The 72,089-nt window shown below is 39.5% G+C and overlaps 2 protein-coding genes and 1 long non-coding RNA gene across 3 annotated transcripts; 1 reads left to right on the top strand and 2 right to left on the bottom strand.

Moving 5' to 3' along the window:
• Window positions 1-50,212: 50,212 nt before the first annotated feature.
• Window positions 50,213-51,443, bottom strand: LOC145168768 (uncharacterized). Its single transcript, XR_013742076.1, has 2 exons — window positions 51,292-51,443; window positions 50,213-50,647 (listed from the first exon to the last, which is right to left on the bottom strand). It is a non-coding gene; the product is annotated as an uncharacterized LOC145168768 (long non-coding RNA).
• A 4,251-nt stretch (window positions 51,444-55,694) lies between these two features.
• LOC145108110 (F-box/kelch-repeat protein At1g80440-like) lies at window positions 55,695-56,874 on the top strand. Its single transcript, XM_079045108.1, has one exon. It carries the CDS (start codon window positions 55,748-55,750, stop codon window positions 56,804-56,806), a length of 1,059 nt encoding a protein of 352 aa, XP_078901234.1. The 5' UTR covers window positions 55,695-55,747; the 3' UTR covers window positions 56,807-56,874.
• On the bottom strand, window positions 56,812-60,640 carry LOC145108109 (uncharacterized). The gene is made up of 5 exons (XM_079045107.1): window positions 60,235-60,640; window positions 58,715-59,826; window positions 57,477-58,168; window positions 57,333-57,389; window positions 56,812-57,215 (listed from the first exon to the last, which is right to left on the bottom strand). Exons 2-5 carry the CDS (start codon window positions 59,682-59,684, stop codon window positions 56,970-56,972), a joined length of 1,965 nt encoding a protein of 654 aa, XP_078901233.1. The 5' UTR covers window positions 59,685-59,826; window positions 60,235-60,640; the 3' UTR covers window positions 56,812-56,969.
• Window positions 60,641-72,089: the final 11,449 nt, after the last annotated feature.

The raw sequence follows: 72,089 nt of genomic DNA, 5'->3' as shown, positions 1-72,089 counted from the left end.
CTCCTCTGTAGTAGCAGAAGACTCATCAATAACCTTTAGCTCCTTATCAAGGACATACTCCTTGTCTTCATAGCGAGTGACCATCCTTATGTTCCTAATCCAATCATTGAAATTAGTCCCATCAAAGATGACTCTCCCACAAAGATTCATGAGCGAAAAGGAGCCAGTAGGGTTTGAGCCAGAAGCATGTTGGAAGACATCTGAAAAGGAAGAAAGACAATTTAGATTAGATAAATAGTCCTTAATAAGACACCCTAATGAAATATTAAGGCTAGGACCCAAGACAATATTTTATAACTTGGAAGAGGGATGCCGTAATCCAAGCTACAAAATATTTGAAGGTAGGTAACTAACGATTTACCAATTTCCACCATGAAAACGAAATAGACTATTAGGTTTTAACTGGATTGAAACTCCTAGATCTTTTGAGATTCATTGAACAATTCAATGGCATGTTTAAATCTCGATTATGCCCTTCATGTTTGTGACTGAGATACCGAGGATCACAAACAAGGTGTGACGATTTACCAATCTCGATTATGCCCTTCATGTTTGGAAGAGGGATGCCATAATCCAACTTGCAAAATATTTGAAGGTAGGTAAATGACGATTTACCAATTTCCACCATGAAAACGAAATTTATTAATTAAGTTTTAATTGGATTTGAAACTCCTAGATCCTTTGAGATTAATTGAACAATTCAATGGCATGTTTAAATCTCGATTATGCCCTTCAGGTTGGTGACTTGGATATTGAGGATCACAAACAAGGTGTGAATAACCATGCAAATGTACTTGGTACTCTCAATGCCAATTATTACCTTAATCAATGTGCCGGTTAATCACACACGCTCCATTGACCTTATGATAAACATTAAGCTACCCTTTGCCACCCTTACTAGTCCAAGTTAATGTGCCGGTTAACCACACACGCTCCATCAACGACTTCGTAAGGTGCAAAGTGTAATTTCATGGATTAGCATCAATTTCACATTTTCCTAAAGTAACTAAGATTGGGAATTTAATAAAAAGTTTAGTTACTTTATTATCATTATACTTAATGAGAATTATAGTCTTTGTCCTACCCGTTCGGCTAACGACCCTCCACCAGTCAAGGAAGCGGTGGGTGAGAGTGGACACCCATTAAGCTGCCATTTTATAGGCTACAACCTTATACCCCCTTATAGACCGGCTTCGTGAATGAGGCCTACTAACGGTAAGACTGACTTGTTCTTATACACACACACACACATATATATATATATATATATATATATATATATATATATATATATATATATATATATATATATATAAACTTATAATACTATAAAGTATAAGGGATGAATTTTAAACTTTTAAAATTCTAGGGTTTGGAATTAAAGTTTTCTAAAGTGACTTTACAAATTCCAAATCTTGAGGGCAAGTTTTGAAACTATTCAAAACCTTTCATTTCTACAACTTATGAGTTTTAATGTTTTTAATGGAAAAGACTCTTGGAATTCCATAACTTGAGGACAAGTTATGGAGTCCATTAAAAAACATTTAGATCAACAATTAAACTAACAAGCATGTCAAATAATTTCTATGATCTAACAAAACTCATAGCATGCATAATTCATATAAAAAATTTTCAAGAATCATATGAACTTAATATAAAACTTGAAACTTTGACAATTATATTTGAAATTGGATAAGCACAATTATTACCACATTAAAAACAGGTTTAACAAACTAAAAACAGTTTAGGGTAATGATCCTAGTCCAATTCCAGCATTGAAACTAGCCTATGCTCTGATACCACTGTTGGGTTTTGAGCATTCTAACAACACTCCTACGGTGTGAATGCATCCCTAGAAACCTTGGATCTATGTTTTCTCTATTATACATGCAAACTTTGATTTTTCCAAGGTTTCATCCTAACTAGCATATCATGGGGTATATGTAATACAAAATTCTAGTAGAATGACATACCTTTTTGTAGCTTTGATTCCTTAAGACTTTGTGAGCCTAGCACCCTAAATGTGATGCCTCAAATGTTTCACACAACACCATGAACAATTGGAATATCTTGAGAGAAGATTCTATTGCATCAAAATCGGCTAGCCCTCACTTATGTATGTCTTAGTGCCGATTTTGCTTGGATGAGGCTTCATTATATAGTGTGTACATTAGGGTTACACCATGTAACTCATGTCTTTCCATATTCCTCATGATCCATGGGTTTTACACTCCATGGAGTATCCATGGGTCACCACATGGGTTTAGCCCAACATGAAGAACTATGGATCATAAGCCCACCATATAAGAATGAATGATTTACCAAATCAATCCCCATTTATTTAATTAATCTCTTTTGATCACAAAATTAATTCCAAACTAATTCTTGATCAATACTAATTAAATAATTCATATTAATATATTAGAACTTATAATATATTAATAAATCATAAATATCCTCTTCACACAAAAGTCTATCCAAATTGTTCCGATGCCATGCAACCCAAATGGACCATGCCAAGTCGGGTCAAGTACATACCAAATATAGTTATGGACTTAGACACCTTATCCAACAATCCATTCTCCAGTCTGAACACCATTATCGAATAACTGGTAAAGACAGAAACACACTCTGCTACAAATCATGGTACCCGAACCATGTTATCTCTCTCTCTCAACCTGCTATTTAGAACCTATGGAATTCTCCCTGTTTCGAGTATGGGTCCTCTGCTTTCAGTATTATGGGCCTATACTACCTGCCACATCTACCCATACTTTCCACACGGATCGTTCCAGATTTCCTAAGTAGCTGCTCAACCCTTCTCGATCGCCAATCCCATCACACATGCTCGCTCTCCAGCGCACACTTACCTCTAAACAGCGTACTCATCGAACTCAAATTACTCCCTAGGCTCTCCTAGGTTCTCACACTTCTCTGCCATCAGCTGCTGAAGAACTCCTCATGATGCCCATCATCTACCTCCTGAATATCGTCATATTCGCTTAGTAGATGACTCCCATCATTTAAGAGTTCCACAAAGCACAAAGCAAACAGCATTCGGGCATCGAATAGCCTCCACTGGCACATTACACCCCTCTAGCATACAACTCCACTTGCTCTATCCAAAACTCAAAAGGCATCACCGAACTCAGGCAATCCTACCTCTCGTGGTATTTAACTACTCTCTCAGTAGATTCCTCAAATGCACATCTAGGTATCTCTCCTAGATTACTCCACTACTCAAAGCTCTCTCTGAAAGATTCCTTCTAGTTACTCTTACTCAGCACATACTCAAGGCAAATAACAGATAACATCGATCAGTAGCATCCCCTAGGCTAAGGCATCACAAATCAGGCAACTCTATCCCTAAAATATGAAATACCTAGGCTATCCTCTAGCATGCATCCCCTTAACCTGCTATTTAGAACCTCTGGGATTCTCCATGCTTCGAGAATGGTTCCTCTGCTTTCAGTAGTACGGGCCCATACTACCTGCCACATCTACCCATACTTTCCACACGGATCGTCCCAGATTTCCTAAGTAGCTGCTCAACCTTCTCGATCACTAGTACCGTTACATATGGTCTCTCTCCACCGAATACTCTCCTCTGTCAGCGTACTCAACTGACTAAAGTCACTCCCCAGGCTCTTCCTAGGTTCTCATACTTCTCTGCCATTAGCTGCTGAAGAACTCCTCATGATGCCAGCCATCTACCTCCTGAATATCGTCATATTCACTCGCTAGCTGACTCCCATCATCAAGAGTTCCACAAAGAACAAAGCAAGCAACATTCGGACATCGAATAACCTCCACCAACACGTAAAACGACTATGACATATAACTCCTCTCACTCTATCCACAACTCAAAAGGCATCGCCGACTCAGGCAACCCTACCCCTGGTGACATCTAACTACCCTCTTAGTAGATTCCTCTAATCTGACATCCCCAAATTTCTCGGCCAAAAAAGACCGATTTAGTTTATGCTTTTAAAATAAAATGAGAATAATCTTCCAAAAGTTGTTGCGGAATTTGTCCCCAAAACAAAATATGATAAAAAAAATTATCAAAGCATTTCTTAAAGAAATGTATTTTCATTTTATAACAAAACCTCGGGATGTCATGTTCCGATACAGACCAAAAGCATAAACAGTACATTATAAGCCTTACAACAAATATTACATCTACTGGCCGATAATCGAAAAATCCCTCGTCATCATCCAACTATGCTCTGGGTCCACTACATGTAATACAGAAAGCTCAGTGGGTCAGGCTTGGGATCCTGGTGAGCATATAGGGTTTTCAACCCACAAATAATAATAAATTTATTAATTTCATCAATCAACAATAAATTTATTAATTTCATCAACCAATAATAACCACGATTACCCGTTCCTGTTATCCTCACTTTATGTCCCTAAACACCTATGATAAAGGGACCTAGCCTAAGGATTTTCATTGGGCTGACAACACTTGTTTAGGGATTCCTCAACAATTTATGTCAAATAAGGCAACCATGTGGGGGATGGAGTATACCACTGAACACTAAGTTCACAAACACCTACAGGTTGCGATCCTGCTAGCGTTCCACTGGACTGTCTAGAAAGGTCCGTGGTCGTCATCTATACTCCTCTAGATGATTGAAATAACAATAATATCGAGGCCTCTCATCATTTTAACACACCTCAACTATTTCATCTACCCATGTTTTACCCAACATATTTGTAGATAAAAATACATATACAGTTTAAAACTTGTATAAAACATTTATTCAATACCCATCTCAAATAAACAAACAATATAATTACACATAGCACGTATTTTATAGAAAATACTTCATATCTATGTGTAAGATGAAAATAACTATACACTCACTTGATACGACGGTGATTGGACAACACTTCGTCCCTTAAAACAATCTTTTTCGATAAAACCGGGATGTTTTCTCAAAAACCGGGCTTCACGCAGGTAGAGTTTCGTCTCGAAAAACTCTTTTCTCGGGATCTTCGGGTTCTTCGGGGCTTGCTTACGATGCTAGGATGATACTCTAGGCTTGGGGGGTTTAGGATAGGCTAAAAGGGAGTAGAGAGTGAAAGAGAATGAAATTTTGTAACATTAACTCGGCTGGCTTCAGATCCTATTTATAGGAGGCCAAAGCTCCTTATTACACTGGGCGTAATTCCTTGGGACGCGGGGCGTACTGCCTCGCACATCTCTTCGTTGGGCGTAACTTCGTACGCTGGGCGTACGAAGTGGATCAGCTCGAACGCGTCAAGGCTATGACACGTTTCTATCATGCGAAGGAGTAGGGAGGGTGACGGACTCCGGATCACTTACACGAGTACGATGAGTGTACTTCGGTACGTTGGGCGTACTCCTTCGGACCAACCTCGAAGTTTGTGCCCAAAACTTCAAAAATTAGTAACTTTCGTATACGTACTCCGTTTTTGACGTTCTTTATATCCACACGTAGGTGAATTTATGCTCTACAACTTTCGTTTAGACTCCGACAGCTAATTTTGACTTGATTTTTAAAGTTATGTTTTTAACAGGCCAGGACAGGAAAAGTCTGTTAAAAATTCATAACTTCTTCATCCGACGTCCGTTTTCGTCTGTCTTTTTACCGTTGAACTACTATCGACAAGATCTTAGATTCTAGTTTAGGTTGTTTTGGCTAAAAATCACTCGATATAAAATTCGAGTTTCGGGCTGCATACTCCTATGCCAAATCTTAGAAAATTCATAACTTCCTCATATGAAGTCAGATTTGGACATTCTTCTTATGCACCCTCTCAGTTTAACGAACACTACGACTTTCATTTAGATCTCTAAGGCTAAAAAGCACTTTATAATAAATTCACTTTTTACGTCACACAGCGTCGTGTCGGTTCTGTCGCGAAACATCGACAGGTCATAACTTCTTTGTTATAACTCGTATTTCGGTATTCTTTATATCTCCGGAATCCTTGTTTTAACCACTACAACTTTCTTCATAGATATCGGGTTCATCTATTATTTATTTTCGATGCTTATTTTTTTATCCTTAACTTATTAAATCATAATAATTAAGTATAAAACACATAATACTCAAATAATACATCTTATTATCTCAAAACAAATTACAAAGGTTGGCCTAGACTATTACATCATCTTTAATTCCTAGCCTAGAAACACTGGCGTTACATCTAAAGCACATCTAGGTATCTCTCCTAGATTACTCCACTACTCAAAGCTCTCTCTAAAAGATTCCTGCTAGATACTCTTACTCAGCACATACTCAAGGCACATAACAGATATCAACAACTCCTAGGCTAAGGCATCACAAATCAGGCAACTCTAGACCTAAAATATGAAATACCTAGCCTATCCTCTAGCATGCATCACTAATATCTCAATAATAACTCATAACACAAATAAGTAAGGGTATTTTGGGAAATCACCGTTCGGGCTCTGGCTGATTGTACACACTGCTCCAACTCGTTTTCTCTTAAAGCTCTTTCTCATTTTAGAAAAATCATTTCTTTTGAAATTTTTTCTCAAATCCTCAGTTTGAGTCCAGACACACCCGAAGGTACATTCGAATCCCTCAAACCAAGGCTCTGATACCAACTTGTAACACCGTAAATTTTCAAACAAATTTTTCATTTTTAAAAAACATAATTCTCATTATCACATTCCAAAACCACAAGTGTCAAATTGTCAGAACACAATATCACAAATCTTCTGACAAAAATCCAGGATCCACAAAACATAAACTCCATCTCAAGTTTGTGTACAATCAAGCCTGCGCCTTCCCGCGATCCTGAGAAGTACCTGAAACACATATCACATAACACAGTAAGAACGAAGTTAGTGAGTTCCACAAAATACCACACATATCTCATTATCCACTCATGGCTATACTAGATAAGACCCTCCGGTCAATGTGTCTCAGTGGGACCCTCCGGTCCCACAACTCGGGTGGACCCTCCGGTCCTAACTCAGCAAGCTCAAAATAATACACAACATATATCACATAGACATAATGCAGGATATCACAATACTCAATATAATCACATAAGACCCTCCGGACACACAAAGGTTACCACTATAGGTATGTTTAGTGAGAAGACTCACCTCGGATGATGAACAGCTCCTATAGATGCTGCTGCTGCACACCGGCCTCTAACACTGAACCAAAACCCACAATTAACCCAATTAAGATCTAAGACCAAGCTCAAGCTCATTGGGCCAACCAAGGCCTAACACTAAATGGGCTCTCCCAAGGCCCAACTCTTAAACTTAGGTCCAAATGGCAAGCCCATCACAAGGGTCCAATACATATACATATATCTCTCTGATCAAAATCTCCAGCACAACAAGCCCAACACTTAAGGCCCAATATGAGATTTTGCCCAAAAAGCCCATAGTTAGGTTATGCGGGGCGTACCTCCCTTGGTACTCTCAGCGTACTCACGAACTCTGATCGGGGACATTTGACCAGTACGCGGGGCGTACTGGATTTACGCTCGATGTACGTCCAGACTAGCGTTTTCCCACCCTCTTGGTCGTCACCCGTTAAGACCATAGCTATACTCTCAGATCTGGACTCCCTAAAGGCTCATACTCCATAAAGTTCACGACTTTAAGCCTTTGCATGACTGATAAAGTCCCAAACCCAAATACACTCACTCTTTACTCCCAAAAATACTCATATCTCATGCATGGGGTGGTTTTAACATCCAAGACCTCATTTTTATGAATCCTCTCCACTAGAAACACTTAAAAGGACAGATGTTAGGCTCTGGAGTTCAATAACTCATAAAGCTTCAATCTTTGGGAGCAATAAACCCTCAAATGGACCATAATATGCTCAAATCAAAAAGGATGAGAAAGCTTTGAGCTTTATACCTTCAAATGATGTTCCAACCACAGAAAAGCTCAGATCCAAAGCCTGTACTCCAACTTCATTCTCTTCCATGCTCCTTCTTCACTCTAAGGGTACCACAAGAACACTTAGAAGCTCACAAATGGACACTCAAGCTAGAGGAACGAATATTAGGGTTTTGAGAGGGTTGAAGGCTGGAAATGGTGGCCAGAAATGAGGCCATCATGTTCTTTAAATAGGGACATATCCCTTATTTAGGGTTTCCACTCTGTGCCTAGTACGCCCATCGTACCCTTTGATACGCCTAGCGTACTAGGTGGCTCCGCTTCAAAATCACGCTAATGAGTACGCTAAGTGTACACACACGTATGCCCCGCGTACTCAGCTGCCACCTTTTCTTAATAGAGGACTAAACTTGCCAAAACTTCAAACTATCATAGCTCCTTCACTATAAGTCCGTTTCTAGTGAACCTCATACTCACGGAAAGGTAGCGAGAAGCCCTACGCTTCTAGTAACTCGTCGCAGCCTCTAGGCTTCCTCATGGGCGGGTTGCAGCCCATGAACTCTAAATCATAGACGATCCGAAATAGGATGATACAATTCTCCCCCACTTGAATTAGATTTCGCTCTCAAAATCGCTCCTTATCATTACTCAGATCCCATCAATTAGCCCGAGAAGCGCAACCGATTATTCGGAACATAACCGATCTCCCTCAAGACAACTGAAATCAAACCGAACCCTCCAACTCGAACAAGAAAGAACCCTTCGCTGTTGCAGAACCAACTCTGCCTCTCCAAAACTTGGAATCTGCAGTGGTGTGTCCCACCCGACTGACCTCCCATGCGGTATATTTCCATGTCATTCGCTCATTGAATAACAGACTCGATAAAACATCTCCAGCTCTGATTACTCGTCGCGACTGATGGGACAAGTGGTTAACCAGAATTAGCTGCTGACACTCCTGCCCGACACACCAGTCGACTCCGATCGAAAGCCAAAGAAACGGGGTCATCTCACACCAATGACCAACCTCTGATAATGCTACCAGAACCCATCTGAAGAGTGAACCTCAATACTCGGTCCTCAACACTAAATGAAGACCTACCAATCCACATGGGAATCTAAACTCTACTCTAGGTTCAACCTCCCGTCAGACAAAATCATTTCACTGCCGACCCCAGGATGATTCAGCTCCGGTCCCAAACTCAACGTCCATGCCTGACCGAACTATCCACTGATAGCCGAAAACATAACTCCAACTGCCTCTCAATGCTAGACACTAAATCCGATTACAAGATCGACTCCCGACCCAAAAATTGAATCTCTAAGGCTACCCTAGCCCATTCGACAATAGGACTTCACAGAAGTCCTATTCAACCGAGCTAACTCATCCAATCACACTGAACTCCACAATCACGAAGCTCGCTTCACCCCAAGCGATTTCTACAACCGATTTGACATCACACTCCACACACGACCTCGGTTGTTTACCACATGTAACCTCGCGCGCATCGTGGTTCTTTCCAAACCAATGAACAGGTACACCCAAGTCTAAAACATCAAATGGGAAACACATCCCTCTCAGAATGTAATCCACCTGAAATCCCCACCTGCTCGTTCTCCACACAGATAGAGCCAAACTCACCCAACAAAGTCTGGTCTAACACAGAGTTGGAACCACTCGTCCCAACCCAGTACTCAACTCATGACCCATGTTCTACACATATACGCATGCATTACACCTCGATCCTTCCGACTTGTGACAACCCCTCTCTAACTCAAAACACAGCGGGTTTTGACCATTGTTGAGACCCCAGTCTCGCCCCTGGTTTGGCCACCAGGTTCCCACAGACCCATTTGGCAAGGATACCTAGGCCTAAGAGCCCCTCTGTGTCACCCCCTGACTAGTAAGGCTGCAACTCCCTGCAGTTATACAACATTCTCTCACTGACTAACAAGTGCTACGGCACACTGTAGTCCTATGAAACTCTCTCATTGCCTTGTTAATGCTACGGCTCCCCGCAGTCTTACGAAACTCTCTCTCTGACTCACATATGTTATGGCTCCCTGTAATCATACTCTCTCTCTCTCTCTAACTCATGTATGTTACGGTTCCCCGAAATCATACGATACTCCCTCTCTGACTCATGTATGTTACGGCTTCCCGTAATCATACGACTCTCTCTCTGACTTATGTATGTTATGGCTCCTCGTAATCATACGATACTATCTCTCTCTGACTCATGTATGTTACAGCTCCTCGTAATCATACGATACTCTCCATGGGCTCTCTCCACGGTCTCCCCTGACAGTCCTAAGTGATTACTCCCACTCGAATCTGTTCACTCTGTTATCACCCCACATTCTCATCCTCAAGCCATCACCACACTGAGTCCACTAGCTCATGCTCGTCCACCATAGATTGGTACACACACACCCACCCAGATTAAGCATCTCTACCCCTGACGACAATTTCCGCAACAAGACACTTTCTCCTGCTACAATTCACATTTGGATAGTCCCGTCCAATGACAATTAGCTGAAGGGTTCCTACTGGAACAATAGCCACTCGGTACTCCACTTGTCATCTCACAAACTCAAGTCTCAAAATAATACCAAAATTTTAGGGCGTCATACTCAGATACCCCGGTACACCATCATAGAACCTCATGATGTCTTGTCTCATCCCTTGATCTTCCACTCATGACATAATACTCGAATACCGCGATACACCCACTCAGAATCTCACCAGGTCTTGCCTCGACCACTGATCTTCCACTCGCACAACTCGCAACCTCGAAATACTCCAACTCACAACTTGAAATATGGAGGAATCATCAATGACCAAGATCACGTTGACGACAATCCGAAATCCCATCCCATACTACTCAAAACCCATGCAAGAATACTCATACCGACTCTAGATTTGGTTGCCAAACAACTGTTGCCCTTCCTAAAGTGCATATAACAACCCATACATCAAACTAGAAATTCTCAACAATCGAAACTGGACCTCAACGATCCAACCACCTCGAACTCAACTACAGCGAACTCGAAGAGTTCCTAACCACCATAAGGTCTCTGACCAATGCCTGCTCGCTGTGGACACACTCATCCTTTCCTGAACACGTACAACATGTATCGTCTCGCTCTGCACCTTGCCTCATCCACCAATAACCCAAGTCTTATATGTCTGCACCACAAATCTCCATAACCAATGCTCCAACCGCCCTTGAGCAGATCGCTGATCCTCTCAATAGAATACCAAGCTCTCCCCCACTAAAGGTTCGAACCATCACCAATTGACATACCAACAGTCTACTCCATAGGCTGTTTCACCAGATACATCACTCTTGACTCTTGGAATTGTACAACGTAAAACTAAATGATTACCTTTATTGTTCAGCATGGGAGGTTATGGGCAGTTAGGGAGCAGTTTTCGGGTTCTTCGGACAGAGGTGAGTCTCCTCACCATACCAATGGGTCTAAGGCACCAAGGTCGGGCCATTAGTTGTTATGTGATGCAATAGTGGACTATGGAATATGTGTTACGCTTGATTATTTGTGACATTTGCATGAAAGACCTCGGGGGGTTCCCGAGGAACCTAGGTATAAGACCTTGGAGGGTTTCTGAGGCATCCTCGGTAAAGACCTGGGGGGGTTCCCAAGGCACATGGGCTAAGACCTCGGGGGGTTCCCGAGGCACCCGGAGTAAGACCCTGGAGGGTTTCCAGGGCATCCTTGGGCTAAGACCTCGGGAGGTTCCTGAGGCACCCGAAGTAAGACCCTGGAGGGTTTCCAGGGCATCCATATATGTTGTATGCATGAGTTATGTGGTATGTGTGTCCTTAGGGCTAATATGATATGTGTTATGTGGTATATATGTGTGGTATGCTCTGGGAAACTCACTAAGCATTAGCTTACAGTTTGTGGAATTGTTTCAGGTACATCTGAGCCCAAGGGAAAGGGCAAGGCTTGATGGCGCGGCGTGCACTCTCTCACCGATGTTTTATGGGACACTCTAATATTTTTAAATAAAGTTGTATTGGATGTGGATTTGAAATCAATTGTCTGGGGATTTTATGATTTATGGAAATTTGCTTGACTAATTAAAAATGAAAAAATTCCTATAAAAATTTGGGTTGTTACAAGTTGGTATCAGAGCCTTGGTTTGAGGGATTCGGGTACACTCTCGGGTGTGCCAGGACTCAAACTAAGGAAATGATAAAATTGTTTTAAAAAATAAATTGAAAAAGTTTTTTTTAAAGGAAGGAAAAGGTGAGAGTGCAACGCGTGTGATCAGCCGAGCCAAGTAAGTAGTTTCCCAATGTGTTAGCCTTGTTGTACTGATATTTGAGCTTTGATGATCGTATGGAACTTGCTATGTGTATGCTTTCAAAATTGAATACGATTAGGAGCTTATAGCCTTAGAATGATTGATTTGGCCTTATTTCCTGTTCCTTGTTTGGTTGTGGTCCTAGGGTAGAATCTTTTATTCGAAAGTGAATTAAATCTTTTTCTGTGTATAATTTGCATGCATAAAGGCAACCTGTTATGATTGGTCTATTTGATATGGGTAGAGCAAATCTTAGGACAGCCAGGGATTTGGGTTATACGGTGGTTTGTGGTATATGATTTATTTTGGGACGAATTGGAGTTATCAGGTAGAACATTGGGGAAAGGTACAGGTAGGTGAGGAAAGTAGTATTGGGCCCGTACTACTGAAAGCATAGGACCTGTACCCGAACCAGTGTTAGATCTGGCAGCTCTAAGGAGGACCGGTGTGGGAAGATCCCCTATATTTACATGTGTCCTGATTGTTATGGTTTATGACATTTCAGTTCAGCATGGTGATGACACGATTTGGGATAGTGTGATCAGGATCGGGATCAGGATCTGGATTCAGATCGGGCAGCGGTACAGAGCCTGTTGATGAGAGACTGCGCGAGATCATTGCAGCAGAGGTTACGAAGGGCATCCTTGACGCTACCCCAATGATCTTTGGGACGGTCAAGGAGGGTATTATGGAGATTATGGAGGATAGGCTCAGGTCATTCAGAGCCGAGATTGCTGCAGTCCAGATCGGGACCCGAACTCCCTCGTTTCCGGAGTTCAAGGCGTGTGGAGCGCCATAGTTTTTCGGGGCCAAGGACCCCATTGTTAGCCGACGCTGGGTGGCAGACATCGAGAACACCCAGCGCACGAGTTCTTGTCCGGATGCGGCAAAGGTGGGATTTGCTTCTTGTATGCTGAGAGACAGGGCCCGAGACTGGTGGGGCGAGGTTACTAGCCAGGTGGGAGCAGCCGGTGTGGCTGGGATGATGTGGGTCGAGTTCGTTCGGATATTTTATGCGGAGTTTGCACCACCTATTGAGGTGCAACGGCTTGTGAGGGAGTTCCATGACCTTCAGCATACCACCGAGACTGTGGTGGAGATCACTGCCAAGTTTCAGGAACGAGCTTTGTTGATCCCACAGTACGCTACGTACGAGGATATGAGGCGGACGAGATATCATTCTATGCTGAGGGATGATATTCGAGATTTTGTAAGCTTTACGGGGTGCAAAACTATGAATGAGATGGTGGAAAAGGCCCATGAGCGGAAGATGGAGTTGGATTTCCGTGGCAAGTGGAAGCCGGAGCAGGTTCAGAGAGCAGTGGGTCAGGCTAAAAAGCCTAAGACCTCAGATTAATCGAGTAGGGGCCAGCAGGGTCGTGGCCGGTGTGCCAAGTGTGGGAGATCTCATGGTGGAGCGTGTCGGGGGTCGGGTCTGACATTTTATACATGTAATCAGCAGGGCCATGTGAGCAGATATTGCCCCAAGAAGGGCTTGATATGTTTCCACCACAACCAGACTGGCCACAAAAAGGCCGATTGTCCGAGGTTGCATGGAGGGGGAGCAGTGGTGGCTCTCGCGCCCGCCACAATGAGGATCACAGATGGCTGACCTGCTAAGGCGGATGCTCCATCGGTGAGGAGTCGCACCTTCCAACTGACTATCGATGTGGCTCGGGTAGAGCCAGATGTCGTGGCTGGTATGTATTTATTCGTCCCTACTCTCTATTTAATTGTATTGCTTATATGTGCATTGTGTTTATGTATAGAGACCTTATTGGTCAATGGTGTGTCAGCTCATGTTTTATTTGATTCGGGAGCGACCCGATCACTTGTGTTTCTTACGCTTAGCAAGAAGTTTCGGGACGCGCCGGGAACCTTGGATTCCCCAGTTGAGGTAGAGATTGTTGAGGACCGCACTGTGATTGTTGTGAGGGTGTATCAAGATTGTGTCCTGAATATGCTTGGAGAGAGGTTTCGCGTTGATTTGGTTCCGATACCATTGCGAGGGCTGAAGGTGATTATCTGGATGGATTGGTTAGGGACCAATGGGGCCATGATCTATTGTGAGCATCAGTTAGTGAGGGTTCAAACCCCAAGTGGGGGAGAACTGGTTATACATGGTGAGAGGGCCTCGCAGCGACCGACCCTCTGTTCGGCTGCGAGGGCAAGGAGATTTCTGCAGCAGGGATGTATGAGATTTCTGGCTTATATCTCAGATACAAGGGTTGAGACCACGACAGATGTAGGCAGTGTGCCGGTTGTACAGGAATTTCAAGATGTTTTTCCCGAAGAGTTACCAGGAGTGCCTCCGGAGAGGCAGGTTGAGTTTTGCATTGATTTGCTACCGGGTGCCGCCCCGATACCGACGGCACCATACCGACTAGCACTGCCTGAGATGCAGGAGCTATCTACGCAGCTTCAGGAGCTGCTAGACCGAGGGTTCATCCGTCCGAGCAGTTCCCCGTGGGGAGCTCCGATCCTGTTTGTGAAGAAGAAGGATGGATCGCACAGGATGTGCATTGATTATCAAGAACTGAACAAACTGACGGTGAAGAACCGTTATTCGTTACCGAGGATCGATGATTTGTTTGATCAACTGCAGGGTGCGTCTTGGTTTTCCAATATTGATCTTCGGTCGGGATACCATCAGATGAGGATTCGGGATGAGGACATACCGAAGACAGCTTTCAGGACTCTGTATGGGCATTACGAGTTTGTGGTTATGCCGTTTGGGCTCACCAATGCCCCAGCAACGTTCATGGATCTCATGAACAGGGTGTGTAGACTGATGCTGGATCGGTTGGTGATCATTTTTATTGATGATATCCTGGTCTACTCTAAGACTAAGGAGCAGCACGAGTAGCATTTGAGTGAGGTATTGGAGACTCTGAGGGCGGAGAGGTTGTATGCCAAGTTCTCCAAGTGTGATTTTTGGCTGCGGGAGGTACAGTTTTTGGGGCACATCATCAATCAGGAGGGTATTTCGGTTGATCCAGCTAAGGTTGAGGCAGTGATGCAGTGGGAAGCACCGAAGAATGCTTCCGAGATCCGTAGCTTCTTGGGTCTAGCAGGCTATTATCGGAGATTCATCCAGGATTTCTCCAAGATTGTTGTGCCCTTGACTCGCTTGACCAAGAAGAATGTGACTTTTCGATGGGGTGCGAATCAACAGTTGGCTTTTAAGACCCTGAGACGGAAGTTATGCGAGGTTCCGATTCTAGTACTACCCAAGGGGTTAGATGATTTGGTGGTGTACTGCGACGCGTCGATTTCAGGGTTAGGCGCGGTACTGATGCAGAGGGGTCATGTGATAGCCTACGCCTTGAGGCAGATGAAGCCTCATGAGGCAAATTACCCCACTCACGGCTTGCAATTCAAGGCAATGGTGTTTGCCCTCAAGATTTGGAGGCATTACTTGTATGAAGTGAGGAGCACCATCTATACTGATCACAAGAGTTTGAAGTATTTGATGGATCAACAGAAACTCAACATGCGACATAGGAGGTGGTTGGATGTGCTAAAGGATTATGATTGTGAGATCCTATACCATCCTGGGAAGGCCAACGTGGTGGCCGATGCATTGAGTTGCAAGGCGGCAAGTTCCCCAATTGGGAACGTTTGTTTGAGGATGACCGTGATCTCTCCATTGTTGGATATGATCAAGGAGGCTCAGGTCGAGGGGGTGAAGAAGGAGAATTGGAAGATAGAGCGGATTCGGGGGCAGTATCATTTGTTTGTTAAGGATAGTCGTGGTCTTTTGACACAGTGCGGCCCGGTATGGGTACCAGTGACTGGGGGAGTGAGGCAGAAGATATTGGTGGAGGCGCATAAGTCCAAGTTCTCTATACATCCAGGGGCTAAGAAAATGTATAGAGACTTGAGACTGAGTTATTGGTGGCCCTGCATGAAGCGGGAGATCGCTTTATTTTTGGAGCGGTGCTTGACCTACAGGAAGGTCAAGGCCGAGCATCAGCGGTCTCATGTCAAGGTTCAGCCACTACCCATTCCCATGTGGAAGTGGGAAGAGATCACTATGGACTTCATCACAAAGTTACCAAGGACGACGAGGGGTGTAGACGCCATATAGGTGATCGTGGACAGACTGACGAAGAGTGCCCACTTCATTCCGATTCCTGAGAGTATATCCGTGGAGAAGTTTTCGGACATTTATGTTCGAGAGGTAGTGGCCAGGCACAGGGTGCCAGTGTCGGTAGTCTCTGACAGGGATGTTCGGTTTACTTCTAGGTTCTGGAAGAAGTTCCACGAGGAACTGGGCACTCAGCTACATTTTAGCACGGCGTACCATCCCCATACCGATGGCCAGAGTGAGAGGACGATCTAGACGCTGGAGGACATGCTTCGAGCATGTGTGTTGGATTTTGGTGGGAGTTGGGATGCGTACCTCCCATTGGCGGAGTTTTCATACAACAACAATTATCATTCCAATATCGACCGAGCTCCATTCGAGATGTTATATGGTCGGACGTGCAGGACCTCGGTTTGTTGGGACGAGGTTGGGCACCGGGTCATGGGGAGCACTGAAGTAGTGCTCAAGACTAATAGGTTGATTCAGCAGGTGCGCGACCGGCTGTGGGTCGCGCAGAGCCGTCAGAAAATTTAGGCTGACCGACGACGATCGGACCTTGAGTTTTAGGTGGGGGGTTTTGTATTGTTGAAGGTGTTGCCTTGGAAGGGGATTATCAGGTTTCGGAAGAGGGGCAAGATGGGGCCTCGGTTCATAGGCCCGTTCAGGATCACGGCCTGGGTGGGCAAGGTGGCATATCAATTGGATCTGCCAGAGGAGCTTAGCCAGATTCACAACACATTCCATGTGTCTCAGCTTCGGAAGTGTGTCACTGACGAGTCCGCAGTCATTTCATTTGATGATATTCAGGTTAATGGGAGCCTGAACTACATCGAGAGGCCGATTGCCATCTTAGACAGGAAGACAAAGGGTCTTCGGAACAAGGAAGTGAAGCTTGTAAAGGTGCAATGGCAGCACCGAAAAGGCTCTAAATGGACATGGGAGCCGGAGGAGGAGATGCGGGAGCATTATCCCGATCTATTCGTAACTATGGAGTTCGAGGACGAAGTCTAGTTCAAGTGGGGGAGAGTTGTAACACTCCAAATCAGGTACGACCTTATAGCCCTTGAAGTATTTTAAATATGTCATCAGAAGCCCTTAAGTATGTTGGGCGTACTTATGAGTACGCTTAGCGTACTTGGCTAAAAGGACCGCGGAGGGGCAGCACGTATGCTGGGCGTACGTGCCGGATATCCAAACCCTAATTTCCGTACATGAGACCTATATAAACACCCTTAACTCAGTTGAGCCTCACCCTAGACGGCCTCTTTCACCTTCAAACGTTCTGAAAAACCCTAACACCATTTGTGAGAGCATTTTGAGCCTTAAGAGTGCATTTGTGGTCCTTATAGTGTTCATTCAAGAAGGAGAAGTTGTCAAGGAAGCTTGGAGTGTCATTTGGCTTCAAGAATCTGCATATAGACGGCCTTGAGGAGCTTCTGGAAGTATAAAGCTTGGACCTGTCCTTCTTAATCTCTAGATCTAGCTAGGATTTTCTAGTTTTGTCCCTTTTGTTGATTTTGGACCTCCACTTGTGAGTTAAGCAACTCCAGAGGATGGAAATGACAGATCTGAGGTCCCTTGGTCCTTGTTCAACATAAAAATGGAGTCTTGGTGGGTGTTTTCACCACATGCATGGGTTAAGAACCTTAAAAAAGGTCTTAATAGGGGTGTTGGGAACATATAAGACATGTAAAGGCATAAAGTTGCCAACTTTATGCCCTAGGTCGTCTTAATAAGCTTAGATCTGACTTTTGGTCATAAGGGAATCGAGTATTAAGCACTTAATGGAGAAAGTGCTTAACCTGTTTGTAATGGTGTTGATTATGATGACATGTGCGGAATAAGAAAAGATCTAGCGAATTATCATACAAAATCAAGAACACAAGGAGTAAATAAATCTTTGTAAGCTCATATTAGATCTAGAAAGAATATACAAATGGGTTTGTACAAAATTTCTCTCTCTAGTCTAACACTCCAAATGGTTCCTTACATAATGGGAGTCACTCACTTCCTATTTATAGGAAAGACTCAACCCATTTACACATACAAGAGGGTAAGCCTAAAACACTACATCCAATAGTGACTTTGCACCCTAACATTCTCCCCCTCAAAGTTAGGATTGGATGTTCCGGCTTCAGTCTCCAACGAGCTAGCGCGATCAAGACCAAACTCCCCCTCGAAGTAACACCGGTCTTCAAATCCGCAAATGAGTATCCGACAAACCCGTTTCGAATACCCATCATTCTCCCCCTTTTTATAATCAAAAAATGATTATAAAACCCAATAAGGGTGAGAAGCGCCCGAGGAATAGTCTTCACGATACTCCCCCTTGATGTGTACCAAAAATGAATAACCAAAAATCTTGCACGGAAAAACAATCACGAAAAAGCCTCAAAAAATTTCCAAAATCGTGAAAATTTTTGACTTTTGGGTGAGAGTTGTAAGATTTTCCAAAAACCGGGTAAAAATCGTCAATAAAAAAATTCTGCAGGGACCCGTTGCGCCAAAAACAGCCAAGTATGCAAAACTCTACCCCATTTGCAAAACTGGGCATAAAGCGTAAATTCGCACAAACTGCAAGGACCAGAAATGAACATTCTTCAATTTCTCAACAAAAACAGTCCTTTTTCGAATTTGGGTACTTGTTGCCAAACTATCGAAATTTCAGGGGCTGTTTTCGAAAATTCTTCATTTTTCTTCAAAACTAATGAAACTTTGACGATATGCAAAGCTATCGAAACACAGTGACCATTTTCGAAACTTCATGTTTTCTTCTTCCCCAAATCTAACGAAAATACACAGACCATATTAACGAAAGATTTTCCTTCCCCTTCGTTAGTTTTAATCCCAAATCCACATCCCATTTTCTCTCTCCTCTTCGTTCAATCAGAGCACCCTTCATACGAAATCCTTCTCTCTCCCCTTCGTTAGATTCATCCAATCACCAAAACAAGGTTTCGTTAATTTCCCTAATTTCGTTAATCAGCAATCAAGACTTCAATCCAATTCGTCAAATCAGAGCTCCAAACTCTCGTTCTTTAGACAACAACCCTTCGTTATCAGCCACCAATTTCACAGAATTCGCTTTTATCATTCAAACCAAAACATCGAATTCCCAAGATCGACACTAAATACAATCGATTTCAACCCAAAGCAGTCGACATTACTGATTCCAAAAATGAATTCCAAACCTTCGCTCATCAATTTCCAACCGATCATTGCAAATAATCTCAAACACCAAAACCTTCGTTTTCCATTGACAACCATAGGATCCATACATCGAAATCAGATATCAACACAAATACCATCGCCTTTGTTACTTGATCAAACACACCCATTTAAGGAATTCATAGCTTTCGTTCTCAACATACAAAATCATCTTCCCAAAATCATTCGATAACTATAAAAACATCAAAATCTTCGCACATCGACCATCGACCTGGTCGTTCGTCGATTCCAATCATCATCAAAGCTATTCGATCCCAAAAACAACATCAGCCTTCGTTATCAAATCACTATTTTTCCTGTCTATAGCCCCTTTGAAATCAGCAATGAATCCCGACAATAATCAAAGAGTCTCGACCTCAAGGTATTCTCTGTTCAAATCCAATGAATGATTGTCGACTATTAACTTCAAAATGAAGTCGATTCGAACGCAGTATCCAATACCAATCATCAGTCAAGATCAATATCAACGTCAAATGCTTAAAATTTCGACTTAAATTCCAAATCATTTGATTTCAATCTGTTTTCTGTTCGATTCCAAGTAAGCCCTAAATTGAAATCAGATTCATGTTCGATATCGATCTATACCACGTGATATCAGTCGAAATCGACTTTAATCTCTGATTAAAGAACTTCCGATTCCAAATCTAAATGACAAATACGATCGACTGGATTGAGCAGTCAACACATCAAATGTGATTTTGACTTTCGGATGCATAAATGGATTTCAAAATCAATATGAGTTATTGGGCTTCGATTTGCTCAGGAACAATAACAATATGAGTTATTGGACTTGAAATTAATAACAAATTGGTTAATATCGGATTGGGCTTTGAAATAGAGAGATGAACAGTACGCAAACACTTTTTAAATTCGATTATGAGATTATGATTTGATTTTTATCATTTGATCTAAACAAAAAAAAAATTGGATCAACAATCGGGTTAAAACAGATTAAATCCAATGAAGCAAATCGATCAAAAAACGAAAAATGAAAAGCACGAATCAAAATCATGGATATTTTGGAATCCATTTGAAAATTTGAGATACCTTTTTGACGATTCGAGTTCCATTTTCAACAAACGAATCAAATTTGGAAGATCTTGGTTCTTTTGTTGGAACGAGAAAATCTCCAATTTGAACATTGTACCACCCACGATACGTGTTGTACAACTCGTTCTTCGTGTTCTTCATTGATCCAAGAACATCTTCAAAAGAACCTCCAACACTCTTGGGTTTTGACTTCAAATTCAATGCAACCTTTGGAGATTGTTGCTTTGGAACCCAAATTTGCTTCACGGATTTCGGCTTCACAACATTTGACGATTTTTGTGAGTAAACCCGCTTGTTTTTGCGTTTAATCTTCTTCTTCTTTTTCTTTCTCATCTTTTTGCTTCTTGAAGACTTGATTTCATGAACAAACCCACTTTCCACAACTTCTTGAGTTTGAATCAAATCTTTTGGAGTTTGACACTTGTGAATTTATTGAATCACCGGCTTCCGATAAGGAATCATTCCTTCAAACGAATCACAAGAACACAAAATATCATCGGTTTGAACTCCAATCGAGCAAAAAACTTTTTCATCATGAGAATCAACTTCAACTCCTTTTTCTTGAACATCAAGAACATCAAGAACATGAAGAACATCTTCTACAACCTTAAGAGCATGAAGATCACTTGGATTTCCAACAAGAGAAATGTATATTTTGTTATACAAATCTCTTTCTTCTCCTTCTTTTCGGTTATGGCTTGCAACTAACTTCATAATGAAAAGATCATACAAACATTCAATCTTCAAAAGTGGTTGAAATGTCAATCTTCCATGATCATCCTTCAAACCTCCATAAGAAATCAAACTTTCTTGCGAAATCAACCCACTTAACACGAATCCATAGAATTGAAATTCGTTGACCTTGTATTTCACACCTTCAATGATTACAACCCAAGAATCATACTCCAAACGCACCATGATAACAAGAACTTGAAAATTTCTAGAGAGAGAAAGTGATTTTGAATGGGTTTTCTAGTGAGAGTAAGTAAAAATCACTTGAATTCTAGTGAAGAAAATCGAATTATGAGTAGAATCAAAGATGAATTCGATTTCTAGAATTCAAAAACTCTCTAAATCATGAATATCAAAGATCAAAAAAATGAATGACCAAATCAAGATTGCCATCAAGGATCAATTCTTGATCCAATCAAGAACACCTGCTCTGATACCAATTGTAGTGGTGTTGATTATGATGGCATGTGCGGAATAAGAAAAGATCTAGCGAATCATCATACAAAATCAGGAACACAAGGAGTAAATAATTCTTTGTAAGCTCATATTAGATCTAGGAAGAATATACAAATGGGTTTGTACAAAATTTCTCTCTGTAGTCTAACACTCCAAATGGTTCCTTACATAATGGGAGTCACTCACTTCCTATTTATAGGAAAGACTCAACCCATTTACACATACAAGAGGGTAAGCCTAAAACACTACACCCAAGAGTGACTTTGCACCAACACTATAGTACGCTGGACGTAACCTAGCGTACACAACGCGTAAGTCCCAGAGCCCCAGTACACTGCGCATACCAGGGTGGTACGCTAAGTGTACGCATCTCAGATGGACTTGGATATGTTTTGGGCCATCGAGCTGTTGGGCCTCATTTAGTTCTCGGACTTGGTTGCATTCTGAGAATAGTGGGCCATTTTATCTTTTTTGGGCCATTGGTGTTATGGTAGGGCCTTATTGGGCGTAGAGGCCCATTAATGATTTTGGGCATGAACTTTGGGCCCATTAACAAAGAAAGGATATTTGAGCCTTTTTGGAAGGACTTGGGGTTTGGGTTTCCCTTTGATTGCGTGATGTCCTAACATGGATTACCTTTATTGTTCAGCATGGGAGGTTACGGGCAGTTAGGGAGCAGTTTTTGGGTTCTTCGGATAGAGGTGAGTCTCCTCACCATCCCAATGGGTCTAAGGCACCAAGGCTGGCCCATTAGTTGTTATGTGATGCAATAGTGGACTATGGAATATGTGTTACGCTTGATTATTTGTGACATTTGCATGAAAGACCTCGGGGGGTTCCCGAGGCACCTAGGTATAAGACCTTGGAGGGTTTCTGAGGCATCCTTGGTAAAGACCTCGAGGGGTTCCCGAGGCACATGGGCTAAGACCTCGGGGGGTTCCCGAGGCACCCGGAGTAAGACCCTGGAGGGTTTCCAGGGCATCCATATATGTTGTATGCATGGCTTATATGGTATGTGTGGCCTTAGGGCTAATATGACATGTGTTATGTGGTATGTATGTGTGGTATGCTCTAGGAAACTTACTAAGCATTACCTTACTGTTTGTGGATTTGTTTCAGGTACATCTGAGCCCAAGGGCAAGGGCAAGGCTTGATGGCACGGCGTGCACTCTCTCACCGATGTTTTATGGGACACTCTGATATTTTTAAATAAAGATGTATTGGATGTGGTTTTGAAAGCAATTGTCTTGGGATTTTATGATTTATAGAAATGTGCTTGACTAATTAAAAATGAAAATTTTCCTATAAAAATTTGGGTTGTTACAATACTCCTCTTGATCACCTGAAACTGCTGCTAAAAAGTATGTCTGACTCGACTAAGGCATCTCCTTGTCCTCATCCATCTCGGTCCCCACTAATGACTCTTTCAAGGTATAAGAAATACCTCGCAGCAAACATACCACAATTACTCTGGTGAAAATATCGCAACTATATGTGTTACCCCTCGGGGTGACCTCCAAACTCTGGAACTGGAACTCGTTATCTCGTTTACTCCATACGAGAAGCGGGAATAGTGTAATTTTCATCACAGGATGTGACATCTCATCCATCGGTCGATCACTCAACCCAGACCGCAATCCTCTTCCGCGTATCATCTCCACTTTTCCTCAAGTCTTGCGACTACAACTTGCAGCCCACCAGTCAACTCCTCGGGATCTAAACTCAACTCCCTCACAAGGTACACTCTATCGAAGCTCGATCGAAATGGCCCTCTAGCCCTATAGTTTACTGTATCCCTTCTCAGTCTGAACACCCATCGTCGGATAACTGGTAAAGATGAAAATACACTCTACCACGAATCACGGTACTTGCACCATGTTATCTCCCCTAAACCTGCTATTTAGAACCTCTGGGATTCTCCCTGCTTTGAGTATGGGTCCTCTGCTTTCAGTAGTACGGGCCCATACTACCTGCCACATCTACCCGTACGTTCCACACGGATCGTCCCAGATTTCCTAAGTAGCTGCTCAACCTTCTCGATCACTAGTCCCGTTACACATGGTCGCTCTCCAGCGAATACTCTCCTCTGTCAGCGTACTCAACTGATTAAAGTCACTCCATAGGCTCTTTATAGGTTCTCCCACTTCTCTGCCATCAGCTATTGAAGAACTCCTCATGATGCCAACCATCTACCTCCTGAATATCGTCATATTCACTCGGTAGCTGACTCCCATCATCAAGAGTTCCACAAAGCACAAAGCAAGCAGCATTCGAGCATCGAATAACCTCCAGCAGTACATAAAACCACTATGGCATATAACTCCTCTCACTCTATCCACAACTCAAAAGGCATCGCCAACTCAGGCAACCCTACCCATGGTGGCATCCAACTACCCTCTCAGTGGATTCCTCTAAAGCACATCTAGGTATCTCTCCTAGATTACTCCACTACTCAAAGCTCTCTCTAATAGATTCCTGCTACATACTCTTACTCAACACATACTCAAGGCACATAACAGATAGCGACAACTCCTAGTCTAAGGCATCACAAATTAGGCAACTCTAGCCCTAAAATATGAAATACCTAGCCTATCCTCTACCATGCATCACTAATATCTCAATAATAACTCATAACACAAATAAGTAAGGGTATTTTGGGAAATCACTGTTCGGGTTCTGGCTAATTGTACACACTGCTCTAACTCGTTTTCTCTTAAATCTCTTTCTCATTTTAGAAAAATCATTTCTTTTGAAATTTTTTCACAAATCCTCAGTTTGAGTCCAGACACACCTGAAGGTACATCCGTATCCCTCAAACAAAGGCTCTGATACCAACTTGTAACACCGTAAAATTTCAAACAGATTTTTCATTTTTAAAACACATAATTCTCATTATCACATTCCAAAACCACAAGTGTAAAATTGTCAAAACACAATATCACAAATCGTCTGATAAAAATCCAGGATCCACAAAACATAAACTCCATCTCAAGTGTGTGTACAATCAAGCTTGCGCCTTCCCGCGATCCCGAGAAGTACATGAAACACATATCACATAACACGGTAAGCATGAAGCTTAGTGAGTTCCCCAAAATACCACACATATCTCATTAGCCTCTCATGGCTATACTTAGATAAGACCCTACGGTCAATGTGTCTCATTGGGACCCTCCAGTCCCACAACTCGGGTGGACCCTTCGGTCCTAACTCAGCAAGCTCAGAATAATACACATCATAAATCACATAAACATTATGCAGGATATCACAATACTCAATATAAGCACATAACACCCTCCGGTCACACAAAGGTTACCACTCTAGGTATGTATAGGGAGAAGACTCACCTCGGATGATGAACAACTCCTATAGATGTTCCTGCTGCACACCGGCCTCTAACACTCAACCAAAACCCACAATTAACCCAATAAAGATCTAAGACCAAACCTCACTCATTAGGTCTGAAGATAGTCCACTACCCGGCCCACAAATAACTCAAGCTTATTGGGACCACCAAGGCCCTGTACTAAATGGGCTCTACCAAGGCCCAACTCTTAAACTTAGGTCCAAATGGCAAGCCCATCACAAGGGCCCAATACATATACATATATACCTCTGATCAAAATCTCCAGCACAACAAGCCCAAAATCCAAGCCCAACACTTAAGGCCCAATATGAGATTTAGCCCAAAAAGCCCACAGTTAGGTTACGCAGGGCGTACCTCCCTTGGTACGCTCAGCGTACTCACGAACTCTGATCGGGGACATTTGACCAGTATGCAGGGCGTACTGGATTTACGCTCGGCGTACGTCCAGACTAGCTTTTTCCCACCCTCTTGGTCTTAACCCGTTAAGACCATAGCTATACTCTCAGATCTGGACTCCCTAAAGGCTCATACTCCATAAAGTTCATGACTTTAAGCCTTTGCATGACTGATAAAGTCCCAAACCCAAATACACTCACTCTTTACTCCCAAAAATACTCATATCTCATGCATGGGGTGGTTTTAACGTCCAAGACCTCATTTTTATGAATCCTCTCCACTAGAAACACTTAAAAGGACAAATGTTAGGCTCTGGAGTTCAACAACTCATAAAGCTTCAAGCTTTGGGACCAAAAACCCTAAAATGGACGATAATATGCTCAAATAAAAAAGGATGAGAAAGCTTTGAGCTTTATACCTTCAAATGATGTTCCAACCACAGAAAAGCTCAGATCCAAAGCCTGGACTCCAACTCCATTCTCTTCCATGCTCCTTCTACACTCCAAGGGTACCACAAGAACACTTAGAAGCTCACAAATGGACACTCAAGCTAGAGGAACGAATATTAGGGTTTTGAGAGGGTTGATGTAACATCCGGATCCCCACGTACATCATCTTGATTATTTATTTTAATGTTTATGGAGTGCCTCGACGAGTTGGTGCTACAACTCGCCGAGTAGTGTCGCGAATGGCCACGTGGGTTTAATGATCTACTCGACGAGTCCGAGAGGCGACTCGCCGAGTAGGTGCTGGAATAAGAAACCCTAAATCCCCGGGTTTGGGACCTATTTAAAGGCACTTATAGCCTTTTTTTGAAGCCACCCTTCCCAGAGAGCAACCCTAAACGATCCTTGAGCGTATATATATATATATATATATATATAGAGAGAGAGAGAGAGAGAGGGCTAACTTGGAGAATTTGTGTATCTTTGCAAGGAAGGAGAAGGTTTTCAAGCAAGGAGCAAAAGAAGGGTGTTGGATCTGCTAATATTCGTCCTAGAGCTTCTGATAGAGGTATCAAGCTCGAACCTTTTCCCTTTTGTTGAATAGATCTCATATTTTGAAGATTAGGGCTCCTTTTATGTATATTTTTGGGGCTTTGAGGATTTGGGGTTCATGAGGAAGCTTGAACTCCAGATCTGGACCTTAGGAGGTCCTTAGCACCTATAAGTTCCTGCTTTATTCTTCCTTGGTGAAATTCTAGAGTGAGAACCCATGTTAGATCATGTTTTTGGCATTTCTTGCCCAAAATGCCATGCATGGACATAAAGTCTATGACTTTACGTGATATATGAGCCCTTAGAGTGTAGATCTGGAGATTGAGAAAGTATCCTGCCTTAAATCGTCTGAATGCAAGCTGAGTCTTAATAGACTCGCCGACTCGACGAGTAGCTTAGGGTTTGTCCCGATGAGTTGAATTGCGCAATAATCCGACGAGTTATGGGTTAAATTGACGAACTGGACTTTCCTGAGGATACTGACAAACAATGGGACTCAACGATTCGCACGAGTGCAGTCGGCGAGTCTGGTCAATTTTGGACTGTTGGCTAGAGTTGACTTCTGTTGACTGTAAGGTATGGTCAATTGTGTAGTAAAAGTCAGGGAGGGGTAAAATGGTCTTTTACCCATTTAAGGGACTAAGAGTGTAAGAGAGATCAGCAAAGAGTGTAATTGAGTTGTGAGGGGAGTATTGATTAGAATATTATCCATGTGATAGGTGGAGGCTAGATCGAGGATTTCGAGCACGAGATTTTACTAGCTAGCTCACGAGGTGAGTCTTCTCACGATACTTTACTTTGACTGGTATTTATGTGTGAGTAGAGGGTCTTATGTGCTTACTTGAGTTGTGCTTTGTTTATGTGATATATATTATATTATGTGAGGCTGAGACCGGACCGGAGGGTCCAACGAGCCGTGGGACTGGAGGGCCCCAAACAGACCGGACCAAAGAGTCCAACGAGCCATGGGACTGGAGGGTCCCAAACAGACCGGACCGGAGGGTCCAACGAACCGTGGGACTGGAGGGTCCCACTGAGACACATGGATCGGAAGGTCTTACAGGGTTATAGCCTCGAGTGGCTAATATGTTGTATGTGGTATTTTGGGGAACTCACTAAGCTTTGTGCTTACCGTGTTATGTGTTATGTGTTTCAGGTAGTTCTGAGGATCGCGGGAAGGCACCGGTATGATTGTACACACTGGCGAGAGACTGTTATATAATTCTGGGGGTTGAATTTATATGTGTGGAATTGTTGACATTTGAGATACTTATGATTTTGAGAATATGAAACTGAGTTTTATTGTGTTTGAAAATGGAAATTTTGTTTGAAAAATTACGTCGTTACAAGTTGGAAGACATCTGAAAAGAAGAAAACAAGTTTAGATTAGATATATAGAGTCCTTAATAAGACACCCAAATGTAATATTAAGGCTAGGACCCAACACAATATATTATAACTTAGAAGAGGGATGTCGTAATCTAAGCCATAACATATTTGAAGGTAGGTGAATGACGATTCACCAATTTCCACCACGAAAACGAAATAAATTATTATTAGGTTTTAATTGGTTTTGAATTCCTAGATTCTTTTGAGATTCATTGAACTTTTCAATGGCATGTTTCAATCTCGATTGTTCCCTTCAAGTTTTGTGACTGGGATGCCGAGGATCACAAAACAAGGTGTGAATAACCATGCAAATTCACTTGGGACCCTTAATATTATCACCTAATCAATGTGCCAGTTACCCACACGCGCTCCACCGATCTATGATAAACATTAAGTCACCCTTTGTTATCCTTACTAGTCCAAGTTAGTGTGTCGGTTACCCACACACGCTCCACCAACGACTTGGTAAGGTACAAAGTGTGAATTTCATGGGTTAGCACCATATTCACATTTTCCTAAAGTAACTAAGATTGGGAATTATAAAACATTTAGTTACTTCATAATAATCATTATACTTTTGATGAGAATTAAAGTCATTGTCCTACCCGTTCGACTAACGACCCTCCACCGATCAAGGAAGCGGTGGGTGAGAGTGGACACGCATTAAGCTGCCATTTTATAGGCAACAACCTTATACCCCCCTTATAGATCGGCTTCGTGAATGAGGCCTACTAACGGTAAAACGACTTGATCTTATACATATATATAAATATTAACCACTAATGTGATAATAGTATAAGGGTTGAATTTTCACTTTTAAAACTCTAAGGGTTTGGAATTAAAGTATTCTTAAGTGTGTGCAACTTTACAAATTCCAAAACTTGAGGGCAAGTTTTGAAACTATTCAAAACCTTTCATTTCATAACTTATGAATTAATTGTTCATAAAAGAGAAGACTCTTCACTTTTATGTAGCTTATGTGTTTTAAATGGACATTAAAAGAAGGTGACTTTTGGTTATCCATAACCTGAGGACAAATTATGGATCCCATTAAAACACATAATTGATCAAGAATTAATCATTAAACAATTTAACAAGTAATTCCTATGATCTAACAATAACTCATAAGAACATGAGTATTCATATCAAAATTTCAAGAATCATATGAACACATAAATCATGGAATTTAGATATTAGCCATTGTAAATCGATTAGCACAACCATTACACCATCTAAAACAAGTTTTAAAACACCAAAACAGTTTAGGATAATGTTTCTAGTCCATTTCCAGCAGCAAAAGTCGAAAATCTGCAGTCAGAGCCTCCTACTCGTCGAGTGCAAGAACCTACTCGACGAGTAGGATGAATTTTGTCTTGGACTCGTCGAGTCCCCCCATGGACTCGGCGATTCCACTGTTCAGACAACAAATATTTCGAGTTTTTTTAGCAAGTTTGCATCAAATAGCAAGAAAACAAGCCTAGTCTCTCATACCACTTATGGGTTTTGAGCATTCTAACACTCCTATGGTGTAAATGCAACCCTAGAAACCTTGGATCTATGTTTAACTATGATACATGCAAATTTGATTTTCCAAGGTTCATAACCTATCTAGCATACATGGGGAACTTTTAAACTTAAAAGCTAGTAAGAGATACATACCTTTTGTTGCTGGAATTCCTTTGAGATCCTTGTGAGCCTAGCACCCCAAATGTGATGCCTCAAATGCTTCACACAACACCAAATACACTTGGAATAACCTTGAGAGAAATGCAACACACTTAGAAATCGGCTATGCCCTCTTCTTCTTTCTGGTGGCCGATTTTGGTAGCTAACATATCCCTTTTATAGTGTGTCATAAGTAGGGTTACACCATGTAAACCCTAAATGACATGACTTTCCATTTCTTGGATCCATGGGTTCAAAACAACCATGGAGCATCCATGGAGCATCTCATGGATTTTAGCCCAACTCAATACACCATGGACTACAAGCCTACTATTGAAGAAAAGGATGATTACACAATTAGCCCATATATTTAATTAGTCTCCTTTTGATCACAAAATTAATTCTAAATTAATTCTTGATCAATACTAATTAAATAATATATTAGAACTTATAATATATCAATAAACCATAAGTGTTATTTCTCTCATTTAAGTCTACCCAAGTGCATGATGCCATGCAACCCAAATGGACCATGCCAAACCGGGTCAAGTACATACCAGAAATAGTTATGGACTTAGACACCTTATCCAACAGTCTGCCAATTGGATAAGTCTAATAACTATTACGGCAAGTATGACTTCATGAACCGATCAGCAATCGTATCTCTTTCAAGGTCGCTCAGAACTGAGATGATGATGATGATACGACATTTAAGATAAGTGATCATATAATCCTCTGCTCTCATGATATCAGCCGGACAAATACATGGAACAATGTCGTACTTATTGTCCAGCAGTTTGTTTCCTGATTTCTGATTTGTTTGACATAGAACTAAATTGAACACATCAATTCGGTTCTGACCGGGCCCGACACATAGGTCAAAACAAAATCATCGAGGGGCCCAGATATCGCTTCTTAATCCAAGAAGGAACAGATAAACTTCGACTCATATGCTTGTTCTACTACTTGTTGAATTATACACAAAGGCACGTTTTATAGCATCGGGTTACCAATGCGTTTTCGTACAATCAATGTATAACCAACTCATAGTCAACAACTCATATCTCTAGGTTTGAAGACTTATATGATATTACCGTCTCACGATCACTCGAGATAAATTCCATGAAGTGATACAAGTGAGCGTGGGTTGAATCCAATACTCAGAACTTATGAGTACTCATGAATGTTGTAGCAACTCTTTGCTATGTCCAACTACTTGGACATCTACAAACCAACTTCATGACAGTCTTGATTCATACCTACTTCCAACATATGATCGAGTGTGGAGAACTTGAATAAGGTGATTATTCTAGAAGTCAAAACATGCAAAGCTGAAACAATAGTAAATAACAGACAAAGATAGCAACACTTTACTCATAAATAAACAACAACTTTTATTCATCGTCAAATGTCGATTACATTTTACAAGTTTCAGAAATATCTATCTAATCTGTAAAACTAATATCATCCTTCAGCCCGATACGCCTCGCATGCTGTAGATGCTTAACCCTACCCAGTCCCTTCGTGAGGGGATCTGTTGGGTTCTCATCTGATGATACCCTCTTTTCCATGAGGAGTCCTTCTATTCGATGTCTGATGAAATGGTATTTTCTGTCGATGTGTCTGGATCTCCCATGATCCCTTGGTTACTTCGCTAAGGAAACTGCACTTTCACTATCACAGAAAATTTCCATAGGCTCCTTTATAGCTGGTACAACTCCAAGGTCTCCAATGAAGTTCTTCAGCCATATTGCCTCCTTCACCGCCTCGCTTGCTGCTATGTACTCTGATTCGCAAGTTGAATCAGCCACTGTCTCCTGCTTGGAACTTTTCCAAGTAATAGCTAGCATCACTATACCCAACCACTCTCAAGTCATCACTCCCACCGAAGATAAGAACCCAGTCCTTAGTCCTCTAAAGATACTTGCGAATGTTCTTTACCGCAGTCCAGTGAGCCTTGCCAGGGTTCCCCTGATATCTGTTGACCATGCTCAAAGCAAAAGCCACATCAGGACGAGTACAAGTCATAGCATACATGATCGAGCCTACAGCGGAAGCATACGGTACTCGACTCATTTCAGCTATCTTAACTTCTGTACTCGGGCTCTGAGTCTTACTTAGTTTGGCGTTACTCTGGATCGGTAAATCTCCTTTCTTGGAATCCTGCACGCTGAACCTATTCAGCACCTTATCCAAGTAGGTACTCTGACTAAGTCCAATTAGTCTTTTACTCCTTTCTCTTAATATCCTTATCCCTAGAATATAGGCAGCTTCTCCAAGGTCCTTCATAGCAAAGCACTTCCCAAGCCAGGACTTCACCTCCTGCAGAGTTGGGATGTCATTTCCTATGAGTAGTATGTCATCCACATACAATACCAAAAAGCTAACTACACTCCCACTAACTCTGACATATACGCAGGACTCATCTTCGCTTCTCGAGAAGCCAAACTCTTTGACCTTTTCATCAAAACAAAGATTCCAGCTGCGAGATGTTTGTTTCAATCCATAAATGGATTTCTCAAGCTTGCACACTCTATCAGGGTACTCCGCACTGAAAAAACCCTCTGGCTGACTCATGTAAACATCCTCGGCCAACTTTCCATTAAGAAAAGCGGTTTTGACATCCATTTGCCATATTTCATAATCATGAAATGCACCAATGTCCAACATAACCCTGATAGACTTAATCTTCGCTACTGGTGAGAAGGTTTCATCATAATCAATACCCTGAGTTTGAGTAAAACCCTTTGCAACCAGTCGCACTTTATAAGTGTGCACCTTACCATCCATGTCGGTCTTCATCTTGAAGATCCATTTGCACCCGACTGTCTTACGGCCCGGTACATTGTCAACCAAGTTCCAAACTTGATTGTCGTACATGGACTGTATCTCACTATCCATAGCCTCCTTCCATTTAACAGACTCCGGGCCTGCCATGGCTTCCTTAAAGCTATTAGGTTCATCCAGATTTACCAGTGTACTATCACTGATAAATGTATCACCTTCCGCAGTAATATGGAAACCATAGTAATGCTCAGGTGCATTCTTAACCCTTGTGGAACGCCTCAGAGGTACAGACTCGTCAGCTGGCTCAACAGGAGTTTCCTCCTCAAGTTGATTGCTAGTGTCTGAGGTTCCTTCACGACTTGACTCTTGAATTTCTTCAAGGTCAATCTGCCTCCCACTGTTTCCTTGGCTTATGAACTCTCTCTCTCGAAAGACCCCTCTTCTTGCCACAAAGACCACATTCTCACTGGGTATGTAGAAGAGGTAACCAAAGGATTTCTGTGGGTAGCCGATGAAAATACATCTCTCACTTCGAGGTTCGAGCTTATCTTGAGTCTCGCGTCTCACGAAAGCCTCGCAACCCCAAATATTGATGTCGTCCAAATTAGGAACTTTCCCAGTCCACATCTCATGAGGTGTTTTGGCAACCTTATTTGTATGGACTAGATTAAGGATATGGGCAGCAGTCTCTAAGGCATACCCCCAAAAAGAGATTGGTAGTGAAGCACGACTCATCATGGAGCGAACCATGTCCAACAAAGTCCGATTACGCCTCTCAGCCACACCATTCAACTGTGGTGTCCTGGGAGGTGTCAATTGTGAGACAATCCCACACTCCTTAAGATAGTCGAGGAACTCTGTACTAAGATACTCACCACCTCGATCGGATCGAAGCATCTTAATGTTCCTGCCCAATTGGTTTTCTACTTCCTGTTTAAACTCCTTAAACCTTTCAAAAGTTTCTGACTTATGCTTGATTAAGTAGACATAACCATATCTACTATAATCATCAGTAAAAGTCACATAATAGCGATTAGCATCCCTTGTGGCGGTTCTAAAGGGTCCACATACATCAGTATGTATAAGGTCCAACAAACCCTTACCCCTTGCACAAGTACCAGTGAAGGGTGATTTTGTCATCTTCCCAAGCAAACAAGATTCACAACTATCATCTGACTTTAGGTCAAATGACTCCAAGACTCCATCCTTTTGGAGTTGGCCTATGTGTTTCTTGCTTACATGACCAAGACGACAATGCCATAATGATGCTTTATCCAAGCTAGTAGAAGAATCAATACACATCATATTATTTCCTAGGTTATCTACAACTGACACAGTTTCATACACACCATCACAAGGTAATGCTTTAAAATAAAGAACATTATTAAAGAAAGCATTAATACCACCACATTGATTATCAAAATAAAAGGTAAACCCTTGTTTGTACAAACCATGAAAGGAAATAATATTTCTCGCCATTTCAGACGAGTAAACACATTTATTCAAATCTAACTTTAACCCACTACTTAGCAACAAAGTATAAACTCCAATCTTGGTAACAAGTGAAGCCTTCCTATTCCCCATGATTAGGTTTATCTTCCCGTGCTCCACATCCTCACTTCTTCTTAGGCCCTGCAAATCAGAACATATGTGAATACCACAACCTGTATCAAGGACCCAAGAGTTAGAATATGGTGAGTTATTAGACAATATAGTGTAAATACCTGCATGGGATGGTTTCACTTTCCCATCCTTGATATCCTGCAAGTACTTTGGGCAGTTTCGCTTCCAATGCCCCTTATTCTGGCAGTAGAAGCAACCAGCATCTTTGGGGTTGGCAGAAGGAGTGATAGAACCACTTTTGGTTCCAGATGAGGAGCCTTCAAGAGACTTTCCCTTGGTACCCTTCGAAGGGGTCTTCATCTTCTTCCCTTTGCCTTGCCCGATAGCCAAAACAGGGGTAGCTGTAGGAGCAGGAGTAGAAGTAACAACCGACTTACCTTTAAGACCACTTTCTGCGGTCTTCAAGAGTCCTTGAAGCTTGTTGAGGGTAACTTCCTCCTTGTTCATGTGGTATGTCATGCGGAATTGATCATAACACGAGGGTAAGGAGTGCAAAATGATGTCAATTTCCAACTCCTCAGGGAAGTTCACATTTAGTTTCAGCAAACGGTCCACATACCTTTGCATCTTTTGCATGTGGCCCGTGATGGGCTCACCATCCTTCATACAGGTTGTTATCATGGAGGAGCTTATTTCATACCGCTCTTGACGATCACTTTGATGGTACCTTTCCATCAAGTCCCGGTGCATCTCAAAAGGGTAGAAGTCTTCATAGGACTTTTGGAGCTCGGTTGTCATTGTGGCCATCATGATACATGCCACCTTGGTGGCATCTCTCTCATGAGTCCTAAAGTCAACGATCTCTTGGGGAGTAGCAGTAGACTCATCGATTTCCTTCAGCTCCTTATCGAGGACATATTCCTTGTCCTCGTAGCGAGTAACCATCCTGATGTTCCAGATCCAATCCATAAAGTTGGTACCATCGAAGATGACTCTCCCACAAAGGTTCATGAGAAAGAAGGAGCCGGTAGGGCTAGAGCCCGAAGCATTGTTGTTGGAAGACATCTGAAAAGAAGAAAACAAGTTTAGATTAGATATATAGAGTCCTTAATAAGACACCCAAATGTAATATTAAGGCTAGGACCCAACACAATATATTATAATTTAGAAGAGGGATGCCGTAATCTAAGCCATAACATATTTGAAGGTAGGTGAATGACGATTCACCAATTTCCACCACGAAAACGAAATAAATTATTATTAGGTTTTAATTGGTTTTGAATTCCTAGATTCTTTTGAGATTCATTGAACTTTTCAATGGCATGTTTCAATCTCGATTGTTCCCTTCAAGTTTTGTGACTGGGATGCCGAGGATCACAAAACAAGGTGTGAATAACCATGCAAATTCACTTGGTACCCTTAATATTATCACCTAATCAATGTGCCAGTTACCCACACGCGCTCCACCGATCTATGATAAACATTAAGTCACCCTTTGTTATCCTTACTAGTCCAAGTTAGTGTGTCGGTTACCCACACACGCTCCACCAACGACTTGGTAAGGTACAAAGTGTGAATTTCATGGGTTAGCACCATATTCACATTTTCCTAAAGTAACTAAGATTGGGAATTATAAAACATTTAGTTACTTCATAATAATCATTATACTTTTGATGAGAATTAAAGTCATTGTCCTACCCGTTCGACTAACGACCCTCCACCGATCAAGGAAGCGGTGGGTGAGAGTGGACACGCATTAAGCTGCCATTTTATAGGCAACAACCTTATACCCCCCTTATAGACCGGCTTCGTGAATGAGGCCTACTAACGGTAAAACGACTTGATCTTATACATATATATAAATATTAACCATTAATGTGATAATAGTATAAGGGTTGAATTTTAACTTTTAAAACTCTAAGGGTTTGGAATTAAAGTATTCTTAAGTGTGTGCAACTTTACAAATTCCAAAAATTGAGGGCAAGTTTTGAAACTATTCAAAACCTTTCATTTCATAACTTATGAATTAATTGTTCATAAAAGAGAAGACTCTTCACTTTTATGTAACTTATGTGTTTTAAATGGACATTAAAAGAAGGTGACTTTTGGTTATCCATAACCTGAGGACAAATTATGGATCCCATTAAAACACATAATTGATCAAGAATTAATCATTAAACAATTTAACAAGTAATTCCTATGATCTAACAATAACTCATAAGAACATGAGTATTCATATCAAAATTTCAAGAATCATATGAACACATAAATCATGGAATTTAGATATTAGCCATTGTAAATCGATTAGCACAACCATTACACCATCTAAAACAAGTTTTAAAACACCAAAACAGTTTAGGATAATGTTTCTAGTCCATTTCCAGCAGCAAAAGTCAAAAATCTGCAGTCAGAGCCTCCTACTCGTCGAGTGCAAGAACCTACTCGACGAGTAGGATGAATTTTGTCTTGGACTCGTCGAGTCCCCCCATGGACTCGGCGAGTCCACTGTTCAGACATCAAATATTTCGAGTTTTTTAGCAAGTTTGCATCAAATAGCAAGAAAACAAGCCTAGTCTCTCATACCACTTATGGGTTTTGAGCATTCTAACACTCCTATGGTGTAAATGCAACCCTAGAAACCTTGGATCTATGTTTAACTATGATACATGCAAATTTGATTTTCCAAGGTTCATAACCTATCTAGCATACATGGGGAACTTTTAAACTTAAAAGCTAGTAAGAGATACATACCTTTTGTTGCTGGAATTCCTTTGAGATCCTTATGAGCCTAGCACCCCAAATGTGATGCCTCAAATGCTTCACACAACACCAAATACACTTGGAATAACCTTGAGAGAAATGCAACACACTTAGAAATCGGCTATGCCCTCTTCTTCTTTCTGGTGGCCGATTTTGGTAGCTAACATATCCCTTTTATAGTGTGTCATAAGTAGGGTTACACCATGTAAACCCTAAATGACATGACTTTCCATTTCTTGGATCCATGGGTTCAAAACAACCATGGAGCATCCATGGAGCATCTCATGGATTTTAGCCCAACTCAATACACCATGGACTACAAGCCCACTATTGAAGAAAAGGATGATTACACAATTAGCCCATATATTTAATTAGTCTCCTTTTGATCACAAAATTAATTCTAAATTAATTCTTGATCAATACTAATTAAATAATATATTAGAACTTATAATATATCAATAAACCATAAGTGTTATTTCTCTCATTTAAGTCTACCCAAGTGCATGATGTCATGCAACCCAAATGGACCATGCCAAACCGGGTCAAGTACATACCAGAAATAGTTATGGACTTAGACACCTTATCCAACAGTTTCGAGAGGAGTATGTTCTCCCGGTGGAGATGGAACGGTTGGCCCAGGAGTTTTTGTCCCTCAAGCAGAGGATAAAGTCAGTGACGGTGATTACGAGGATGTTCCATGAGAGGGTGATGTTCTGCCCCGAGCACGTGTCTACCGAGCAGGCACGTATGAGCTGATATTTGAGCATATTGAGGAGGGATATCCGCGAGTTCGTGGCGAACTCGACTTATTGGTCATTTGTTGAGCTTCAGGAAAATGCCCGAAAGAGGGAGATTGAGCTGGAGACTCAGGCCAGAGAAAAGGCGGAGTCTCAGAGGAGGGATCGGCGGCCGACACAGCCTCAACCGGCAGCCAAGCGGGCGAAGCCCGCTGATTCGAGATCTGGAGGCCCGAAGAGCTGCACTTGTGGGAAGTGCGGCAAGATTCATGAGGGGGTGTGTCGAGCGGGTGTTTGCTACAAGTGTGGCAAAGAGGGGCATATCGCGAGGGATTGCCCCAAGGGATTTGCAGTCTATTTTCACTACAAACAGACCGACCATCGGAAGGCCGAGTGTCCCCAGCTGCTTTAGGGATCAGCGCAGGGATCTGTACCTGCTGCTATTTGGGCTACAGAGAGTCGGCCAGCGAAGGCCGAGGCACCGAAGGCTCGCTAGGGAGCCTTTCAGCTGACAGCAGAGGAGGTCCGCGCAGCACCGGATGTCGTGGCCGGTATGTGTTCTTTTACTTATTTATTTCGAGTTATTTTGTGCTTATATTGTGTTATACATAGGTACTTTTCTTGTAAGTTTTGTACCTGCCTTGGTGTTATTTGACTCGGGTGCGAGTCGATCCTTCGTGTCATTAGCATTTAGTCATCACATCAGTATCCGACGAGTGGCGTTGAGTCGACCTCTGAGAGTTTCCATAGTCGATGAGCATACGGTGCTTGCGACTGATTTTTTCCGAGGATGCACGATAGAGATTTTCGGAGTCGAGTTTCCGATAGACCTGGTACCGATCGCGATGGGGGATGTCTGTGTCATGGTGGGCATGGACTGGTTAAGTCGATTCGGAGCTGTTATTGACTATGAGCGTCAGCTGGTGACCATACGAGACCCTAGTGGGGGAGTGCTTACAGTGTATGGCGAGGGTACCCGGTCTGGGTCAGCATTTAGCTCGGCCGCCAGAGCGAGACAGAGTCTGTAGCAGGGTTGTAAGGGTTTTGTGGTGTATGTGATGGATACGCGAGTTGCTGCCGAGAGGTCGAGATCTATGGATGAGGTCCCGATAGTGAGTGAGTTTCTGGATGTTTTTCTCAAGGAGTTACCGGGTGTGCCTCCCGAGATGCAGGTGAAGTTTCGGATTGATTTGGTTCCGGGAGCAGCGCCTATTTCCAAGGCCCCTTATCGTCTTGCGCCGCCAGAGATGCAGGAGTTATCCTCGCAGCTTCAGGAGCTGTTGGGGAAGGGATTCATCCGACCGAGTATCTCGCCTTGGGGAGCGCCGATCCTTTTTGTCAAGAAAAAGGATGGTTCACACCGGATGTGCATTGATTACCGGGAGTTGAACAAGCTGACGGTCAAGAATCATTATCCACTTCCGAGGATCGACGATCTGTTCGATCAGTTGCAGGGTGCATCTTGGTTTTCCAAGATCGATTTGAGATCCGGATATCATCAGATGAGAGTTCGGGAAGAAGATATTCAGAAGACAGCATTTAGGACCCGTTATGGGCATTACGAGTTCGTGGTGATGCCTTTTGGGCTCACCAATGCACCAGCAGCGTTCATGGATCTCATGAACCGGGTATGCAGGCCTATGTTGGATCAATCGGTGATTGTGTTCATCGATGATATCTTGGTGTATTCGAGATCCAGAGAGCAGCATGAGGAGCATTTGAGAGAGATCCTTGGAGTATTGAGATCGGAGAGGCTTTACGCCAAATTCTCCAAGTGTGATTTCTGGTTACGAGAGGTCCAGTTCTTGGGGCACCTCGTTAATCAGAATGGGATATTGGTCGATCCGGCCAAGATTGAGGTTGTTATGAGTTGGGGGGTGCCGAGATCCCCCACCGAGATCAGGAGTTTTCTGGGATTGGCCGGCTACTATCGGAGATTCATCAGAGATTTCTCCAAGATTGTCGTTCCTCTCACCAGATTGACCCGGAAGGGCGTTACTTTTACTTGGGGTCCCGAGCAGCAGACCTCGTTCGAGACTCTTCGCCAGAGATTGTGCGAAGCCCCGGTGTTAGCCCTTCCTGAGGGGATGGAGGACTTTGTGGTTTACTGCGACGCGTCTATATCTTGTTTGGTTGCGGTGCTTATGCGGAGAGGGCACGTGATAGCATATGCATCGAGGCAGTTGAAGCCTCATGAGGTGAGGTATCCCACCCACGATCTAGAGCTGGGGACGGTGGTGTTCGCCCTCAATATCTTATGGATCAGCCCAAACTGAATATGCGTCAGAGGAGGTGGCTGGACGTAGTGAAAGACTATGATTGTGAGATCTTGTATCACCCAGGCAAGGCTAACGTGGTAGCCGACGCCCTGAGCCGCAGATCAGAGATTACCCCGATTCGAGACGTGTGTATGAGGATGACAGTGATGACTCCAGTTTTGGATACCATACGAGAGGCCTAGGCGGAGGCCGTGAGACCGGAGAACCGCAAGAGGGAGTGGGTGATTGGACAGGTATCCAAGTTTGTGACGGATAGTCGAGGGCTTATGACTTTCCGAGGGCGGGTTTGGGTGCCCTATACGGGCGGAGCTCGGCATATCCTGATGAAGGAGGCGCATAGATCGAGATTCTCAATCCATCCCGGGGCCACTAACATGTATTTGGACCTGAAGAGAGATTACTGGTGGCCCTGTATGAAGAGGGATGTTGCTTGCATAGATGAGAGGTACTTGACTTGCCGCCGGGTCAAGGCAGAGCACCAGTGACCACATGGTCCATTGCAGCCTCTGGAGATCCCCCAGTGGAAGTGGGATCAGATTTCGATGGACTTTATCACCAAATTACCGGGGACTGCACGTGGAGTCGACGCGATTTGGGTAATTGTGGACTGACTGACGAAGAGTGCTCACTTCCTGGCTATAAGTGAGAGCTCTTCTGCGGAGAGGTTGGCAGAGATTTATGTGAGAGAGGTGGTAGCACGACATAGGGTGCTGATCTCTATTGTGTCAGATCGAGACGTGCGTTTCACTTCCAGGTGTTGGAAGAAATTTCATGAGGAATTGGGCACGCGCTTACATTTAAGTACTGCGTATCACCCACAGACAGACGGGTAGAGCGAGCGGACGATCCAGACGCTTGAGGACATGTTGCGTGCATCTGTCATGGACTTCGGAGGAAGTTGGGACACCTACCTACCATTGGCTGAGTTCTCTTACAATAACAGCCATCATTCAAGTATTGGTATGCCTCCCTTCGAGCTCCTGTATGGGAGGAGGTGTCGGACTCCTATTTGTTGGGGATAAGTGGGGCAGAGGATGATGGGCAGCACGAACATAGTATTGAAGACGACCGAGCAGATTCAGCAGGTCAGATAGAGGTTACTGACGGCCCAGAGTCGCCAGAAGAGTTATGCGGATAGGCGACGATCTGAGCTGGAGTTCCAGGTCGGAGATTTGGTACTCCTAAAGGTATCCCCATGGAAAGGGGTGATCCGGTTTAGGAAGCGGGGGAAGCTAGGGCCCCGATACATCGGTCCTTTTCGAGTGACCGCTAGAGTGGGTAGGGTAGCATACCAGTTGGAGCTGTCTGCGGAGTTGAATCAGATTCATAACACCTTCCACGTGTCCCAGCTGAGGAAGTGTGTGGCCGACGAGACGACGGTGGTACCGCTAGAGGACATTCAGGTGGATGCGAGCCTGAATTATATTGAAAGGTTGATCAGGATTTTGGACAGAAAGGTGAAAGTTCTAAGGAACAAGGAAGTTCCCCTGGTCCAAGTCCAGTGGCAACATCGGAGAGGGTCCGAGTTGACTTGGGAGCCGGAGTCAGAAATACGGGAGCAGTACCCAGGATTATTTGCGGAGCATGACTTCGAGGTCGAAGTCTGATTCTAGTGGGGAGAATTGTAACATTTGGATCCCCAGGTACATCATCTTGATTATTTATTTTAATGTTTATGGAGTGACTCGACGAGTTGGTGCTACAACTCGCCGAGTAGTGTCGCGAATGGCCACGTGGGTTTAATGATCTACTCGACGAGTCCGAGAGGCGACTCGCCGAGTAGGTGCTGGAATAAGAAACCCTAAATCCCCGGGTTTGGGACCTATTTAAAGGCACTTATAGCCTCCTTTTGCGGCCACCCTTCCCAAAGAGCAACCCTAAACGATACTTGAGCGTATAGAGAGAGAGAGAGAGAGAGAGAAAGAGAGAGAGAGAGAGGGCTAACTTGGAGAATTTGTGTATCTTTGCAAGGAAGGAGAAGGTTTTCAAGCAAGGAGCAAAAGAAGGGTGTTGGATCTGCTAATATTCATCCTAGAGCTTCTGATAGAGGTATCAAGCTCGAACCTTTTCCCTTTTGTTGAATAGATCTCATATTTTGAAGATTAGGGCTCCTTTTATGTATATTTTTGGGGCTTTGAGGATTTGGGGTTCATGAGGAAGCTTGAACTCCAGATCTGGACCTTAGGAGGTCCTTAGCACCTATAAGTTCCTGCTTTATTCTTCCTTGGTGAAATTCTAGAGTGAGAACCCATGTTAGATCATGTTTTTGGCATTTCTTGCCCAAAATTCCATGCATGGACATAAATTCTATGACTTTACGTGATATATGAGCCCTTAGAGTGTAGATCTGGAGATTGAGAAAGTATCCTCCCTTAAATCGTCTGAATGCAAGCTGAGTCTTAATAGACTCGCCGAGTCGACGAGCCGACTCGAAGAGTAGCTTAGGGTTTGTCCCGATGAGTTCAATCGCGCTATAACTCGACGAGTTACGGGTTAACTCGACGAGCTTGACTTTCCTGAGGATACTGAGAAACGATGGGACTCGACGAGTCGCACGAGTGCACTCGGCGAGTCTGGTCAATTTTGGACTGTTGGCTAGAGTTGACTTTTGTTGACTGTAAGGTCTGGTCAATTGTGTAGTAAAAGTCAGGGAGGGGTAAAATGGTCTTTTACCCATTTAAGGGACTAAGGAATTGTGTAATTGAGTTGTGAGGGGAGTATTGATTAGAATATTATCCATGTGATAGGCGGAGGCTAGATCGAGGATTTCGAGCACGAGATTTTACTAGCTAGCTCATGAGGTGAGTCTTCTCACTATACTTTACCTTGAGTGGTATTTATGTGTGACCAGAGGGTCTTATATGCTTACTTGAGTTGTGCTTTGTTTATGTGATATATATTATATTATGTGAGGCTGAGACCGGACCTGAGGGTCCAACGAGCCGTGGGACTGGAGGGTCCCAAACAGACCAGACTAGAGAGTCCAACGAGCCATGGGACTGGAGGGTCCCAAACAGACCAGACCGGAGGGTCCAACGAACCGTGGGACTGGAGGGTCCCACTGAGACACATGGACCGGAAGGTCTTACAGGGTTATAGCCTCGAGTGGCTAATATGTTGTATGTGGTATTTTGGGGAACTCGCTAAGGTTTGTGCTTACCGTGTTATGTGTTATGTGTTTCAGGTAGTTCCGAGGATCGCGGGAAGGCACCGGCATGATTGTACACACTGGCGAGAGACTGTTATATGATTCTGGGGGTTGAATTTATATGTGTGGAATTGTTGACATTTGAGATACTTATGATTTTGAGAATATGAAACTGAGTTTTATTGTGTTCGAAAATGAAATTTTTTTTTGAAAAATTACGTCGTTACAGTTGAAGGCTGGAAATGGTGGCCAGAAGTGAGGCCATCATGTTCTTTAAATAGGGACATATCCCTTATTTAGGGTTTCCACTATGTGCCTAGTACGCCCAGCGTACCCTCTGGTACGCCTAGCGTACTAGGTGGCTCCACTTCAAAATCACGCTAATGAGTACGCTAAGCGTACACATACGTACGCCCCGCGTACTCAGCTGCCACCTTTTCTCAATAGAGGACTAAACTTGCCAAAACTTCAAACTATCATAGCTCCTTCACTATAAGTCCGTTTCCAGTGAACCTCATACTCACGGAAAGGTACCGAGAAGCCCTACAGTTCTAGTAACTCGTCGCAGCCTCAAGGCTTCCTCATGCTCGGGTTGCAGCCCACGAACCCTAAATCACAAACGATCAGAAACAGGATGTTACACATGAACTCGTCGAGTCCCTCAGAACTCAGTAAATCGCGAAAACCTGAGTCGACTCGCCGAGTTGCTAGTCAACTCGTCGAGATCATGCAGTGTCCACAGGATCAGGAAAGCCCTACCTACTCGTCGAGTTGTCTCATCAACTCGCTGAGTCCACTCTAAGTCCAAAGACAGATAAAACCCTCTCAACTCGTCGAGTTATCTCACCAACTCGCCGAGTCTGCACGCATCAAAAACCCTCGGGGTAAACCCTAAACGACTCTTCGAGTCAGCTCACCGACTCGTCGAGTCCCTTCAGTCCCTCTTCTCATTCCAATGATTTTGAGCATAAATAAGGTCTCATACTCTGGATCTAGCCTCCTAAGGCTGGATCAACACGTAAAGCTGCAAGCTTTACGTTCATGCATGGCATGTAGGCTCAAAATGCCTAGATAAGCTCCATAAAGGGTCCAATACATAAAAGTTTTCCTCTAGCTTGATAAAGCTTGGATCTTTGGGCTCATAGGGACTCATATAGCTCATATATGGAGTCTCAACCTCCATTATCAGCTTAATAACTCAAAAACCAAAAGATGTATGGAAATAATCCCTAAAACTCCCTAGGAAGAGATCTATCACAAGAATGCTCAAGATAGAAGCTTTTTACCTCCATTTGACAGCTAGCACCGAAAGAACACTGGATCCAAAGCTTCTTCTCGTTCCAAACCTCCTTGCTCTTCAATCCTCTTCTAAAAATGCACTTGAACACAAGATCGTTAGCCTTTATCTCTCTCTCTCTCTCTCTCTCTCTCTCTCTCTCTCTCTCTCAACGACTACAGCTCGTCTAGGGTTTCTCTCAGTGTGTCTAAATGGTCAGGGAGGCGGAAATGAGGGCTTAAGGGCCTTTAAATAGGGTGTAAGCCCTAAAATTAGGGTTTTCTCAATAGAGACTCAACTCGTCGAGTCCAGCCCCTCGACTCGACAAGTAGGCTTCAAAATACGCGTGACCAACTCAGCCCCTACACGACGAGTCGGGGCCAACCAACTCGTCGAGTAGGTTCCCCAAAGTGCATTATAACTCTTAAATTCTCATCAAGGATTCGTGGTGTTACACACGCAAAGGTGGGAACACACTCTATAAATCTGTTAAGTTATATCTCACTAACTTAACACGAGTCTTAATCTATTAAATCACAAACTTGGCCCAAAAACATAAAATTTCCCATTTTACCTTTGTGGCTAAAATGCATCTTCTCATGCATTCTTTCTTTTGAACTTACTCATCTAACATCTTCTAAGTGACTTAAACTCTTTTTGGCTATTTTTATGAAGTCATAACTTCATAATCCCATATCTTTCTCATAATTGACCATTTTGCCCTTTTGGTCAATAGTTGACTAAAAGTCAACTTTCTCTAAATTTCAGATTCTAACAGTAGGACACTAAGTGTCAGGTTATGTTGTTTGTTTTTGTGATTTGCATGAAAGACTATGGGGGATCATAACACTTGTATGAAAGACTATGATAGGACCATAAAAGGAAAGATTGCAGGGAGATTGTAGCAACGAAAGTGATTGTAAGACTATGAAGGGACAATAACATTCACATGGGTTGAAACATATCCGTTGGCTGAAATAGGTCGTTAATGATATGTTTGTTATTATGTGTTGTATGTGGTATCTTGGAAAACTCACTAAACTTTGTGCTTACGATTTAATTTTAAATGTTTCAGGTACTTATGATAGCAAATAGAAGAGCCTGAGATGATTGCATTGCATCCAGTGGAGATTTTGCACTATTTATTTTATATTTTATTATGATGTTTGATGAGATTATATTTTATTCTCTGATTATATTTTGATGAAATGGAATGAATGATTTTTATCTTATTTAAAAATGAAAAAGTTACTTTGTATTTTGGAGACGTTATAGTTGTATGGTAATTTTGTTGGTTATTGCAGGGTTTTTTTATTGGATATTTATCATGATGTTTCTATTGTGATTTAATTTTGGAGTTTTAGGTTAGTAATGATGCAACATAAAAATGTTTCGTTGTTTAAATTTGCTCATGTCATGGTTGGCTTAAGTAGAAAGAAGTTAAACATCTGGTCATTGTTATCCTCTCATGAAAGAACTTTTCAAGAAGATTGATTCGGTGAAAAAAGTTGTATGTTCAATTTTTGTTTAAAGTAGTATGCAGCAAAATCCTTATTCGGTGAAGAAAGCTTTGGGTTCAACTTAAGGTTAAAATACATATTTATATTTATTGTTATTTTATGCAACCTCAAAATATTCTGTAAATAATGCTACACATGTAAAAAATCATAAACCAAACATACACCAATTGTAATATAATAATAAAAAAACCATAAATTTTTTTAATCGCCTTGCATTCCTTTTTTGCAATAAAAACTTTAAAGCAATACACAAAGTTGATAAAGGTGTAATCACCTTTGAGATATATTTTATAATATCCTCTTTCATTGGCATATCTTAAATGTTTAACATTCTTGAACTAACTCACAAAAAAATGGATTTTGTGTGTTGCGAAAAATTTATGTGCATACAATATACAAGAAATACAAGAAGTAATTAACAATAGAGTTAAAGTGATTTGTGAAAACGAATATATAAAAACAATTCTTTTATGTTTTTTAATTCGGATACATGAAAACATATATGTAAATATAGAAAAAAATGTTTTGCAAAAACAAAAAATATTTTGCAAAAACAGAAAATTTCTAAAGAACCATTCAATTGTAGTAGTTTAACCATAATAAGTTGGAAGTTAAAATGTTGTAATTTTATGATGGACTTTCAATGTAGTTAAATATATGGTTTAAGTTAAATAATTATACTGACCAATATGATATCAACATGATGATATGGACTGCAAATGATACTGAGCTTATGCTTATAGTTTCCCATTTATTTAACTATAGCAATAATTAAAATAATACTAAACAAAAAAATAAATAATAAAATTATTTATATAAAACATACATGTAGAAATATTGAAATCATATTGTTCAATATAGAATCAAGTTAAACAGCGAATTCCTAAAAATGGAGCGAACCAACGAACCTAGAAATTCATTGTTTTTTCGCTATTATTTTCACCAATCCTTCTGCATCATCAATCAATTTCGCCCTATTGTTTCCTAACGTTGGAAATTCCCCACTCTGTATGAAATCCCCAACTCCTTCTGCATCACAGTCATCAGAATCTCGAAGGCTGTGGCTCTCCTTCTCGGAGTATCCATCGTCATCACCACTCTGTACAACCAAAATTCTCTTTGATATGTGATTTGCACGAACTGTTGACTATAAATTTTATCAAAAACAACATTTTATTTTAGGTATATGTTGGGTAGACATGATATTTTATTGATCTAATCTCTTTTCTTTCTTCTAATGTTTAGGACTGATTTATTTTTCATTGAAATTACTCAAATTAGTCATAATTCCATGTTTTATGATCATCAAACTAATTAATTTGAAGTAAAATTAAAAAAAAATTTATGCACTTGAATGATGCATTGCTTTTTTTCCCCTATTTTTTCACACAAACCTTCAAAATATGATCCATTAAGCAATTAGATGAATTATGTTCTTCTTATGCACAACTTTCTGGTTTCTTTTTTGGTTTCTTTTGTTTATTTTCACGCCCTCCAAGTGTTTGTTTTAATTCCCCTGTGAGTTTTTTCATTGTTTGATCATCTGTTCTTCAGAAGTAAACTCATCATTTATCTATCTATTCTTTTGCAACTTTCTTGAAATTTTTTGTACTCATTGACCATTTCTCCTACCTACACCTATGTTCACACACAAATTTGTTTGTATTTCTATAATTAATCACCTTATATGAATTTTCTTGATTTTGCCTGCAAGTTTTTACTTCCAAGCCCACGTGTAAGTAATCACCTTATATGTTTTTTCTTGATTAATCACCTGATTTCGAAGTTGTAAGTAATCAAAAATTTTAAATATTTCAAAGACCAGAAATCACATGGTGTAACTGAGCTATTCAGAAAAATGACTCGTGATCACTTCACACCTGATATGGTTACTTTCGTGTCTGTAATCCCCTCTTCTGGGACTGATTTTGGTGAATCACTTCATGCATATGTTATTAAATTAGGGTCATCTGAATTCAGAAAAATTACTATTTTACTGGGGTTTTTTCACATCTTATGATCATATATTTTTTTTACATTATTGGTATTATGTAGTTCTATCATGACAAGAAATTTTATTTTTTTTGTCATGTTTTCTTGTTGATAGGTCTAAGTAGTCTTGTATGTGGATTGTAACAGATGATTGACACTTACAGTTGATTAGTCTTTTTTTTTTGTCCTATAATCTCTCTTTTTTTCTTAGTCCCTAAATAGAAATCCTCATATTTATTTTCAGAAATAAGAGGATGTTTTGTTGGTTTAGTTTTCATATGAAATTTAGTTGGGATTTGGCTACTTTGAGTGCTGATTATTAATCTTTTTCTTGGTAATTTGATAAAACAGAAGTTGACTATTAATCTTTTTCCCATTATACCCCTGTCCCTTCATGTTTATATTTTTTGCTTTTTGTTTAATTCTTTTGTAATGTAAACAAAGTTGTGATTCTTTTTCACAACAAAATCTACATGTATTTGGCGAGACTGACTCATATTTTTTAAATAGAAGATGAAATTATAAAATAAAAATTTGCTTTTTACTGAAGCTTAACTTCATTCAAACAAATTAGTAACAATGAATATGCATATGCATATGTATATGCATATGCATATGAATATGCATATGCATATGTATATGCATATGCATATGTATATGCATATGTCTTATACTTATTCTTATACATATGTATATTTGTAACGCCCGTGTTTCTAGGCTAAGCATTAGTATGATGATGTAATGGTTAGGTTCAATAATTGTAACCTATTTTGAAGTAATAAAGAGGTACTTGAATATTATATGAATTATGTGATTTTATGTACATTATACTTATTTATAAGATATAATAAGTTAAGAATAAAAATAAGCGTCAAAAATAAAATAATAGATAAACCCAATATCTATGAAGAAAGTTGTAGCAGTCGTGACAATGATTCCGGAGATATAAAGAAGACCGAAATCCGAGTTATAACAAAGAAGTTATGATCTGTCAAAGTTTCGCGACAAAACTAACACGACATTGTGTGACGTAAAAAGTGAGTTTACAATAAAGTACTTTTTAACCTTAGCGATCTAAACGAAAGTTATAGTATACGTTAAACCGAGAGCGTGCATAAAAAGAATGCCCAAATCTGACTTCGTATGACGAAGTTATGATTTTTCTAAGATTTGACATAACAGTATGCAATCCGGAATTCGAATCTTAGATCGACCGTTTTTAGCCGACACAATCTAAACGAGAATCGAATATCTCGTTAATAGGAGCTCAACGATAAAAAGACAGACGAAAATGGACGTCGGATGACAAAGTTATGAATTTTTAACGAACTTTACATGTCCGGACCTGTTAAAATATAACTTTAAAAATAAAGTCAAAATTAGCCGACGGAGTCTAAACGAAAGTTGTAGATTACATCTCCACCTATGCGTGGATATAAAGAACATCGAAAACGGAGCTCATATTTTAAAACACAAAAATCACAGTTTAATATACAAAAAAATATATATATAAGTTCACCACCATATTATTAACTTATAGTCAATTCATAGTACAATATACACAATTTACAGTTTAATACACACAAATTTACAGTTTAACACATTCACAGTTTAATACACAAAATTCACAGCTTAATATAGTCAATTTATAGTTTAACAGAAAATTCACAGTATAATGCAGCCACTTACAGTTTAAAACACAAAAGTCACATCTTAATATGAAAAATTCACAACTTAAGACAATAACTGAAACATTAAAACATAAAAATCACAACTTAAAAAGCCTAAATAATATTTTTTTTATATAAAAACTAACATAATAACACAAATTCATACTCAGTTCACAATATAAAAACCATAAACCATAAGTTATGAATACCAGTTTTATGAAAATATTATAAAAATAAGAAAACAAACTTCAACTCGCAACTTAATAGCAGTGGTTTCACAACTTAATATTTTATGCAAATATTATAATAAATAAGAAAACAAACTTGGATTCACGACTTAATAGCAGTTAAAATTAAGATTAACAAAAAACAAACAATAAATTAGATATTTAAACATTAAATCCACACCTTAACAAAAGGGAAAAACCATCAAAATAAAACTATTTTTATTACAAAATTCACAACTTAATACCATAAATTCACGATTTAATACAACATTTCAGACACTGATTCACTGTTTAATACAATAGTTCAGACACTCATTTACAGTTTAATACATTAGTTCATACATTTATTTACATTTTAAAGACTTATACTAATCCACTAAAACATTTTATTAAACACCTTATGTACCAAATTTTAAGACTATATAATATTTTATCGTAAAATTTCCACGTAATAATCTCACATTAAAAATTGATATATATATATATATATATATATATATATATATATATATATATATATATATATATATATATATATATATATATATATATATATAGATAGGGCTATGTTATAATGTGGATGATAAGTATTGTGTGGATGTAGGAATGAATGTGGACCAAGAGTTTAAAATACATATTCGAATAGAATACATATTCTGATTGAATACAAAATCTGATTGAATGAACATTTTGAAGAATAACAAATTTTTGAACCAAGAGTTAAAGATTAACAACATTCATTCTGACAAACAACAATACACGTTCTTTAATGACTTACAACAAACATGAAAAATATAAATAAATTCTTAAAGAATAAAACTAAATTTCATTCATTTTCTAACCAACGTCACCCATTCTTAGGAAAAAGATATATGCAATTCTTGAAAGTACAAAAACTGATATAAAATTTAAGAATGCATTCTGCCAGATTTCTCCTTGAAGAAAGAATGATGTTGTATTTGTAAGGTGAACCCTTTTATTCTGAAAGAATGTTGCTGTTTTTGTAAGGTGTACCCTTCTATTCCGAAATAATGATGTTGCTTTTGTAAAATGAACCTTGATATTCTGAAAGAATGATGCTGCTTTTGTAAGGTGGACCAATTCTCTTTTCAAGAGCCTACAACAACAATGGTGAATAAGCCAATGAGAAACTATTTAAAGATATTACAATTAGAACGCATATGAAAAAAAGCCTGGAACAAAAACACAAACAGGTGGTGTGCAACACAGTGACACACCCATTTGATAAATTTCTTTGTGGGGTTCAAGTTTTATTTTATAATCAAACAACTAAACCAAGCTACCTAGATCATGATCATTGAAAATACACACAATAAAAAGAAAAACATAGAATCTCTAATTGCATAGTGGAATTATAACAATTTTTTTTTTCTTTTCTAGTTTATTAAAATGAACCATAACCAATTTTTTTCTATATATCAAGACCTAAATAAAAGCTAAAAAAATTATAGATGATTTCTTTATAGCTTTTGACGTCATTTTTTTTTTTTTGACGTGAAGAAGATTTTTTTTTTATCTTTTCTTGTTTGTTTCTGTCGAGCAAAAGTAAAACAAAGCACAGTTTTTTTTTATCTCACCACCAAAATAGAAGCCCAAAAAAATGAATTAAAGAATTTTTTTCTTATGGTGTTGACATGAAGAACAAGAACCAGAAAAAAAAATCCTTTTGGATCATACCCATGTTTGTGGCATCAAAGATGAAATTTTAAGATCAAACGTGGAATAAAGGAGTAAATTTACCTGTTACTAATTCAAAAGTAATGGAGTTTTGTGAAAAGCTTATCTATTGCCGACAAAAAACTGATTTAGATCGCCGGCGATACGATGATGGTTTCAAATAATACGAAGCTCTGATGGGGTTAGTCAATGGAAACAGGAAGGAGGGATACGGTCGAAGGTTTGATATGGTTTTAAATAGAGTAATTTATCTAAATTAAAGGGTAGATGATTTAATTAAATATTTATTAAAATTAAATAATATTTAGCTTATATTAATCCCTACATCCACACAATATTTGTTTATCCATATTTGAACCTCTATATATATATATATATATATATATATATATATATATATATATATATATATATATATATATATATATATATATATAAAAGGAATTATCAAATGCTTTTATTATTTTAAAGTTATTTGATTCATATATGTCTCAATTATTAATATTGCAAATCAAATCTTTGATTTGTTAGAATAATAAAAATATGTCGATGGTTCAAACAATTAATGAAAAAGCTATTAACGAATTGTCAATAATAACTCCATCTGTTTGAATCAATAAAGGTAAAAGAATCTATATGGTTATGAGTATGTTCGGCAAAAATAGCTGGTAGCGGGTAGCTTGTAGTGGGTAACGGGTAGCTTCTAGCTGCTAGCGGTTTGTTAAACGCTACATGAAGTAGCATTCGAATTTGGAGCGTTTTGTTTAAACTAAACGCTAGAAGCTTGTAGTGTCAAACAAGGATTTCTGTTCAAAACGAAGCGTTTTGTCAAACGCTAGAAGTTTCAAGCTCTCAAACGCTCCGTGCCGAACACGCCATATATGTAAGCTAGTAAAAAAGCTATATGTTAGCTAGTAATTAGGAAACTATTTGAACTTAAATGACAAAAAAATATTCACCGAAGAAAAATGAACATTAGTTCGAGCATCTCCATAATATCAACATATCTCTCTACACAAATCATATCTTCATCTTCCTTTTTACAATTATAACATCATCGACGTTTTCAACTCACCGGCAGTGAAATGTAGCAGAATTGGAGGAAACGAAGGTTTGAGACGGTGGTAGAGCATATGGTGGTCGACGATCCGGTGAGTTTTGATAGTGATGGCGGTAACTGGCCGACATCGACGGTGATGGAAAAGGTTCGTTGGTAATAGTGGTGACGATTGTATTGGTTCAACAGTGTTTTCATCAAATCTCATCCGATATGTGTTTTCGTTGGCGATAGGGGAGAGGGGAGACGGAGGTGGTAGAAGTCGTCGGAGGAAACGATAGTGAGGACGTCGTCGATGGTGGTGCCAGTCGTCGGCGCTCACCGGAGCTCATAGATTTGGCTTCGCCACTCACCGACGGTCGTAGATCTGTTCTCAGCGCACGTCGGAGCTCGTGATCTGACCTTAGACGTCATCAGTGGTGTTGTCGTTGTCTTTGGTAGTGGCGGTTACCGGCAGAAATCCACAGATCTCGAGATGTATGAGGATGACGCTAGTGATGGATCTGGTGCACGTGGAGTACAAATAACATATCTGGATGGCAGCATAGGTGCCGACTTAGATTCCGACTAACCGTTGGTAGGGTGGACATCAACGGCGGCAGCGATGGTAGGAGGTTGCCGATGGTAGAAGGAGGGATGGAAGGGAGATGTTGATGTTCTTGAGAATTATTAGAGAATGACTCAGATCTATTTAGATCTCATTTTTTAGATCTTAATTGTTTGTGAAACTAGCATAAGATTTCTTGTTATTTACACTATATATATATATATATATATATATATATATATATATATATATATATATATATATATATATATATATATATATGGAAAACAAAAAAACCCTAAAATCATAAAAATGCATAAAAAAAATACTTAGACATCATAAAACTTTTTTTGATTTTATATACCAAAAATCGCTGTTTTTTTTTAAAATTCGCTGAAAAAAATAAAAAATCGAATTTTTTTTATTTTTTTTTTTCAAAAAAATTTTCAGCGAATTTTAATAAAAAGGTGCGATTTTTTGGTATATAAAATAAAAAAAATAAGTTTTGTGATCTTTAAGTATTTTTTTTATGCATTTTATGATTTTTAAGAATTTTTTAGTATTCTTTTGTTTTCCATAAAACCTAGTCATGTTCATAAAATATGAATATGAATTACTATATATATATATATATATATATATATATATATATAGAAAATGGACAACATTACTACCATGGATGCATGTTACGAATGCATGTATCCGTATGTAGGCATGCAAAACATGTTCATAGAAGCTTCTAATGGCTGGCAACACCACTTTCTTTAAATGGAAATTTTTGCTGTAAATATCTAATATACCTATCATGACACTATATGATAAAAGGAAAAGCAAAATGCAAGTTGATGTGTTCTTTTTTGTTTCCAATAATGTCAAGACGTTTGCCCATGCCTCATTGCCCGTATTGTTGAAGGGTCTTCGTTAGCAAAAATAAACGTATAATGGATGGTAAGGATATGACGGAAGGACACCTAAAGAAAACCTGATGGAGAACGATCTATTTGAGCTTTACTTACCTTTTTCTTCAAGTAACGTAATGTAATCGATTCAAACGTTGAATTAACATGGAGATAGGTTAACATCGACAAAATATATACGGAATGATTTGAAATTTGTAATTTCTAATAAATGAACGCTAAATATATGTTATTTTGTAGATTATGGGTTTTTAACTATTTAAAGTATTAACTTATGTGGATCCAAATTATTAGATAATATATAATATTGAATAGTAAAAATATATCTAGCGATATTTCTGGTACATATAATTCATTTTTTTACTAACACAATAATGTTTAAATCAAGTAAGTTATATAAAAATAAACATCGTTTTTATTTTGATGCCGATATTGTTATAGGTTTTTTGTTAGAATTTTTTTTTTCAACTTGTTTAATGTTCGATCTAACTTTTCTATTTAAACAAAAATTTATTAGTTTCTAGGTGAATAATATGATTTCAGATGTAATAGAATTATACATGTGAATCTCGTGTTATAATATGAGTTTATTATCATATTATGTGAAATCAATGTGACATTCATGGAAGTTCATGTGAATTGATTAACTTAACAATCTATGTAATTTTGAATAAAAAATTAATAAAAAAAAAAAGACTAAAGGAGTGTTTTGTAAAACTAGCTGGAAGTTGGAAGATTGAAGATTGAAGCGGACAGCTGGTATCTTTTATTTGTTTATGAGTATCTTTTATTTGTTTATGAGTAATGAGTAATTATCCTCCATTACAAAAATCAAAAGTCATATAACAAACATACGAAGTCTAATAGTAAAACCATGGGTGTAGACATTCAATGTTAAAGTAACAATATCATTATGAACACAATTTAATATAATAAACAACTTGTTCAGAGGAAAGTTATTTAACGACTTTAAGTTAATTTCTAGTTGGTTTGCAATATTGGAGTAGTCTTTATTATCAGAAATTAGCAATACTTTGATATCTTCCTATTGACTTGAAGTTGAGTTTTATCCAATATACAATAACTACAATATATTTGATGTCTATATCTAAGGCTAACGGTATCGGATGATTATTGAGAGAGAGATATGTAAGCCATCTTGGTTTTCTTGGCATGTCGTCCAAAGGGAACTGTACTCCAAAAAAATGTCATCTGACAGCTAAATGCTTATACCTCCACTCCACTTAGCCTAAGTTATGGTTACTTCGTCGTGACCACTTTCTATTTTAATAATTATTGTGATCAATTTTTATTATAATTGGTTAATCAATGTAAAAATATAAATTCGAATCCTAATAAAAATAAATGTATAAGTTATATTTTTAAAAGTGATATAGTAAAATGATTATATGATGCATGAACTTTTTCTTAAACACTATTTCATGTAGCAACATTCCAATTAATAGTTTTTTTGTTTAAAACGAAAACTATAAGCTTGCGTTCCCAACATCTTTTCTTTTGTTTGATTCTTTTTTTAAATTTAAAATTTCTTAAAATTCCAAAAAAATTGCCGCCAACAAACCCTAATTTGTATTAGATCTATTTTAAATTTGAAATAAATAAACATAATCTATTTTACAATGGAAACAAAATTATATATAGGTATACTTTTTACTATTTTATCATGTTATGCCAAAAGGCACTTTAATACCATCCATTATTTTGTTAAAGCACACCGTGTCCGTTACAAAAGAGAAAACCGTCAACTTGAAGAAATCAAAACAAAATACGGCCAATGGCCCAATGGGTCCGTCTCACGTCTCAGTGTCTCACCACTTTCCGTTTAAACGTTCTTTTCGTCTTATTATCGATTCCCCGCCTCACTCAACTCACTACCTTCTAGAAACATTCCACCCCTTTATTTATTTAACCTCCATTACTTCATTCTCACACATACTCACATACTCCATATCTCCTTTTCAATTTTACTCCTAATTCATGGACCTCATACCAGGTCTCCCCAATGACGTCGGTTTAGAGTGTCTGATTCGCGTCCCTTACAACCACTTCTCCTCCGCCGCCTCCGTTTGCCGGAGCTGGAAGTCGGAGATTGACCTTCCTCTGTTTCGGAACCACCGCAAGTCCGCCGGGCTGAGCCGTCGCATCGTCGTGATGGTGCAGTCGCATCTTGATTCGAACATGAACCACGGGTTACGGAAGTATATGATTACACCGGTTTACCGTCTCTCCGTTTACGAGCCGGAAACGGGTGACTGGAGTGAGCTGCCGCCGATCCCTGGGTTTTCCGACGGGTTACCTTATTTTTGTCAGATTGCTCCGGTCGGGTATAATCTTGTGGTGATGGGCGGGTTAAGCCCGGAGAACTGGGAGGCTTCGAATTTTGTTTTTGTGTATAACTTCGTTTCCGCCACGTGGCGACGTGGGTCCGATATGCCAGGGAGTACAAGGTCGTTTTTTGGATGTGCGTCGGATAATGAGCGGAGAGTGTTCGTCGGCGGCGGACACGATAACGAAAAGAATGCACTCCGGTCAGGGATGATGTATGACGTGGCGGACGATAGATGGGTTATACTACCTTACATGGCAGACGAGCGTGACGAATGCAAAGGAGCTTTCCACCGTGGCAAATTCTACGTCATTGGTGGGTACAACACGTCAATGCAAGGGAAGTTTGGGACAAGCGCAGAAGCTTTCGATGTTTCCACGTGGCGATGGGATAAAAAAGAAGATGAGTTCTTAGGAGCTGACACGTGTCCGAGAACATGCGTGGACGGTGGTGATGGGGTGATGTGTATGTATCAAGATGGTGTGATCGTAGCACTGGATCATTCTTTTAAAACGAGGATCCCAAAGGATCTGGATAGAGTACATTGTGTAATCGGATGCGAAGGAAGGTTATTAGCCGTTGGATCTGTTGGATTTGGTAAAAGTCATGGGGTATACGTGTTAGATCTGAAGAGCCACACGTGGAAAAAGGTGGAGACGCCGGAGGAATATTCCGGCCACGTTCAGTCCGGTTGTTGTTTGGAAATATAAAAAACTGTACAGAAACTATATATATAAATATATAATAGTTCGAATTTTGTTTTTTTAACATAACATAACTTTTGATTAAAGAATACGAAAAATATAAATAGTTCTGGATTTTGCTCATTGTTTCTGTCATTTCAGTGAAAATCATGAGAAACAGTGGGCAAGTTTATTTTATTCTCATGGTGTTGTAAAGAACTTCCCAAAAGATCTTGTACATGTGCTTTTTCAAGTACATGTTTTTAACTTTTTGTCTTCCTTGGAGTCCCATACGCTGTCGTTCTGATGGGTTTTTTAGTAAATATTGAAGGTTTTTGGAAAGAATGCTTGTTCCTGGATGCCCAATTGGATGTAAAAGACCCGTTACGTTTTGTTCCACAATCTCTTTCGTGCCCCCTGAATCTGTCCCAAGCACCTAATCAAAACACACAAATTGTATAATTATAATTAGATAGATAAAACTATAAAACTATAAAAGTTTAAAATCATGTTGCTATTTTTTACATAAAAATGTTAATTTAGAGCGACTTACTGGAATACCAAATGCCATTGCTTCAATTGTTACTCTTCCAAATGTTTCTCCAAGCCCCTGTTCATGCTTATTCAGTCAATCATATTTTATGTTTTTTTTTTAAGTTAAAGCTTTATATGCAAAAAATAAGGGTATAATTGTCACCTGAGAATTTATAACATAGACATCTGCTGCAGAGTAAAGAGAGGCAACACGTGTTGTTGCTGGGGTCCATAAGACGGATTTTTCCAAATCCGAATGATTCGATAAGAACTTAAGGAGTGATTTTACGTAAAACACCTTATTGCTCTTTGACCCAACTGAACCGATTAAGAGCTTAATCTCTTCTCCCTGTTTTTTTTCTTCACTCCCTCTCAACATTTTCTTTAAACTTTCACCATGGTCAACCAATCCTCTTTGACTTTTATCACCGGTCAACTCTAAAGATTCAAGAAGCAAAAAATGACCCTTTCCAGGGTTTATACTGCTCAATGCCATCACAAGCATATCACTATCTTTGACTCCCATTTCTTGTCTGATTATTTTTCTTAACATCAATCTTTTTTCCAGCATCTTTTCAGTGGTGAATGCAGGCGTATTCAGGGAACAATTTATGCCAGCTACAAAAGCTAGTTCATCATTAACAGAGAGTGGAACCAAAGAGGGTGGTGACTTGAATTCAATATTTTCTTCTTTACACCAATCCATCCATTGTTTAGATTGTGATTCAGAAAGGAAAACCAATTGTTTTATACGGTTTAGAACAAGCTTTGACCGGTCAAAGTACTCGCGTCGATTCTCCATGATCCACCACACAAGCTGACGTGTCCCAGCCACAGAGTGATCAAGATATTGTTCTGTCATCATCATGCTAATTGTCTTAAAAACTTAAAAACACAAAGTTTATAAAAGAATTACAAAAGGTTCTTAAATCTTAGGTTGTGTTTGGCACGCCATAGCTAGCTGATAAGCTAGTTTATTTTTCGAGTTTTTTAAGTTGTCATGTTTGGCAAACCACAAAGTAACTTATAAGTCAGTTTTTTAAAAAGCTACTTAGACTAGCTTTTCAGGAGTTTTTTTAAAATATTTCAACTATACTCTTAATTAATTATAAAAAACTCATTATCCTAAATGTCATTTTATATATTTCAGCTAACTTATCAACTATTTTTTACCAAACGTCATTTTTTATCAGCTAGCTTTTCAGTTATCACCTAGTTTTTCCACTAACAGCTAGCTTTTCAACTAACAACTAGTTTTTCATTTTGTATATTTTTGCTAGCTTATCAGCTAGTTTTTACCAAACGTCATTTTTTATCAGCTAGCTTTTCAGTTATCAGCTAGCTTTTTAGCTAACAGCTAGCTTTACAGCTAGTACGCCAAACATGGCCTTAGTTTCTTACCAATCCATGATGAGCATACAGCTGAACCTGCAATGACAAGATCTGCTTTCATGGCAGTTTTGAAGCTGATTTTATCTTTGTCTTCAAGAACCCTAATTTTTTTTCTTGCAAGTTCGGTTAGCAATCCACCTCTTCTGCTAAGAGCAACTACAGAAACAGTGGCTCCACAGCTTAAAAGCTCGGTTGCTAACTCCATCATTGAAAGTGGAGCTCCAGTCATTGATAGCTCATGGAATATCAAAACAAATTTTCTTGACCAAACAAGACGTGCAAATTGACTTTTCCTATCACATGTCCCTGATCGCTTTGTAGGGCTCCATTCCAAAACTTTGTCTTCTATTGAACCAAATGGACCAAATAACATCCCATAAGTAGCATTTGTGTTGGGAAGTTGTTCTTCTTGGATTTCAAGATTCTTACTAATCTCAGTTTCCAAACCCTTTTTTTTATTACCACGTTTACGCCTTGATCTTTTAGTTCGTTTCTTTATGGCTATAATTGTGTGCGACTGTGGTACACCATGAGTGGTGTTCTTGACCATATTTGTCTTTTTTACATCAGGCTGATTGACATTGATCACAACTTGATCTGTGAATGAGTCATTACTCACACTCAAGTCCCTTCTATGAACTTGTTCAGATTCGGTTTTATCAGATTCATCATTTGAATCATTTCCCCCGAAAATCCCTTCATTGTTATCACCATGAGCCCACCTTGATTGGATATAGAATCCAGCATAAGCCCAAAGAGTGATCAGAAGCAACCAAAGTACAATTCGGTTGCTTTTGAAACAATTAGTACCAAATCCACCTGTTCTTCCATCTTTTCTAGGGGTTCGACTGGAGTTTAATCTTCTAAATGAAGGAGAACCTCTAGGTGTTGATTTACCTGATAATAATGACTTTGAGACTGGGCGTGATGATTGTCTCCCTGAGTTTCTTTGCACATCTATTCGATTGTATTCATCCATATTTCCTTTCAGTTGATTTCAAGCAGCATAAGAACATAACACGTCATTGCTAAGACCATGAGAGTATATGTCCAACATTCTTGATATTAGGGTTTAAGCAGAATAATGAGAGCTTCGAAAAAATCAATCCTAGAGTTGCATCCTGCACAATGCAATACACATTGTTTCAGGTTATTTGACACAAGAAAGAATCATCATCATCAGAGTTGACTAGAGAACATTCAGTAAATTTATGTTACAAGAAGGTGCATAATGAATACTTAGTCAACTTCAATCATAATTAGGGAAAGGATTATTGCAGATTCAATTCTTTGTAAACGTACAGCCTATAAGTTATTAACTGCAGGATCGCATTGTAGATTTGCAAATTCAGGGTTTCACACAAATTATAGATTCCTTTGTCTGCGCTTTTGTCGGCAAGTGAATTGGAGAGTTGACTGATAATCGCCTCGCCTTTGAATCTTGAAGAACAAACTCAATCCATATAATATGCTACGAAAATTTACGATTCAATAAAGGAAACAGAAAATCAGTAACCACGAAGACTTACTAATTTGCTGAATGCCTTTGATTCAATTGTAACGGGCGTTGAAAATTTCGGACAGATCGAGGAAATGATCTCTGAAGCTGAGCAAGTAGATCTTCTCAGTTACTTCCTGTTTAATCTGCAAAATTTGACTTTTCTTATACGGATCGATGTATGAACAATGCCACTTCAATCATCTGGTAAATTTCTAGAGGCAGAAACCGGTGAAACAGTCAGTTTTCCGGTTTCTGGCAGCTCCCAACTTCGATCACCAGTGGTGAAAGCAGCAACAAGTGTGATTCTTTTCTCCCCTTTTTAAGCTTGTAAAGTAGTTAAAAAACACCAATCTGCTATGGAGTTTGTGTGTGTTTGAGAGTGAGGCAGATGTGTCTGAAACTGAGGAAAGAAGTCACACGTGCTGAGTACTCGTGTCGACGGAGTTTTGACGGAAGAAGAAAGGTAAAATTTTGAGGAATAATTTACAATGAAGTCCCTTTGAGTTGTTTAATTGTTATATACAGGCCTTGTTACTTTAAATCCAATATCCAAAAAAAACCTACCGTTTTAAGTGTTCAACCAATTCATATTTGATTCAACAGAAAGATCATTTTCATGTTAAAAAAATATAAACATATTTTAATAATGCAAATAAACATGTAATTTTGTTATTTAATAACATGATATAAGTAGAGATTTCAGTTTAATGCTCGAGAAATCCAAAAAAAAAAAAACTTCATAAATGTATTTTAGTATTGGGGATCGAACATATCATTAAGAGAATGACCAAGAAAGATAATAGGTATATCTGTCTACTTTGATTCTTATAATTAATAAAGATATCTAAAAGTTTAATATATTCGGTGGTAGAGCTAGTAGGGCGACAAATGAGTTCTAATTTATCTCTTTTAATTGGACTACAAGTTCACAAACAACTAAAGATAATTATACCTAAAAGTTCACCATCAATTTTAAGTCATTCTTCTTTAAAATGAATCTTTTTAAAGCCATTTTATTAAAAAAATTGTGGCTTTGTCCCTAAATATATTAATATAATCTACAATGCTTGCATCTCCTTCATATATTCTTATTATGTTATTAGAATGGATGGTGTTTTGGAGGATTCAATTATGCAATGGTTGATTTTTGGGCACGTTGTGTCAATCTAAACCATAGATTTACCAATATTACCACTACAATATCTAAAACATGAAAAAAAGAAAAGAGAATATTTTTTTATTAATAATCAAATTAAAGATATTTAAAATATAATTGTTATTAATATCTCTCATAAGTGAAGGAAATGTAAGAATATATATATATATATATATATATATATATATATATATATATATATATATATATATATATATATAATGTTTTGTTTCTTTTACATGTTTATTCTTGATTTTCACATGAAACTATCATCTTTAATTTGGTTTTTACTAAAACTTTTCTTAAACTTGTTTTTATCAAAGGATATTTCATATTTGATCAATAATAGTTAAATATTTTTATAAACCTACTTACCAACTAAAATACTTTGGTTTTTCAAGTGTTCATTAGGTGTTAATAAAAAAATATGAGCCAAGAAGATAATGAGAATGACCGAGTATATAGAATTTTGTTTTCAATTTTCATAGTTAGAGACTTTTAACATTAAACCAATAGTTTGAGGACCAAATACGAATAATGATAATAGTTTGAGGGAGACGTTTTAATTTAGAAAGACGATGGGCCCACAAAAGAATCTAGTTGGTACTGTAGCAGTTTAATTTTGAAAGTAGTACACGTTGACTAAGGCAAGGTTAATGCAGTGTTCATTGTTCCATGAATTTGATTTGTTTATTGGAATATTTTTTTTTAAACGCTAACGTTCTTCACAAGCTCGCTAAAACCCACTAGATGTAACATAATTACGTAACATGAATGTTCTAAATGAAATATTAGATATTGATGTTTACAAAGTTGTTTAGTCGACATGTAAAACTCGCAATTAGCAACTGGAGATTTACTGACTCCCAAAAGGAAACGAAAGTATTGGAGGATATGAAATCCAAAGTGGATGAATTGGAGCATTTGGCGGAATCTAGAACTCTCTCTGAATCTGAACTATCATGGAGAAGGAAATGCAAACAAAAAATTTGTGAAGTAGAAAGGTTTGCGAAAATCGATCTCCAAACAGAAGGCTAAAATAAGATGGAAAACAGACGGTGATGAAAATTCTCGATTTTTTCATGGAATGTTAAAAAATAAAAACAGGAAAAACAGGTTGCGTGGACTTGTAATAAATGGAGTGTGGTCTGCTGATCCGACTGTGATAAAGAAAGAGGTACATGACTTCTTTGCTACCAAGTTCCATGATAACTGGCCTGTGAGGCCTAAACTCATCTGCAACCTATTCAAATCACTTTCATCATATCAGATCAGTGATTTAGATTCCCCTATTTCAATTGAAGAAGTCAAAAGCGCGATTTGGTGTTGTGGTGGTAAGAAAGCCCCGGGACCTGACGGTTTTACTTTCTAGGCTCTTAAAAACAATTGGGAAACCATAAAACATGACTTATTCCGGTTCGTACTATATTTTGAAGCTCATGGTCAATTTGCTCGTGGATGCAACTCATCTTTCATAACATTAATCCCTGAAGTCAAAGACCCATTAGCTCTGGGGGATTATCGACCCATTAGTCTCATCGAATGCCTTTACAAAATTATCGCCAAGATACTTGCTTCCGGACTCAAACCGGTGGTAGGCACTGTCGTAGATGAAGTACAATCTGCCTATATAAACAGGAGGAATATATTAGACGGTCCGTTAATTATGAATGAAATTTGTTCGTGGGCCAAGAAATCTAAGAAGAAAATGTTTTTGTTCAAAGTGGACTTCGAAAAGGCGTTTGACTCTATAAATTGGCAACATCTCGATTATGTGATAGAACAAATGGGGTTTAGTTGCAAATGGCGGAAATGGATTCACGGTTGCCTCTCATCCTCTCGAGCCTCGGTTCTAGTCAACGGATCTCCCAAAGATGAATTCTCCATTAGCAAAGGTGTGAGGCAAGGTGATCCCCTTTCCCCCTTCTTTTTCATTGTGGCCATGGAAGGTCTGAATGTCTCTATCAAAGGTGCCCGCAACAAATCGCTTCTTAAAGGTGTCCAGTTACCCAACAATGGCCCCTTCTTATCCCATCTCTTCTATGCCGATGACGCTATCTTCGTTGGTGAATGGCATAAAAAAATGTATAAAAAACCTAGCTCGAATCCTAAAATGCTTCCATATCTGTTCCGGACTCAAAGTCAATTTTCATAAATCAAGACTATTTGGCATCGGCACAACTATTTCAGAACTTCACAGTCAGGCACAGGTTCTGGGTTGCTTGGAAAGGACCTTCCCTTTTACTTATCTAGGAGTACCGGTTGGAGCAAACATGTCATTAAAGAAACATTGGATACCCATAATCGATAAATTTCAATCAAATTTGTCGGGTTGGAAAGCAAAAACTTTGTCATTCGGGGGTAGACTAACCTTAATTAAGTATGTTCTCAACAACCTTCCTAGTTATTATTTCTCTCTGTTCAAATCTCCAATTGGTATCATTGATGAACTTGAAAAACTAAGGCGACGATTCTTATGGGGAGGCGACGATACAAAAGCAAATGTTCATTGGTTGTGGGAATTGGGTTGATTGGTGCATTTCCCCTTTTAATCATTTTCTCTTGTAATTTACTGTTATGTACTCTTTACCCTCCGATTCAGCTACTTGCTAATCGTTTTTTGGGTATATATATATATATATATATATATATATATATATATATATATATATATATATATAGGCTTACGTTATTTTGTTTAGAGTATCTATTGTGTTATTGAATGCATAAATGTGAGCCAATCAAATTTACATATTTTAAGAAAGTGATTAATATATATTATTGAATTAAATATAATTGAAAATATCATCTTAATTAATTACAAGGGTAATTTAGTCAATTAATATAGACTTAATAAAGGAAAATTGCATTTTTTAAGGGATCATAGATTCTATTAATTTTAAAAATCTGATTTTTCGAATTATAATTCTTTTAATTCGGACATTCTGACAGAATATGTTTATGAGTATATTCAAAAATAACAATATTCTTGAATCATAAATAATAAAAATATTCTTGAACCTATTTCTTGATCATGAATTTAAAAACTTCTTGTAGAATAACAAATTCTTGAACAATCAATAGAAGAATAAAAACAAAAAATACATTATTTCTTATAGAATACGGGTAAAAATTGTTAATACTTACATTTATTATTAAAGAATAAACTAAAAAAACAATCAAAATGGGAAAGAAAACATCAAAATCTAACAACGACTAATACATTCTAAAAGAATAATGTGGTCCGTTTCAATTTTGTGGTCCGTTCTTCAAGCATCAACTTCTGTGATTCCAACAGAACTGTCCATTCCAACAGAATTAGAATTCATGATTCCATTCCAACAGAATTGGAATTCGTGATTCCATTCCAAAAGAATTGGAATCTCACCAAGATTCATTTTGTTGGAATGGAATTTTCCTCCTACGTTCCATGTAGCTAAAAAAATGCTGGTTCAAGAATTCAAGGATCGAAAATAAGTAAATAATGATTAAAAATCATAAGTCGAAAGTCAAAAAGGGGGAATAATTATGAGTTAAGGATACCTATAGTTCTGTATGTTTATGATCTGAGGGTGGTCAAGATCAACTGTTGACCACCTATGAGCTTCTGTACTCCTGCTGGATTTTTCTGTTCATTGAAGTGATATATACCATATGTTAATCATTTCACCAATCATTTCACCAAACTCTTAGCCATTCCCAGATCAGTAATCTACCAACAAAAAAAACTTAATAACATTCACAAATGTGATATTAAAAATTATTATTCCTAATTCCCACCTTTGCTCTCCAGTTTTCATCCAAGAGAATGTTAGTGGATTTAACATCTCTATGCAAGATTCTTGGTGCAGCTGCTTCATGAAGATATTCCAACCCTCTAGCAGCTCCAATGGCTACTGCAATGCGGGCCCCCCAGTCTAGACATTTTTCTGAAACCCCATCCAGACACCACATGGCAGTGATGGAGTCTTGACAGCAGTTCAATCTGAACATAAATTGAACTTTTTTTATTAAAAAAAACTATTTTGCATTTGTATATTTAATTAATTATTAATTATTACCTCTGTTAAAAATGTTACTTCCAGCGAAGGAACGAACCTGATATTTACTTTCGTTCCATAATCAATTGACTAGATTTGAAACGAACCTGCCAAATCAAGATGCCAAAGTTCGTCTCTCGCCTCAAGATACACAAGCGAAACTGATATCATTCATAAAGCAAGAATTGAAGTTGTTCATGAAATTGAAGTTGGATTTCAATCCTGTAAGTTGAAATCGATTGGAGTTCTAGGAATTTCCCAAATTCGCAATCGGAAATCGGTCGTACGAATTGAAATCGAAGTACTAGCGTTCATGTTCTAGGCTCGATCGGGAGTTCAAATCAGAATCGGAGGTTTAAAAATCAAATTTTTGGGTCTTGTAAATTGTTGTCTTGATGCGAATAATCCCACCAACAGCGAATCTGAAATTGAATTCTTTCGGAGGCAAAAATCGAAATTGTTCATGAGATTGGAAATTGGACTTTTGGCGATCGTATCTTAATTGGAAATCGACATTTTTGAAAGGAAATTCATTACCTGATCGGAATGCTGGCGGCGGTGGAGATTGGAGGTCGGAAGCATTGATCTGCAACGAAACGATTCAATTATGCTTCTTCACAAAATACTAAAACGCGGGAGAATAAGAGAGATAGAAGCAGACCTAAAAGAACCCGCACCCACCTCCTCTTCTTCCGTCAAGCCAACGCCACCGAAGCCCCACCTATCGTCGGACCCTCTTCTGGTCTCACCCATCGATCTCTCTTCTGATCTCACCCCACCTGCTGCTACTCGCATCCCTTTTCCTTTGCAGATCGGCGTTGTAGATAAAAGAGTGCAACGAGATTTAAACAGGAGAGATTAGATCGGCGTTTTAGATAAAAGAGGGGAACGAGATTTAGACAGGAGATATTAGGTTAAAAGTCTACCATGATTATAGGGATTAATTTTGGAAGTTACTAAACAAATTACTAAATTACCCTTATTTATTTATTTAATTATTTAATTTTGATTGGCCCACATTTATGCATACAATAACACAATACTTAGTTTAAACAAATGAACCTAGCTCTCTCTCTCTCTCTCTCTCTCTCTCTATATATATATATATATATATATATATATATATATATATATATATATATATATATATATATATATGTCGTTTCCAAAAAAGACCATGCTTTGTTATTATGAAGCAATGAAAATGAGTCTAACACATTACTACATTAGAACTACAGGCTAAAGTGTATATTGAAAGTAGATAGGATAAAGAAAAATAATAAATATTTAATAGTAATTAGAGTTTTCAGATTGATTGTGAATCTCTCTTTAGCCAACTTGGGTCTTCAAGAAGACGACACATCTAGCCTTGTGTATATATTGGTGGCAGATTCAAGAAATTTTGTTATAGGGGTGTAGTGATTAACTATAAATAGTCAAATTAGTCTAGTGAGCCGACATTGTGGACATAGACCCACCGCTACTGGGAGGTAACTCACCTCACACTACTGAAGTCCTGTAGACACAATCCCAACTGCTGGTTGACAGATTCTCGAACTGTCAATATCAAACATCACCCAATTAATAATTGGGTCCCAACACAAAAATCATAAGTCCATGCTTGGGGTAAAAGACTACTTTAACCCCATCTTAGCTTGATTCAAGCTCAAGGCCCAATCCAAAGTCCCAAAGGTCAATCTGTGAATCAAGGCCCAACATATGGCCCAATTTTCCAAATTGGGCCCAAACCTTTACATGGTCTCACTCTAAGGCCCAACCATTTATTCCAGTCCAACCTTTGACATTCTACTGGCCCAATATCATATAATCATTAAGGCCTAAACTATGGCCCATCTATGGCCCAATTTTCCAAATTGGGCCCAACTCCTCATATGGGCCTTACCTGAAAGCCCATTAATTATTCTAGTCCATTTGCTTGATCTTAGATGGCCCATTAATAACCCAATCATCAAGGCCCAATAGAAAGGCCCAACAATAAACCCAAGTGAAATTAGGGTTTCACATAAAATGACGATTAGTGTTAAGTGTTTCTCACTTAACCCATTAAGGACTTAATCCATTAAGTCCATCACTCTTCTAAATAACTCATATGGTGTGATTGGGCTTAATACACACTTACATTCCAATGACCCAAATGTGGGTCCCAATAAGTCCAAACCCATAAATCCAATATTAGGGTTTTCTAAACCCTAATTAGGGTTTCCAACCCCATCTTAGCCTAATAGGCCCAATAGCTAGGTCTTTTGATCAATTAAGGTTTATTAGGCCCATTAGTCAAATGTTTGCGCTTTTAGGTCCATTAGGGTTTCATTGGGCCCACTAGGGTTTATTAGGCCCATTAGGCTTCATTGGGCCCATTAGGGTTTTAGTCCCTTTTTCCAAACATCCAAACGAGTCACAATCCAAACAAGGCACACCGCCACCCGAAACGGCGGCCGGTGGCGGCAACCACCACCTCACGGTGGTGGTTTTGACTTTTTTTCCATTATTCCATTTTTGTTACAATTTCCAATGCCAAATTCCAAAATAAACACACACACTAATGCTAAAAACACACACAAACATAACCACCTTGTGGTGGCCCGCGGTGGCGAGTGGTGTCGGTGACTTTTCCGGCTAGACAAAACACCCACAACACATATTAACACCAAACAATTGGCTGAAGCTAAGACACACATGCATTGCACACACCATGCATCACCTAGCAGCGGTGGTTGGCGGCAGCTTGATGGCGGAATCCCGGAGGGTGGCAGACCGTGGTTGTCGTTGTAACGCCCGTAGATCTGGGCTAGTCAATTTAGAGATAATAGGGGTGGAAAACGACTTTTCGACAAAAGATTATTTAGAATAAATAATCTTAACTAAGTTGTAGAATATGTCTCAAGGGTTCCGTACATATAAAGAACGCCGAAATCCGAGTTATAATGAAGAAGTTATGGCCCGTCGAAGTTTTACGGCAAAACCGGCACAGCACCGGGAGACGTAAATAGTGAATTTACGATAGAGTGATTTTTAGCATTAGCAATCTGAATGAAAGTTGTAGAATATGTTAAACCGAGAACATCCATCAAAAGAACGCCCAAATCTGACTTCGTATGAGGAAGTTATGAATTTTCTAAGATTTGGCATAGCAGTGCACAGCCCGAAACTCGAATTTTAGTTTGAGCGGTTTTTGGCCTACGCAACCTAAATGAGAGTTGAAGATCTCATTAATAGGAACTCAACGATAAAAAGACAGACGAAAACGGAGTCCGTATGAAGGAGTTACGAATTCTTCACGGTCATTTAACAGTCTAATCTCCTCCTACTGTTAAATTTAAGATCGGTCGAGAATTAGCCGACGGAGTCAAAATTAAAGTTGTAGATCTTGTTTTTACCTACGCGTGGAAAAAAAAAGAACGTCGAAAACGGAGGTCGTATGCGAAAGTTACGGGGTTTAGAAGTCGGCAGGGTGCTGCTGAAAAGGGGTGATGTGGCTGAATATGGGCCAAGGCTTTCTCCCCAAGAAAAGCCATCAGGTGATGACACATGCCACCGACTCGGCGAGTCCATCTGGAATTCAGCCTATAAATAGAGGTGCCGGGCATTGCCATTTCTCCACACCTCTCAAGCCTTCTTTATCTCTCTAGAACCTCTCTCTAGCTCCCCTTAAGCCCCATAAAGCCTAGGTAAACCCCCTAGCACCCGAAGGAAGCCCCGAGGCTCCCGGAGTCCTGAGAAAAGAGTCTTTCGGCTTGGAAACGCTGCTCCAGCGAAGCCCAGTTTTTGCGAAAAACCCGCTGTAAGTGAGCTATGCCTACCCTATCTTTAGTATAGCTTATGTTTTAATATAGTAACATGATTAGGACCTTAAAATAATTATTTGGGCTATTATTATGAGTTATATAGTGTTGTTTAACGCTTATATAATAATAATAATAGCTAGACTATTAATTAGTCGCGGTTAACGTTAGACTAAACCCTAGTGATATTGATACTAGGTTTTATCGAGGGATAATTGGTTTGAGATAACGAAGCGCTGTTCGAAGGCAGAATCACCACCTTTTCAGGTGAGTGCATAGTTACTTTCATCTTACACATAGATATGAAGTATTTAATATAAATTACGTGCTATGTGTGAATATTATCTGTATACTTGCTATCTATGTTGGATGAACAATTTTATACATGTTTTAAATGATTTAAACTATATATGTATTTTATATCTACATAATATGTTGGGTAAAACATGGGTAGATGAAATATGAGTTGGATGATGAGTTGAGAGGTGATATAGACCATGAGGTAAGGGTGAGAGGTGGACGATGTGAGAAGCCTTATTCCCAAATGTTGGCCCTGTCATCTAGCAGAGTATGGATGACAACCACAGACTATTCTAGACAGTCCAGTGGAACACTAGCAGGCTCGCAACCTGTAGGTGTTGTGAACGATGTGTTCACCGGTGTACTCTAAAAACCCATTGACATGTATTGCGAGTGGATTCTCGGAAACGATACTGTTGATAAACGAAATAGCCCTGGCAGCTATGGATTTAGTGCCTGCTGAGTAAACCCCGACAACTATGGATTTAGTGCCCGTTGAGTAAACCCTGGCAACGATGGATTTCGTGTCTATTCCTTAGGATGATCCTTAGGAATGAATGAACAAGAAATAGCTGATTCTTAGGGTAGATCCTCAAGAGTAAATAAGATAATGGGGATGGGTAATTGGGTTAATTATTTGATGATTAAACATAATAATTATATTATTGTGGGTTGAAAACCCTATGTACTCACCAGGTTTCCCAACCTGACCCACTCAGTTTATTTATATCACAGGTGTTGATATGAAGTCACATTACACTGAGAGATTAAGGAGATATAAATCACTAGTGATAATGAATGTAAGTTCTGTTTATGCTTATGTTTCTGTATTGACAATGACATCCCAAGGTTTTAAAATGAATAAAGATACATTTCTTCGGAAATGCTTTGATAATGCATTTATCATGTTTTTCTTGGAACAAATTCCGCAACATTTTTATTAAAGGAAGTACTCTGCTTTTTATAAAGCATAAACAAAATCGGTCTTTTCTGGCCGTGAAAATGGGGATGTCACAGTTGGTATCAGAGCATTAGTTTAAGCGAACTAGGAATATGGATTTATTTCTAGACTTAAACTTAGAATGCTAAGCGATGATCGTGAGGAGTGTGTCTAATATATTAGGAAGTACACCTGAATAGACACAAACACTAACTTAATTAGGGAAGATCCCTAAAATGCTTTTATGTGCTACATGATTTATGATGCTAAATATCTGATCGGATCTATGGTCTGTTACCGACCGGATCTAGAAATTTTATGTGTTCAGATTTCTAAACGTTTAATTACGGTATTAGAACTGGCATGTAACTCTTCGGAGTATTAGGGAGATTTACACGTTGATCGTAAATAAAATCTTCTCTATCTAAATTCTCGTCACTCTACAACGAACGTCCGACTTGGTGTATAGATCGACATGGTGGGCACTCGAAGCAGATTTGGAAGTGGAAACCCAAAGCCCGAACCACAAGTGATTGAGGATGTACCAGAAATAAGAGCTGCACCTGAGCCAATCACGATGGAAGGAGTACGGGAAATGGTACGAATGATGTTGGAGCAACAGATGAAAGAGACGAGGCGATTACTTCAACAAAGTAAGGACGAACTTATTGTGCCAGTACACCAGACACCTTCTATGGAAGCAACCACCTGGGTTGCTGAGACTGTTGAAGAAATAATCAACGACAGGACTGCCAACGAGGTTGAAGTTGGCAAGAAGAGGAAATTTGAAGGACCTTCAAGGTCCAACAAGAGCAACATGTCCTCAAAACCTGGCAAAGGAGGAGGTAAAGAAAAATGGTGCGAGAAGTGCAAAAATAAGGAGGTAACTTGCTACAAATGTGGAAGGAATGGGCATTACACCAATACGTGTACATTTAGCAAGAAGTTATGTTACGAATGTAGGGGAGAAGGGCATTTATCTAGGGACTGCCTAAAGAAAAATGAGGCAGCAAGACCAAATGTGCCGCCAAAGCCGAGGGCGAGAGCATTCCAAACAAAGCAGATAACAACGCGAGGAATCAAGGATGAGGACTTCATATCCGAAGACTGAGTTAGGCAGTAGCCATGTAGATAGTATGGTGTGGTGTAGCCTATTAGACTCATAGTCTAGGGTGAACTTGAACGCCCATGTAATCGTTTCAAGGAATAATATAAAACCTTCGTTTTGTTATCTGGTGTGTGATTTTCTTTTATAATGAATTGGAAAACTGCGAGACAATACTTGGGACGAGTATGAGTAGGTGTGAATGGTAGTAGAGGCCTATACTACCGGAAGCACAGGACTCACGCTTGGATCAGGGAAAGTCACAAGGTTACCAAAAAGCTAGTAATTGATACCGTTTTATTCAAATATGTCGTTACCATCGTTTCGGTAATGACTAAGAAGATGATTGTTATTCCGACCCTAGTGGTCATATCGAATTGAGTCCGACTACGACGAGTATGTTACGTGGTTCCGAGAACCAAGTTCGATGTAGCACCTGACTTAAGCCGGAAGAATTAATCAAAGCGATTAGTAGAGGTATCACGACGGTTGCTTGTAGCTAGAAATGCTACCTTTTAAGATGAGATTAGAACATGAAG

This window comes from Lactuca virosa, chromosome 4, assembly GCF_052849685.1.
Source record: "Lactuca virosa cultivar CGN04683 chromosome 4, Lactuca_virosa_CGN04683_v6, whole genome shotgun sequence".
In the NCBI taxonomy this organism is placed as follows: domain Eukaryota; kingdom Viridiplantae; phylum Streptophyta; class Magnoliopsida; order Asterales; family Asteraceae; genus Lactuca; species Lactuca virosa.
Note: the sequence above shows the minus strand (reverse complement) of the source record. Positions and strands in the feature narration are given on the sequence as shown.

Excerpts from the sequence above, each read along its gene's own strand:
- LOC145108110 (XM_079045108.1), top strand. The coding sequence starts at position 55,748 with ATGGACCTCATACCAGGTCTCCCCAATGACGTCGGTTTAGAGTGTCTG.
- LOC145108109 (XM_079045107.1), bottom strand. The coding sequence starts at position 59,684 with ATGGATGAATACAATCGAATAGATGTGCAAAGAAACTCAGGGAGACAA. Across the intron at positions 58,169-58,714 it reads TGTATGCTCATCATGGATTG|AACAATATCTTGATCACTCT; the intron begins GTAAGAAACTAA and ends TGATGATGACAG. Across the intron at positions 57,216-57,332 it reads CAATGGCATTTGGTATTCCA|GTGCTTGGGACAGATTCAGG; the intron begins GTAAGTCGCTCT and ends TGTTTTGATTAG.